General features: G+C 36.4%; 4 protein-coding genes and 1 long non-coding RNA gene across 8 annotated transcripts; 3 read left to right on the forward strand and 2 right to left on the reverse strand.

Moving 5' to 3' along the window:
- Positions 1-20,069: 20,069 nt before the first annotated feature.
- Positions 20,070-39,217, reverse strand: LOC130466331 (uncharacterized). Of its 4 annotated transcripts, none has more exons than XM_056835217.1 (12): positions 38,700-39,217; positions 38,357-38,426; positions 35,235-35,405; positions 29,778-29,835; positions 27,393-28,402; positions 27,065-27,309; positions 26,533-26,745; positions 26,358-26,450; positions 23,401-23,502; positions 22,845-23,273; positions 22,676-22,750; positions 20,070-20,329 (listed from the first exon to the last, which is right to left on the reverse strand). In XM_056835217.1, exons 5-11 carry the CDS (start codon positions 28,390-28,392, stop codon positions 22,703-22,705), a joined length of 2,130 nt encoding a protein of 709 aa, XP_056691195.1. In that variant the 5' UTR covers positions 28,393-28,402; positions 29,778-29,835; positions 35,235-35,405; positions 38,357-38,426; positions 38,700-39,217; the 3' UTR covers positions 20,070-20,329; positions 22,676-22,702. The 4 variants fall into 4 exon arrangements, with proteins under 4 accessions (XP_056691195.1, XP_056691193.1, XP_056691194.1 ...); XM_056835215.1 differs by having other exon boundaries at positions 38,353-38,426; XM_056835216.1 differs by having other exon boundaries at positions 38,353-38,439.
- Positions 20,621-21,864, forward strand: LOC130466332 (probable inorganic phosphate transporter 1-12). Its single transcript, XM_056835219.1, has 2 exons — positions 20,621-21,141; positions 21,274-21,864. Exons 1-2 carry the CDS (start codon positions 20,863-20,865, stop codon positions 21,358-21,360), a joined length of 366 nt encoding a protein of 121 aa, XP_056691197.1. The 5' UTR covers positions 20,621-20,862; the 3' UTR covers positions 21,361-21,864.
- On the forward strand, positions 21,777-22,206 carry LOC130463648 (uncharacterized). Its single transcript, XM_056832843.1, has 2 exons — positions 21,777-21,849; positions 21,905-22,206. The coding sequence occupies exons 1-2, from the start codon at positions 21,777-21,779 to the stop codon at positions 22,204-22,206; spliced, it is 375 nt and encodes a 124-aa protein (XP_056688821.1).
- On the forward strand, positions 22,570-25,417 carry LOC130466333 (uncharacterized). Its single transcript, XR_008926467.1, has 2 exons — positions 22,570-24,303; positions 25,146-25,417. It is a non-coding gene; the product is annotated as an uncharacterized lncRNA (long non-coding RNA).
- On the reverse strand, positions 30,507-34,378 carry LOC130463650 (uncharacterized). The gene is made up of 3 exons (XM_056832846.1): positions 31,617-34,378; positions 31,432-31,537; positions 30,507-31,354 (listed from the first exon to the last, which is right to left on the reverse strand). The coding sequence occupies exons 1-3, from the start codon at positions 34,376-34,378 to the stop codon at positions 30,845-30,847; spliced, it is 3,378 nt and encodes a 1,125-aa protein (XP_056688824.1). The 3' UTR covers positions 30,507-30,844.
- Positions 39,218-72,089: the final 32,872 nt, after the last annotated feature.

Here is a 72,089-nt window from a genome sequence, read left to right on the forward strand (position 1 = left end):
CTAGGGCTCGTCATAGCTTGTTTGTAAGTCGCAGGTTCATCACTTTCAAGTAATAGAACGTCATAGCTCTCGTTCGTCAAAATACCTAAGTACCTTTCCGGTTGAGATCTATATTTTTGCGATCTACGCGGGGTAACATTTCTAGTTTGATCATGATTCTCACCAGATTCTTCTAAAGATCTCTGAGTTTTATCCTGAATGTCATCTTGAGCATTCTCTAGAGTTTGTTGTTCGACTCGAATTTCTTCGAGGTCTACTTTTCTCCCACTTGTCATTTTGGAAATGTGATCTTTCTCCAAAAAGACACCATCTCGAGCAACAAACACCTTGTTCTCAGATGTATTGTAGAAGTAATACCCCTTTGTTTCCTTTGGATAGCCCACAAGGATACATTTGTCAGATTTTGGATGAAGTTTGTCTGAAATTAATCGTTTGACGTATACTTCACATCCCCAAATCTCAAGAAAAGACATATTTGGAGGCTTTCCAAACCATAATTCATATGGAGTCCTTTTGACAGCTTTAGACGGAGCTCTATTTATAGTGAGTGCAGCTGTATTTAGTGCATGTCCCCAAAATTCTAATGGAAGTTCGGCCTGACCCATCATTGACCTGACCATGTCTAGCAAGGTTCTGTTCCTCCGTTCTGACACACCGTTCCATTGTGGTGTTCCAGGAGGAGTCAATTCTGATAGAATTCCACATTCTTTCAGATGGTCATCAAATTCATAGCTCAGATATTCACCGCCTCTATCAGACCGCAGTGCCTTAATCTTCTTGCCTAATTGATTCTCTACTTCACTCTGAAATTCCTTGAATTTGTCAAAGGATTCAGACTTATGCTTCATTAGGTAGACGTAACCATACCTACTGAAGTCATCAGTGAAAGTGATAAAGTAGCTGAAACCACCTCTAGCATTTGTACTCATTGGTCCACATACATCTGTATGGATTAAACCCAATAGTTCATTTGCTCTTTCTCCAACTTTAGAGAAAGGTTGCTTTGTCATTTTGCCAAGTAAACATGATTCGCATTTACCATAATCCTCTAAGTCAAATGGTTCTAGAATTCCTTCCTTTTGAAGTCTTTCTAAGCGTTTCAAGTTTATATGGCCTAATCGACAATGCCACAGATAGGTGAGATCTGAATCATCCTTTTTGGCCTTTTTGGTATTTATGTTATATACTTGTTTGTCGTGATCTAATAAATAAAGTCCATTGACTAATCTAACAGATCCATAAAACATCTCTTTAAAATAAAACGAACAACTATTGTCTTTTATTAAAAAGGAAAATCCCTTAGCATCTAAGCAAGAAACTGAAATGATGTTTTTAGTAAGACTTGGAACATGGAAACATTCTTCCAGTTCCAAAACTAGCCCGGAGGGCAACGACAAATAGTAAGTTCCTACAGCTAATGCAGCAATCCGTGCTCCATTTCCCACTCGTAGGTCGACTTCACCCTTGCTTAACTTTCTACTTCTTCTTAGTCCCTGTGGATTGGAACATAAGTGTGAGCCACAACCTGTATCTAATACCCAAGAAGTTGAATTAGCAAGTATACAGTTTATAACGAAAATACCTGAAGATAAAACGACTGTTCCGTTCTTCTGATCTTCCTTTAGCTTCAAGCAATCTCTCTTCCAATGCCCCTTCTTCTTGCAGTAGAAGCATTCGGATTCAGAAGTGGGTTGACTGACCTTCCTCTTTACAGATTTGGCGCCAGTTTGCTTAGTTGGGCTGGCCTTGTTTCCACCTTTCTTAGCATTCCTCTTCTTTCCAGATTTCTTGAACTTGCCCCCACGCACCATAAGCACATCCTGCTTATCACTTTTGAGCGTCTTTTCAGCGGTCTTCAGCATACCGTGAAGCTCAGTGAGCGTTTTGTCCAGACTATTCATACTGTAGTTCAGTTTGAACTGATCATACCCGCTATGAAGAGAATGGAGGATGGTGTCTATAGCCATTTCCTGAGAAAATTGCTGATCCAGCCGACTCATATTCTCAATGAGTCCAATCATTTTGAGAACATGTGGACTTACAGGCTCGCCTTTCTTAAGCTTAGTCTCAAGAATTTGCCTATGAGTCTCGAATCTTTCGACTCGAGCCAGATCTTGGAACATGTTCTTCAACTCACTGATGATTGTGAAAGCATCTGAGTTGATGAACGTTTTCTGCAGATCCGCACTCATGGTGGCGAGCATTAGACATTTCACATCCTTGTTGGCATCAATCCAACGATTGAGGGCTGCCTGAGTGACCCCGTCGCCTGCGGCTTCGGGCATCGCCTCTTCTAGGACATACTCCTTTTCTTCCTGCATAAGAACTATTTGCAAGTTCCTTTGCCAGTCAAGGAAGTTTTTCCCGTTCAACTTCTCCTCTTCGAGAATTGATCGAATGTTGAATGAATTGTTGTTTGCCATATTAAAAACTACAATTGAAAAGAATAAACAAATAAATAACCATTCACAGTTTCTCTTAATAAACTTAAATTCTAGCATACATGCATAATTCAATGTTTATTAAGCATTTTATTCAAGTTATGTGTTCCGGCAGGTGTGAATAAAATGATTCCAAGATCCTAAAATCATTGAAGAACTAAGCACAGTTTGTCGACTTAATCCTAAAACATCTTAGGTAAGCAAAAACCTTTTTCTAATAGTCTAGAAACTATTCTTGGTTGATAGGTACGTCTAAGAACTTATTAGGTAAACCTATCGATTTTGTCACGACATAAAAGGACTCCTTACTTATATCGTTGAGTTTCACCAAAACTAACATGTACTCACAATTATTTGTGTACCTTGCCCCTTTAGGACCAATAAGTAACACCTCGCTGAGCGAAAACTATTACTAGATTGATGTAAAGGATATCCAAGCAAGTGTATATTTTGGCATGGCACCTTTTAACTCAATTTTTAAGTTTGGAACTTAAGGCTCTTACTATGTTGGTTAGATTTTAAGTGAACTAAAATCCTTAATCATGCAACATAATCAAGCTTATGATCTCATGCATTTTAAGACATATTTAAAAGCAATAAATAACTTAAAACATGCATAAGATAAATGTGATCTAGTATGGCCCGACTTCATCTTGAAGTTTTAACTTCAAAGTCCGTCTTGAAAATCTCCGTGGGAGCCACCATTTTCTTCAAATAGGATAAGCTATAATTAAAACTAATTACAACTATTTGATGGTACGCAGACCATATTTGAATTGAAAAACAACTTTGGTACTTTAGACCAATTACATTCAAATTAATGGTACGCAGACCATATTTTCTATCCTATTTGGGCCATACTAGTCACTTCATAACCTGCAAAACAGTACATATACAATATATACCATTCACCCATTCATTATCATGAATGGCCCACATAGCTGGTTAGTAAAACACATTATGCATCACGTAAACATTTGCAGCAATTAATCAAGGGCACCAATAATCTACCAATTATTCAGTCCTTATTAATTCTAATCAAGTTGTTTTAACCTTAAGGATTTGTAGACCTAATCAAGAGTTTATGACTAAAAGGGCTCCCACTTAAACCAATAAATTCATATGCTTTACTAATTTTAAACATAAAAATGTATTTCTAGTCTAACCGGAAACATACAAATTTAATTAAAATTTAAAGCTCATATAAATTTATAATTGAATCCAAAAAGTTTAATTTAATTTCAGTCGTATTTAAATTAATTCATGATTTTAATTTTAGTAAAATAATTAGAATAAATAGAATTTATTATAATTACAATATTCAAAATTAAAATCCAAGAAAATAATTTAAATTATTAATTTTAAAATTAATTAAAATTACGTAAACTGAAAATTTCAAATTAAACATTCAAAACGATCTAATCGAAACGCAAACACCCTACGCATCGCACGCCCATGGGCCATATGCACACAGCCATCGCTGGCCATGTGCGCGCAGCCCATGCGCTGCGTCGCATAGCTGCTGCTTCTACCCTTCGCAAGCAATCGCGCGAGTTGGTGCTCGCTGCGCGCGCGCCAGCTTTCGATGCACGCGAGCCATCGCTCGCTGTGCGCGCTCGCCAGCGCTCGCTTGATGCGAGCCAGGGCTCGCTGCGCGCGCTCGCCAGCGCTCGCTGCGCGAGGCATCGACGCTGGGCGCAGCACTCGTGGCACGCGAGCTAGCGCTCGCTGCGCGCGAGGCTGCGCGCGCTTGCGCGAGGCAGTGCGCGTTGTGGCGCAGCTCGCTTGCTGCCCACACGCGACTGCCGTGCCTTGCCTTCGCCCATGCCCATTCGTCCATTGCTCATTGCCCACGACACAAGGCAGGGCTGCTGCCTTGTGCTCGTGCACCATGCCCTTGCTCATTGCATTCGTGCCGCATGGGCGACGAGCTCCCTTGCTCGTCGTCGCATGCCCGCACTATACAACACCCCTTAAGGGTAACACGTAGCGTCCATTGCTTTGTGCGTGCAAGTTATATGAACGAATCGCATAAAATTTAAAAAATTTATATTTACAATTAATGACGAATTAATAAATTAATATTAATTTCATAATTTTAGGGCGAAAAATCGAAAATTTATTATTCAATTGATTTCCGATTAACATGGATTCAAGTCTAGGTCATAAAAATTTAAAATTTATCATAAATTTACAATTTTTATGGTGGTTTTTAATCATAGGTATCTAATTAAATTATAATTAATTATGAAAATCAAATTAATTCTAAATTATTCTAATTTTCAACAAATTAATCATAATTACAAATTAGATTGCATAATTAACAAGGCTAGGCATTCAAACTTGTTAAACATATACAGTAGGTCAATAAAAAATTCAAGATTTATCAACAAGAATCGCAAATATTTAATTTAACATCTTAAATTTACGAAATTTTGCATTCGAAAAACTAAAACCGTCGAAAAGTCATAGTTAGGCTTCGAATTTGCGAATTCTGGGTTCGGCAGAAAAATATTCTTTTTGTCAAAATTTTAGAATTCCTTTTACATGCGGAATTGACACAAAAATCACTCGATTTGGATGAGTAACGAAGAAACTGCCGAAAAACTGCGTACGTATAATTAAATAAACGCAATTTGCAATTAATTATCAATTACGAAAATTAATCACCCCTTTTAATTCTTGCAAATTTGTAAAATTTAACCATGTTCATGCAATTTAGATTATGAAAATAATAAGAGGCTCGTGATACCACTGTTAGGTTATGATACATATGAAATTTCATAAATCATGCGGAAAAACCATTTAGCCAGGAATACATATTATTTACACATAATCATATAGCATAGTTTAGATGCATTCTCTTTGTTGCGTGCCTTCCCTAGCTGCGCCCGAACCGAACAAGAACAAGTCTTTAGGACTTCAAGTGTCGTCCCTCCGTAGATAGTCCACAACACGTCCGGATCCGCCTTAAGATTGACCAACTAGAATCGCCCTTAAGGTACTAAAAATTTCGGCACTTTTGAGCAAGGAATGTGTCTGAATTTTTCTCTCAAAAACTCACTTTGAATACTTGAAAAACTTGTCATAAATTGTGAACCCAGGCCACATATTTATAGGGGTATGGAAAGAGAATTGGAATCCTATTAGGATACGAATTAATTAAATTAGAATCCTAATGAAACCCTTATTTAATTAATTTATCAAATAGAATTAGGAATTTAATCATTAAACGAATCCTGTACGTTTTAGGTTTCGTATGTGAACACAAACACCCACGCATGCACAGCAGCCCACGAGGGGCGCCATGCGCGCGCGCGCACAGCCCGAGCATCGCAGCCCACGACTGCCGCAGCCTTGGGCGCGCGCTGGGCCTGCCTTGCGGTGGGCCTGGCGCAGCCTTGGGCTGGCGTGTTGTGGCGCGCGTTTCCCTTGCTGGACGTGGGCCTGGCTTCGTGCTGGGCCTTCGTCTAGCAAGCTCGTCCGATGCTAATTCGTACGACGCGCTTCCGATTTATTTTCCGATTCCGGAATTCATTTCCGATACGAACAATATTTAACATTTCCGATTCCGGAATTAATTTCCGTTTCGAACAAATATTTAATATTTCCGTTTCCGGAATTATTTTCCGATTCCGATAATATTTCCGATTCAGACAATATTTCCGTTTCCGGCAATATTTCCGATTCCGGCAATATTTCTATTTCCAATAATATTTCCCGATTCAGACAATATTTCCGTTTCCGGCAATATTTCCGATTCCGGCAATATTTCCATTTCCGATAATATTTTGCGATACGTACCATGTTTCCGTTTCCGGTAACATCTACGACTTGGATAATATTTATATTTCCGATACGATCCATATTTCCGTTTCCGGCAATATCATCGTTTCCGGAGTATTCATTTCTTGCCTGTGACGATCTCAGCTCCCACTGAAACCAAGATCCGTCGATTCCGAATATCCATAGTTGGAGTATTTAATGCCAATAAATACTTGATCCGTTTACGTACTATTTGTGTAACCCTACGGGTTCAGTCAAGAGTAAGCTGTGGATTAATATCATTAATTCCACTTGAACTGAAGCGGCCTCTAACTAGGCATTCAGCTCACTTGATCTCACTGAATTATTAACTTGTTAATTAATACTGAACCGCATTTATTAGACTTATCATTGAATGCATACTTGGACCAAGGGCATTATTTCCTTCACATATCATAGCCTACATTATTGAACCAATCAATGATGCATATGGAATCCCACTCATTCGTCTACGCTCATCTAGTGTTTTTGGGCACTAAGTCTTGCTTAGAGTCTTTCCATGAGACATGGGTAGGTAGCCTCGCTTGGAGTTTGCCATATTGAACCTTTCAAGTACCTTATTGATATAAGTGCTTTGACTAAGTGCTTTGACTAAGTCCAATCATCCTTTTAGATCTATCTCTGTAAATCTTGATGCCCAGTATGTACTGTGCTTCTCCTAGATCCTTCATCGGAAAACATTTCCCAAGCCAAATCTTGACTGAGTTCAACATAGGAATGTCATTTCCGATAAGTAATATGTCTTCGACATATAATACTAGAAAAGCAATTTTACTCCCACTGACCTTCTTGTATACACAAGATTCGTCTGCGTTCTTGATGAAACCAAAGTCACTGACTGCTTCATCAAAACGTATATTCCAGCTCCTTGATGCTTGCTTCAATTCGTAGATTTATTTCTTAAGCTTGCATACCTTTTTAGCATTCTTTGAATCCTCAAAACCCTCAGGCTGTGTCATAAACACAGTTTCTGTTAAAACGCCGTTTAAGAAAGCGGTTTTGACATCCATCTACCATATTTCGTAATCGCAATATGCAGCGATTGCTAACATTATCCGAATAGACTTTAGCATTGCAACTAGTGAGAAGGTTTCATCGTAATCCACACTTTGGACTTGCCTGTAACCTTTTGCCACCAATCTAGCTTTGAAAACTTCTAGTTTCCCATCCTTGTCCTTTTTCAGTTTGAAAACCCATTTGCTTCCCATGGGTTGGTAGCCATCTGGCAAATCGACCGAATCCCAAACTTGGTTTTCAGACATGGAGTCTAATTCAGATTGCATGGCTTCTTGCCATTGCTTGGAGCTAGGGCTCGTCATAGCTTGTTTGTAAGTCGCAGGTTCATCACTTTCAAGTAATAAAACTTCATAGCTCTTGTTCGTCAAAATACCTAAGTACCTTTCCGGTTGAGATCTATATCTCTGCGATCTACACGAGGTTACATTTCTAGATGGTCCTTGATTCTCACCAGATACTTTTAAAGATCTCTGAGTTTCATCCTGAATGTCATCTTGAGCATTCTCTAGAGTTTGTTGTTCGACTCGAATTTCTTCGAGGTCTACTTTTCTCCCACTTGTAATTTTGGAAATGTGATCTCTTTTGAAAAAGATACCATCTCGAGCAACAAACACCTTGTTCTCAGATGTATTGTAGAAGTAATACCCCTTTGTTTCCTTTGGATAGCCCACAAGGACACATTTGTCAGATTTTGGTTGAAATTTGTCTGAAATTAATCGTTTGACGTATACTTCACAACCCCAAATCTTAAGAAAAGACACATTTGGAGGCTTTCCAAACCATAACTCATAAGGAGTCTTTTCGACAGCTTTAGACGGAGCTCTATTTATAGTGAGTGCAACTGTATTTAGTGCATGTCCCCAAAATTCTATTGGAAGTTCGGCCTGACCCATCATTGATCTAACCATGTCTAGCAAGGTTCTATTCCTCCGTTCCGACTCACCGTTCCATTGAGGTGTTCCGGGAGGAGTCAATTCTGATAGAATTCCACATTCTTTCAGATGGTCATCAAATCCATACTCAGATATTCACCGCCTCTATCAGACCGCAGTGCCTTAATCTTCTTGCCTAATTGATTCTCTACTTCACTCTGAAATTCCTTGAATTTGTCAAAGGATTCAGACTTATGCTTCATTAGGTAGACATAACCATATCTACTGAAGTCAGCAGTGAAAGTGATAAAGTAGCTGAAACCACCTCTAGCATTTGTACTCATTGGTCCACATACATCTGTATGGATTAAACCCAATAGTTTAGTTGCTCTTTCTCCAACTTTAGAGAAAGGTTGCTTTGTCATTTTGCCAAGTAAACATGATTCGCACTTACCATAATCCTCTAAGTCAAATGGTTCTAGAATTCCTTCCTTTTGAAGTCTTTCTATGCGCTTTATGTTTATATGGCCTAATCGACAATGCCACAGATAGGTGAGATCTGAATCATTTTTTTGGCCTTTTTGGCATTTATGTTATAAACTTGTTTGTCATGATCTAATAAATAAAGTCCATTGACTAATCTAGCAGATCCATAAAACATCTCTTTAAAATAAAACGAGCAACTATTGTCTTTTATTAAAAGGAAAATCCCTTAGCATCCAAGCAAGAAACATAAATGATGTTTTTAGTAAGACTTAGAACATGGAAACATTCTTCTAGTTCCAAAACTAGCCCAGAGGGCAACGACAAATAATAAGTTCCTACAGCTAATGCAGCAATCCGTGCTCCATTTCCCACTCGTAGGTCGACTTCACCCTTGCTTAACCTTCTACTTCTTCCTAGTCCCTGTGAATTGGAACATAAGTGTGAGCCACAACTTGTATCTAATACCCAAGAAGTTGAATTAGCAAGTATACAGTCTATAACAAAAATACCTGAAGATGGAACAACTGTTCCGTTCTTCTGATCTTCCTTAAGCTTTGGACATTCTCTCTTGTAATGGCGAATTCCATCACAATAAAGACAGCTTGAAGTGGACTTGTCCTGCTTTGTCTTCTTTCTTGACTCAGCATTGCCCTTGGACTTTCCACCTTTCTTGAAGGGTCTCCCTTTAGCCTTGAGTAAATCCTTGGCTTCACAGTCGAGTATTATCTCAGCCTTTTTGACCAGGTGAACAAACTCTGCAACTGTTTCTTCTCTTGGTTCACTTAGGTATAGTTGCTTAAAGCGACCAAACCCACTGTGCAGTGAATTGAGCAAGATAGAGACTGCCATCCTTTCGCTTATTGGTGTTCCTAGCAGACTTAATCGATCAAACAATGAAATCATATGGTCTACATGGAAACTTAGTGGAACACCCACCCTTTGTTTAGTGCGAAGGACCTGAACATGTTTTTCTTGGACTTCCATCCTAAAACATCTGTTATGAGAACTAACCTTCAGGCCTGACATAGATTCAATCAACTCATGTACATTTAGGTCCCTGTCCTCCGTGTTTCCTGTTAGGTTATGATACATATGACAAAACATAAATCATGCGGAAAACCTTAATGCCAGGATACATATTATTTACACATAATCATTTAGCATAATTCAGATGCATACACTTTGTAGCGTGCCCTCCCTAGCTGCGCCCGGACCGAACAAGAACAAGTCTTTAGGACTCCAAGTGTCGTCCCTCCGTAGATAGTCCACAGCACGTCCGGATCGTCCTTAAGCTTGACCAACTAGAATCGCCCTTAAGGTTCTAAGAATTTCGGCTAATAGGCTACAAGTGTTTGGCTGATTTTGTTCCAAAATCTTACCTTTGAATACTTCAAAATTGTCTCTCTATATATGTGACCCTAGGCCCTTATTTATAGAGTTTATGGAAAGGAATTATAATCCTATTAGAATACCAATTTAGTTTAATTAGAATCCTGTTAGGACTCTTATTAAATAAATCTATCTACTAGGATTAGGATTTAATCGTAGAACAAATTCTAATAGCTTTAGGATTTGTATTGCACACAACCGTACACGAGCACGAGCACGAGCACCACTTGCGCAAGCTTTACGGCCCACGCGATTCTGCACTCGCTCGCAGCCCAAATTCGCAGCCCACATGATTGCTCCGCGCGCGTCAAGGCCTTGCTGGGCCTGGCCTTGCGCTGGGCCTGGCGGGGCTTGGTTGTGTGTGATGCGTGTGGCTTTGCTGGGCAATGGCCCGGCTTCGTGCTGGGCCTTCGTCTGGCAGACCTCGTCCGATGCTAATTCGTACGATAAGCTTCCGATTAAATTCTCGATTCCGAAATTCATTTCCGATACGAACAATATTTAATATTTTCGATTCCGGAATTAATTTCCGTTTCGAACAAATATTTAATATTTCCGTTTCCGGAATTATTTTCCGATTTCGATAATATTTCTGATTCTGACAATATTTCCGTTTCCGGCAATATTTCCATTTCCGATAATATTTTCCGATACGTACCATGTTTCCGTTTCCGGCAACATCTACGACTTGGATAATATTTATATTTCCGATATGAACCATATTTCCGTTTCCGGCAATATCATCAGAGTATTCACTTGCTTGCCTTTGAAGATCTCAGCTCCCACTGAAACCAAGATCCGTCAATTCCGAATATCCATAGATGGAGTATTTAAAGCCATTAAATACTTGATCCGTTTACGTACTATTTGTGTGACCCTATGGGTTCAGTCAAGAGTAAGCTGTGGATTAATATCATTAATTCCACTTGAACTGAAGCGGCCTCTAGCTAGGCATTCAGCTCACTTGATCTCACTGAATTTATTAACTTGTCAATTAATACTGAACCGCATTTATTAGACTTAACATTAAATGCATACTTGGACCAAGGGCATTATTTCCTTCAGTCTCCCAGTTGTCCTTAGGGACAAGTGTGCATTTCCTAATTCCTTTGTCGCTCGATGCTTGCTCTTGAACATAAGGTAAGAGTTGTCATCCTTATTATGTCCAGAGGTGTTTCTCGGTTTTAGAGTTCAACTGATCAAATAAACAGATAATCATAGCCTATGATTCATCCGAGCACGGCCATGCATTTTACAGTTTCTAGCTCTCCGAGTGGCCTTGTACAACTTTTAAGCATCTCATCCAGATTTATGGGAGGACAATCCCAATCTTGCGATCTTGAGATTAGACTTCGTTTGATAGGTGATTACCTGAGCGTTGCCTTTATAGCCTCCTTTTACGGTGCGACGGTTGGTCAACGTCAAAGTAAGCAGTTCTCAAACAAGTAATCTCAAATCACTCAGGTATTGAGGATTTAGTGTCTAATAATTTTAATGAAATTTACTTATGACAGATTTTCATCTCTTACAGTAAAGTTTCATAGGTCTGTCCGATACTAGTCTTCCCAAAGTAAGTATCTATGCAAATGATTACGACATTGCCATGTCCACATAGTTCAAGAAACAAAACTACTAGTCATCTTGCATTCTAGTCGTCTAACGTTTTCTATGCGTCCATCTTTATAGAAAACTCCGACCAGGGACCATTTTCAACTTTTGACATTCAAGTTCACTTGATAGACATTTCTTAGTCACAAGACTGGTCCTTACAGTCTATCTTGAATATTTCGTCAAATTGAAGGGACTCTTCATTGAATACTAAACCAAGATTAAATGGAATATGAAAATACATTTCATATATGATAAATGTTTAACCCTTATGTTTTACAACTATGGGCCTCAAACCCATCTTTAAAACAGTTCATGGAATTCAAAGCTATGCTTGATTTCAAGTGCTACAATGTTAGTGTTGCTTCTCACTTGTTGCATAGGTTTAGTTATCATGCTTTGCCAATCTTAACCTCCTTTTCATCGAATGTTCTTCGAGATATGATGATAAGATCTTTTGAGTATGTTTATTTTGTGATCTAGTCTTTCTTGCTACATTAGTGGTTCTACTCATTTTGCAATGAAGAACCATGAAGTCAACAGACATGTGATCTTCCCAAGTTCAATGAAGAACTCATTAATATAAACAACTCTGTTTTATTGTTTCTTAGGCAATAAGTACTTTTACTTCAACTGTTTAGGTTGCTAGTGATGCTTTGTTTGGATTTACTTATCCAAGCAGTTCACATATATGTGGAAGACTTTCCAGCTGTATCTTAGAACATAGAAATTAATATTTAATTTCCCACGCAACAACTCATGGTCTCCAATCCATGTTGCCATTTCGAAACACGATGCTCTTTAGCTCGTCCTTGTCAATGGTTAACTCCAAAGGGTCTTGCTTGATCCTTTGCCAGTGTTTATGCGTGTAGCATCAATATTTAGCATATCTTTATTTCCTTGAATCAAGAACTATTCCTATGTACTTTTTCAAGTACCATAAGTATTCTTGATCTCAATCTAGTTGATCTTCATTTAGATCAATAGAGATTGGTATATGTTCGTCATGCCTAAAGACATACGATACATTTTTGGCGATCCTCATATTATATCATACATGATAAATTCTTTGCAGAATAATTCCCAATTGAATTCTATTCATGTAACTTTAGCTCATATAGTTTCAGCAGATACTAAATCTAGCTAAATTCTTTGACATATAATATAGGTTAAGAATCTTACTTAGATCCTTTGATGTTTAACTTAGTAAATGCTTATACATAGTTCAAACATTCTTTACTTAGATTTATTCACATGGGTCGAATATCTCCAATGGAGTCTTTCGTGTTTGATTTAGTAAATGTTGTTACTTAATCTAAAACAATATTATAAGATCTTAGTAAATAGATCTTAATACCCAGTATGTACTAAGTTTCGCCATGGTCCATCATTGATGAATAATTTCAAATCTAAGTCATTAGCATTTGAATGTTATTTCACAATAAAGAGATTTGTGTGTGATACACATAGGACCAATTAAGTTTTTATGTACTCCCACTAAACTTCTTATATATCTATAAGAATTATGTACATTTTATGAAACTAAAATACTTATTAGCTTCACTAAAATACAATTCCAATTCCCAATTGCTTGCTTAAATCTGTACTTAGATTTCATAAGCTAGCTTTTCTTTTCAAGTATTTATTTGGATCCACAAATCCTATCACATACCATGTACATAGTTTCTTCCAACATTTGACTGAGGAAGATGTTTTGTCATCCAATTGCCATATGTACCAATATGCAATCATTGCTTGATTTATAGACTTGAGCATTACGATTATGCATGAGGTTTCAACACAATCCACACCGTGAATTTTCTTGTAACCTTTAGCAACTAATCTAGCTTTGTGTGTGAACACAATTCCATGTTTGATGGTTTTTATCCTTAAAACCAATTTGCAACCAATAGGTGTTTAATCTATTCTTGCAAATCAACAAAATTTCAATTTTTTCATCAAAACATTAAGTATGTTTTATGGCCTTTAACCGTCTAAAACATTGAGTATATATATGGCCTCTAACCATTTTAGGGAATCTATATGTCGTCATAGCTTTCTTACGAGTCACAAACTCATTAATCTACATGATAATAGTTTGACTGTAAGTTGTAGGTTTCTTCACTATCTAATAGAAGAATTACATAGTGACCTGAACTCCATGCTTCTTCACTATCTAATAGAAGAATCTCATAGTTTCAGTGACTTGAACTCTATGCCTACTAGCGTATAGAACATCAAACGATAGAATATCAACAGACACTTGAAAGTTCTTTGAATATTCTGTTCTCCTTGAAGCACTTGTAAAGTCTTCTAAGAGATGTCTATTCTTTAAAGCCACTTCTAAAGTCCTTAAAGAATACGTGTTCGGATTTTCTAAAGAACTTCGAAAAGCCTCGGAAATGTCCTTTTATGTTTGTTGTTCGCCTCGAAGACTTTCGAGGTCTATTTTCTCCCACTTGTCATTTTGGAAACGAATCTCCAAAAGGACATTATTTCGAGCAAACAAACATTATGTTCTCAAAAATTCGTGGTAGAAACAATACCCTTGTGTCTCATTTGAATAAATCACAATGAAACATATATCTAGACATGGGCCTTAGTTTGTTGAATAACAAACACTAAGCTCCCACTGAGTTTAGCAACTCTTTAGATATATATTTATGAAAAGATATTCTGAAATTACTTTTCAATAGCTTTGACGAATTTGGTTTAGTTTGGTGGTAGTTGAGCATTTTGTTTTAGAAATTATAGGAAAATTCTTTATGATTCATCATTGATCGAATCAAGTACTAATTGACTTCGATCATTCCAACTTAGATATTCCATATCTTATGGAGCTAGATTGTGAAGTTACAAACACAATCATTGATGATCATTTTTGGTCTCAAGTAATTATCAACATGATCTAACCTAGATCTTTATGATTTCTTGCCAAGTGGGTTTTATACTTCTGAATCTTTGAACTAGCCAAACAAATTCAAACTTATATCACATTTGAGTAAATAAACCTATATTTACTCAAATCTATGTGAAATAATAAAGTCATAAAATCTTTCTTTAGCTTTGAACTCTATTGTCTAGGTGTTCTAACAATAGTTCATATCTTTTGTTACTTTCAACAAGTAAGACTTGCTTGTCTTAAATTGATCTAGAAATCAACCAACTTTCAAAAGTCCATTAAAATAGAGCTTTTGAATGTTAACTTGTTGATATGGCCTAAGTAACAATGCCAAAGATTTGTGGAACTCAAATCAGGAGATTGATTAGAACCTAGTAAAGTTCTTATTGTTAAAGAGTTGTTTGTTTTAATCAAGCATATTGACTCAACCCGTAAATGACCATTTCATTCAAATAAACAAACAAACATTGTTTTTGTTTTTCTTGAATGTGAGTCTTTCTGTGTTTGAAGCAGAAATTTAGGTATGTTGATTATGGAACAAAATAGCCATTAAGTTCCAGCCTTTTGAAAGGACTTAAAACAAACTAGATGACCCTACAACTAATGTAGCATTGCCATGCTTCATTTTCCACTTGTAGGCCATTAGTGTAGCCTAGCTTTCATTGTTTGAGTTATTACCGAAGTAAGAACCTCAAGCGGTATATGATACCAAGGAAGTTTGATTGCTAGGACACTTTTCTTTAAACATAAACTTATAGGTAGAAACGGAATCGTAAATTCCTTTCATTTGTTCCTTGTTTTCCTATTTCTTGTACCCTTTCTTATAGTCTTAAGATTTGAATTCTTTAGTGTTGACTTTTATACTTTGTTTAGACATGTCCAATGTCATTCCAACAAAGTTCTTACCATTTTATTTATGTTGAATATTCTGTTTCAACTAGATGATCTTACCAGAAGCTTCTAAAGTTCTCTAAGCATTGATCTATTCGAATGTCTAGGGACTAGACTCATTCGAGAATTAAATGGACAAAGATATTAGGTTGTTAACCATTGGTAAAGCTGAGCGTTTAAACTCAATGCTTTATGATCTCAAAACTACATTGTATTTTGAATTCACAAGCACCAATCGGTTTGCCACTCGACTTTGATACTCGAAAACAACCATAAAAGTCTCTAAAAGAAACGTACATTTTAAATTGCTCATTCTCTCTCATTTCCGTGAATCGTTCTTGGATTCACTACCAATCGAGGAAATTTACTATTACCTTTCTAAAAGGATTTACTGCAGTGCAAGATATTTAATTATAAACAATAACTAAAACATACATTGAAGCATGCAAAGTCTAAACATTAATCATGAGTAATAACTTGAAAATTAAAGCAATCATGCAATTTAAACAAGTCATTTGCATTTTATTCAAATTTATTGTTCTGGCAGGTGTGAATAAAATGATTCCAAGACCCTAAAACCCATTGAAGAATTAAGCACATTATGTGTTTAGACTCAATTCTAAAATCTTTTAGGTAAGCAAAAGCCTTTTGCTAATAGTCTAGAAACTACTCTTGGTTGATAGGTACGTCTAAGAGCTTATTAGGTAAACCTATCGATTTTGCCACGACATAAAAGGACAACTTACTTATATCGTTGAGTTTCACCAAAACTAACATGTACACACAATGATTTGTGTACCTTACCCCTTTAGTATCGATAAGTAACACCTCGCTATGGCGGAAACCCTATTACTAAGATCGATGTAAAGGATATCCATGTAAGTGTTATTTTGGCATGGCACCTTTTAACTCAATTTTTAAGTTTGGAACTTAAGGCTCTTACTATGTTGGTTAGATTTTAAGTGAACTAAAATCCTTAATCATGCAACATAATCAAACCACAATCTCATGCATATTTAAGACATATTTAAAAGCAATAAATAACTTATAGCATGCATAAGATAATTGTGATCTAGTATGGCCCGACTTCATCTTGAAGCTTCAACTTCAAAGCCCGTCTTGAAAATGGATTGGAAACTCCGTCTTGAATTTCACTGTGGGAGACGCCATTTTCTTCAAATAGGATAAGCTATAATTAAACTAATTACAACTATTTGATGGTACGCAGACCATATTTGAATTAAAAAACAAATTTGGTGCTTTAGACCAATTACATTCAAATTAATGGTACGCAGACCATATTTTCTATCCTATTTGGGCCATACTAGTCACTTCATAACCTGCAAAACAGTACATATACAATATATACCATTCACCCATTCATTATCATGAATGGCCCACATAGCTGGTTAGTAAAAACACGTTGTATGCATCACATAAATATTTGCAGCAATTAATCAAGGGCACCAATAATCTACCAATTATTCAGTGCTTATTAATTCTAATCAAGTTGTTTAACCTTAAAGGATTTGTAGACCTAATCAAGAGTTTATGACTAAAAATACTCCCACTTAAACCAATAACTTTATATGCTTTACTAATTTTAAACATAAAAATGTATTTCTAGTCTAACCGGAAACATACAAATTTAATTAAAATTTAAAGCTCATATAAAATTATAATTGAATCCATTTATTTAATTTATTTTTCAGTTGAATTAAATGAATTTAAATTAATTCAAGGTTTAATTTTAGTAAAATAATTAGTATATATTAAAATTTATAATAATTATAATATTCAAAATTAAAATCCGAGAAAACAATTTAAATAATTAATTTTAAATTTAATTAAAATTATTTCCGAACTGAAAATTTAAAATTAAAACGAAACGCATCAATACTTTGCAAGACGAGGTACTTGGGCTTGCGCCCAAGCCCCTCGAGCTACGTGGCCCATGCCCCGTGCCTATTGATCGTCGCACATAGCCCGCACAACCATACCCACCCACGCCCATGCCACGCACACACGCAGCCTTGCGGGCTACGCTGCGCGCATCATTGTTGCGTCGTGGCTGCTGCTCTTTGGCGAGCTTGGTGCGTTGTGGCGCAGCGTAATGCTGCCCACACGCATCTAGCTCATCGTTGTGTGCCTTGCCCTCGCCCATCGTACTGCGCGCATGCCAAGGCGTAGACCCTTGCGTGCCGCACAGCTCGTTGCTCGTTGCATTTGTACCGCACGGGCGACGAGCTCCCTTGCTCGTCGTCGCGTGCCCGCACTATACAACACCCCTTAAGGGTAACACGTAGCTTCCCTTGCTTTGTGCGTGCAACATTTATGGGCGTTTTCATAAAAATTTAAAATTTTTAATTTAAAATTAATGACAAATTAATAAATCATATTAATTTCATAATTTTAGGGCGAAAAATCGAAAATTTATTAATCAATTAATTTCCGATTAACATGGATTCAAATATAGGTCATAAAAATTTAAAATTTAACATACATTAACAATTTTTATGGTGGTTTTTAATCATGGGTACCTAATTAAATTATTAATTAATTATGAAAAACAAATCAATTCTAAATTATTCGAATTTCAACAAATTAATCATAATTACAAATTAGGTTGTATAATTAACAAGGCTAGGCATTCAAACTTGTTAAACATATGCTGTAGGTCAATCAAAAATTCAAGATTTATCAACAAGAATCGCAAATATTCAATTTAACATCTTAAATTTACAAACTTTTGCGTTCGAAAAACTTAAACCTCCGAAAAAAGTCATAGTTAGGCTTCGAATTTGGGAATTCTGGGTTCGGCCAATATTTTTTTTTTTTGTCAAAATTTTAGAATGCCTTTTACATGCGAAATTGACACAAAAATCAATCGATTTGGTTGAGTAACGAATATTCTGCCGAAAACCTGCGTACATATAATTAAATAAACGCAATTTGCAATTAATTACGAAAACTAATCACCCCTTTAATTCCTTGCAAATTTGTAAAATTTAACCATGTTCATGCAATTTAGATTATGAAAATAATAAGAGGCTCGTGATACCACTGTTAGGTTATGATACATATGACAAAACATAAATCATGCGAAAAACCTTAATGCCAGGAAACATATTATTTACACGTAATCATTTAGCATAATTCAGATGCATACACTTTGTAGGGTGCCCTCCCTAGCTGGGCCCGAACCGAACAAGAACAAGTTTTTAGGACTCCAAGTGTCGTCCCTCCGTAGATAGTCCACAGCACGTCCGGATCCGCCTTAAGCTTGACCAACTAGAATCGCCCTTAAGGTTCTAAGAATTTCGGCTAATAGGCTACAAGTGTTTGGCTGATTTTGTTCCAAAATCTTACCTGTGAATACTTCAAAATTGTCTCTCTAAATATGTGACCCTAGGCCCTTATTTATAGAGTTTATGGAAAGGAATTATAATCCTATTAGAATACCAATTTAGTTTAATTAGAATCCTGTTAGGACTCTTATTAAATAAATCTATCTACTAGGATTAGGATTTAATCGTAGAAAAAATTCTAATAGCTTTAGGATTTGTATTGCACACAACCGTACACGAGCACGAGCACGAGCACCACCCGCGCAAGCCTTATGGCCCACGCGAGTCTGCACTCGCTCGCAGCCCAAAGTCGCAGCCCACATGATTGCTCTGCGCGCGCCAAGGCCTTGCTGGGCCTGGCCTTGCGGTGGGCTTGGCGGGGTTTGGTTGTGTGATGCGTGTGGCTTTGCTGGGCGATGGCCCTGCTTCGTGCTGGGCCTTCGTCTGGCAGGCCTCGTCCGATGCTAATTCGTACGATACACTTCCGATTAAATTCTCGATTCCGAAATTCATTTCCGATACGAACAATATTTAATATTTCTGATTCCGGAATTAATTTCCGTTTCGAACAAATATTTAATATTTCCGTTTCCGGAATTATTTTCCGATTTCGATAATATTTCCGATTCAGACAATATTTCCCACTACAAAAAAACGCGGCACATTGTGACGCTTTTTGGGACAAATTGTGACGCTCTACAGTGTCGCTATTTCACATAGCGACGCTTTGGGAGAGGGTCGCTATTTTCATTGCCGCTATTTACCGACGCTTTAGAGCGTCACAATTTGCAAAATATCGACATATTTCTCCGTCGCTATTTGGGATATAGTGACTCTTTAGAGAGTCGCAATATTTAGACTGTATAAAGCGTCACTATTTGCACGTGTATAGACACATTTTTCCGCCACTATAAACCACATAGAGACGCTTTAGACACCCGAAATATATAGACTCTTATTAGAGTCACTATATGTTCACTTTCGTGCGAGGTCCCCCCATTCCCTCCAAAATAATTTAGACCCTTTGGAGCGTCACAATTTGCATCATATTATTTTTCATATATACATAATAATTTAGACGCTTTGGAGCGTCACAATTTGCATCATATTTTTTTCATATATATATATATATATATATATATATATAAATCTAAAATCATGAATTATCTATAAAAATATATATCGACCATAGATAATTAATCATAATCAAATACATTAACTTACTACGTACGTACACTATATATCTTAAAGCAACATATTAACTTGCTATGATTCATATATACTTAAGTAGTTAATTTAGGAAAAGTGATAAAAATCATCTATACATTAAATTAATTCGCAGAGTCTAGTCAAACTGAAATAAAAGCGATATTTTAAAACAAATAACTTTCTAACTAGCATTATCATTTTTTCTACAAGATAGTCCAAAACTAAATAAAAACAACTTCCTGACTACGAAAAAGTAAACATATCGTTATGCTAGCTTAGCTTCAAGATAACTTGTTCATCTCTTGATCTACATTTACTATTACCACTTGAATCATCAATAATCTGCAAAGAAAATTTAATGTCAAATATAGTATGATGAACATTCCATAAAATCAAGGGAAAATTAACAGTAATCCTAACCAGCTTGATCCTAACTACTAGTCGTCTTCTCAAAATAATATCAACTATTAATCAAGGGAAAAATGCATGACTATTAGAAATATAGACATGAACAATGAATATATATATATATATATATATATATATATATATATATATATATATATATATATATATATATATATATTATTGGTAAATTAGTTAACTTAATTACCAAAGGTAGAAACCCAAACAACAACCAACAGAAAACAACAAGGGAAACAAAAGCTAAGGGAGCACAGCCCGCACCCAAGCAAAAACAAAAAACACTAAAACATTCTACAACGACACCAGCCAAACTCGCAAATTTTGAGTTATAAAAGGTCATTTTTTACAAATTTGCAATGCTTGTATAATAACACTTTAAACATTAACATTTGATTTTTGCCTTGTTTTTTCCCTGTATGAATTAAAGGTTAGTTCCTACTTCCTAATCAATGGCGAAGAGACAAAAGTTAAAAGTGCTAAGTGTACTTGACGTAGCAAAGACACAATGGTACCACTTGAAAGTTTTCATGATTCTTGGTATGGGCTTCTTTACTAATGTCTATGAGCTTTTCTCCATATCTGTGGTGACCAAAATCTTAGGCCGTCTCTATTACACTGAGCCAAATCCAACTAGCCCAGGGTTTATACCCATGAATGTGGCCTTGTGTGGTACCTTTGCTGGGCAACTCATCTTTGGGTGGTTAGGTGACAAGTTAGGAAGGAAAAAGGTATATAGTCTTACCTTAGTCATAATGGCTTTCTTATCCTTAGCCTCTGATGTTCATTAACTTGCTGCTTAAACTGTGACTTTCTTTAATTATCACGCTTGCCCATTTGAAAACCAAAAAAAAAAAAACAAGACACCAGCCCAACAAGCTACACAGCAGAACCAGACTGAACAACACAAGGTTTGCACAAAAGAACTGCACAACAGCAAGCCAGCCTGAGCAGAACAGTATGCCTGACTGACTGCAAACCTGCAAAACTACGCAACACCAAGACTGAGCAGTAGCAGCAGCTACAACAGCAGGACCTCAAGAACTTTCAGTTTTCAGATTCAGTAGCAGTAGCAGGACCTCAACATCAGGACCTCAACAACAGTAGCAGTAGCAGCAGATTCAGTTTTCTCATGTTATCAAAGCTGTAGATTCTTAATCTTTCGAGTTTAGTTCCTCTTGTCAGTTATAGATTTAGATTAAGACCCCAAGAACTTTCTTTTTTCCTTTGATATAATATTCAGGCGTGATGAGAAGCAAAGCAAGTGATGCTTACAAGTACAATAGCTAAAGAATTTGTACTTGGTATTCATTTATTGGTAATTGGTATTCATTTCTTATGATTTTCTTTTTACTGGTGATTTTAGATGGATGAGGAAATGCTAGAGGAGGAAGTTGGGGAAACAGAAGAAGAGACAAGTACCAAGAATATGTGGGAAAGTGTGGAAACTCTCACTAAATATTATTAGGAGGCTGTTTAACTGGGGATTATCAGACCATTACAGAATAGAGATCGCTGTTTACCGACTAGAAACAGAAAAGAACGAGTTGGTTGAGAAATTATCAACTTTGACAGAAGAGATAACTTCTGGAAAGGATAGATTTATCCGCCTGCAAGCTGACTTTGATAACTTTAGAAGGAGATCAGGTAAAGAGAGACTATCAGTTCGAAGCGATGCACAGGGAGAAGTAATTGAGAGTCTTCTTCCAATGGTGGACAACTTTGAGAGGGCGAAGCAACAGTTACAACCAGAAACGGATAAGGAAAAACAGATTGATACGATTTTTCTAAGATAGTACTATGAGTGAACAGACCAAAAACGAAACAGACTATAGAAGTCAATCAAACAGAAAACAAGCTTATACTATGAGCAATTTCTATGGCAACTAAAACTTTTTATAGTAGTTGATTTCAGACTTATCTCTCACTCATGGTCAGAGTTTGAATGAGGTTTTATTAGGAGAGTAAGTCGGAGTCGCTGCTGTCTTGGATTGACATTTAACACTGTGTTTTCTTTACGCGTTACAGAAGGAGCATCATAAATTAACTAACAGAAACCATAGTTTGTTAACAACCCAGACCTAACACCAAACTCGTGTTTCAGCTAATATCAACATAATACCTTATTATAATAATACTAAATCTAAACATCTACCTTCTAATCTCACCATCATCCATAAATAATCGACAACTATAAAGCTTGTTTCAGCTATAAGTTTATCTATAAAGCATGAAATGCAGTTAATTAATTCCATATGAAATTACCTTGCATTTGGCAATAGTGTCAAAGTCTCATTTCTCGGCCTGGTTGTCACCATTGCCACCAGAATCATCAGTAATCTACAAAAAGCATTTTAATATGTAAATTAGATATGCCACATTTCAGGTAATGATACATGATGCTCAATCAGAATAATTTCCAGAAATAACTAACCATATTTATTGCTGATTCCGCACCATCTAAAAGGTTCGATGAAACATTCCCTTTGCGTACTTCCTTCAAAACTTGTCCCAAAAAAGAAGCAATCATTTTAAATGATTGTGTTGTTTCTTCAAACTTGGTGTTTAGAACTTGATTTTGTTGCGCAAGGTCCTCATTTTGCTTCTTGACAACTGATATTTCACCTTTCATGTTCTCCACTTCCATAGCATTGTTGTTAACATAGCTTGACCCTTCTTTCCTCAGCAAACCTTCCACTCCAAAGATGTCGCTTTGCTTCACTCCAAATCCATAATTCAGAGGACGTTTAGGTACTTCACCTTTATACATGAGCTCATTAAAGACTGCATTCTCAATTTCAATTACGGGCTTTGAAGAAGAGGAACTCGCAAGATTTTCTTGGACCTTTTTGTTGGCATCCTCCTGTTATATAATATGAAAAGATCACTCAAAATCTATTAACCAAGAATACTATGTACAAGCAAAGAAAAAAATAAATAGACTTCAAGAGACAAGATTGATTTATAGAATTAGCTCAATGCAATGATACCACAAATTGATGAGGAAGTGTGCCCTCTTTAAAGCTTCCATCTTCTTTGGCGTAAACTGATTTGAAAAATGCCAATTCGCTAAACACTCCTTTCTTCTCTTTCTGCAATTTCAGGAAAAAAATAAATTGAAAACTGAAATTTTGAAGTTCTTAAACCGACTATCACTATATTTGTTTAACACTTTGAGTTGTTATCCCCGTAGTAGGGTTGCTGGGTGCATTGCCACTTTGCAAGGGGTGACAGAGTCGGCAACAGAGGCAGTGACATCAGCAAGCTCTCTGCTAATTGTGTCAGGCTAAGGGGAATTCAGGAGTACGTTTCCGTGTAGATGCAGGGAAGATAATAAACAGAAGAAATATCAGCCAATAGTTGCTTTATACCTGTATTCAGTTTGTTTTGTTTCTGTAACAAGTGGCAAATATTAGTTCTAGTTATTAAGATATTAGGTAAATAAGTTTTTGCAAACTTGTTTGCAGGTACATTTTCTTTGCATTGTTTTTAGTTTATCTTACATGATCCAATAATTAAAATCAATATGGACATTGATGAATCCCATGATCCCAGCTGGCCTCTATGCTTTTGACAGAGGACTAACAGATAATCTATCGATTCTTATAATCTGATAATGTAAACATTGACAGATAATTTGACTACTAAGTGAGTAAATAAAATGAAAACCCAGACCAATTGGACGACTTCGACGCTGTCCCACGGGCACCATAGGGTTCCGATTTCCCCTCATAAGAAGGAGAAGGAGAAGGAAAAGCCTAACTCTTTGAAGGTTGTGAGGGCAGCGCCGAAGGCAGAGTCGAATACCGATGCTAAGAGTGGAGTTCAGAAGTTTAGGGTCAAGCTGTTGCCTGAAAGTGGTGGCCAAGAGTGTCATGGATGTTCTCTGTATGGTATGTTGTTCTTGCAGCCGTTTACATACGTTTTATTCTGTTATTGTTGTGTTTATTGATTTTGGCTTCTGTATATCCTTTAGCGAGCTTGGATTTCCTGTTGGTTTTCAGTTCTAGAACAATGTATTGTCATCATGAAGGGGATTAGAATTTCCTGGAACATATATGGTTTCCTGAATGAATACTTTATTGGTTTCGAGTCAGATGTTTGGGAAAGAACCGGATTAGTTGGTTGTTAACTTTTTATGTCAGCTAGAATTTAGCTAAGTTAGTGAGTTTTAGTGCTGAATGGCTTGATCAATTATCAAAAGTTCTAGAACAATGTATGTCATCATGAAGGGGATTAGAATTTCCTGGAACATATATGGTTTGCTGAATGAATACTTAATTGGTTTCGAGTGAGATGTTTAGGAAAGAACCATATTAGTTAGTTGGTTGTTAACTTTTGATGTCAGCTAGAATTTAGCTAAATTAGTGAGTTTTAGTGCTGAATGGCTTGACCAATTATCAAAAACTCATTTTAAAGGATCAAAGACATTATTTCGGGAATAAATTATATGGTGGACTGGTGGTGGTGAGGTGAAGCTTTGTTATTTTGGTTGAAATGTTAATAGAGAAAGGAATGTTGTTGGTTGTTTGTTGATTGGATAGGTTTGAATTTGTGTAATTGATTTACTCTTGAATTAGTCATGTTTAGGCTGTTGTGCTTGATTAATCTCAAATTAGAAATAATAATGGTGTTGATTTGCAACATTTGCAGCTCACAAGGCCGCACTTCACATCATCTCTAATTTTATTTACATTATGCTATGCTCTTATTAATGCTGGTTTTGATGTCTCAGCCTTACTTCAATAGCTGGGAATATCATCAACTGAAACAAGTGAGAAAGTTGGGACATTTTCACTTGCATATGCAGCTCACAAGGCCGCATCTCCGATAAAGTTTCTGCCTACAGTTGCCCTAACTCCATTGTTGCTTCCTGGATTTCAAGAAAGTAGATAAAGATAACTAATCCCAGAATATATGACTACTCTGTATATGACTTTTCTTCCATTTGTGTAATACCAGAATATGTTATTGGATACGTAGCAGAATCAACTCTTTGTCATTTCATTGTGAATTTGCATTTTAGTGTGTTCAGAGCAAATGCAAGAACCATTAATTGCTGGCCTATCTCAAACATAGATCTCCATAACAATTTATCTGTTAACAGCTACTTACTTGATCTGTTCTCACTAAGACCAACAATGTAATTTACAGGCTACACCTACAGACTAACAGCTAAACATGTTTCGTTCACAATTAATTGATTATCATTGCAGGGTTTTTGTTGTAAAAATGCAGATCGAATAATGATTAGTTATGCTTAATTATGCATAATTTTTATTCTTTGTTATTGACTTTTAGTTAGAACTTTGTGAACAATTTTTTATCGCCTTAAGTTTATGGGGATAATGTAATAGAATGAAATACTGCCTTTGTTGTTTAAATTGAATAGTTTTTGCAGCTTCATGCACTGCAGATGGACTTCATTGCCTCTGCTTTCTGATTTTTTCTACTTTAAACTTGGAGTAGCCACGCACACCCGCTCCCATCCCCAGACCACCCTCCAGAATCATACTTCTTAGTTCCTGTTAAAAAGTTGACTCTATTTGACAGTAATAGTGTCAGGTAACCCCGTTTCCTGATCCTAAAAGCTCTAAGTTCATGAGAATCTAGGACAACTATCTCCAAAACGTTTGAAGAGTCACATAATGTATACTTCTGCAACATGGTTTATAACAGAAACGGAAAGTAGGAAGATTTTCCCAGCTGCTGCTTTCAATTCCATTTGCCCGCATAGCCAACTTTTCTACATTTCTCTACTTTAACATTAGAAAACTAAAGAATGTCCTTATGTGTGAGATTAGATATGCATATACGAGTAAATATTACTCTTATTTGTTTATGAATTTTAGACTTTTATATCACTCTTATTTGTTTATGAATTTTAGACTTAGCACCTATAGCAATTGAAATGCTACAAACCAAATAGCTAGGTTGAAAAGCATACCATATCAACTCTTCGATTAGCAAAGCTTGTAGCACCACTGTTGTGCTTATTGCCTTGTAAAGCTCGAGCATTTTTTCCCATTTCAGATTTTTCCTAGTTTCATGAAACCAATGTTAGCATATATAGGTGAAACAAATAAAACTTACTAAATTTAGGATATTTTGGGGTCACAAACCATGGCCTCTGGTAAAAGCCAATAATCTACCAATTCCGTCCAACTCCTAGTGGACACTCCATCAGGCACGTTGGCATAGTTCTCTTCTCGAGATTTATTCACTGGATCGAAAAAATCCCTCTTCAATTTGTATCGATGATTGTTCCATGGTTTGTCAATACGCATCACTAGTGCCTTGTTAACTAGAGGTCCATCAGGTAACACAAAATGTTTCTTCAAAAAAAAAAAGGAAAAATTAAGTTACAATGTTAACAAAATAATTTGCCTAGCTAGTTCTGATCAGATCAGATCAGACTGATCTGTCTGATCTGATCAGCACTGATCTGATCAGAACTAGCTAGGTGAACTTAGTGATTCTGCAGAAACTTAACCCGGGGTCGGAACCCCCATGACCAAATAAAAACCTGAAAAACGGGCAACTGATTGATGAACACAGATGGAAACAGAATAAATTTAAAGCTAATTACACAGTTAACCAAGCTAAAATAAAACTACAATTAACATAAGTGTTAAGAACAATAAATCCACATACCCGAATCATTGTAACAACATTAGTTTTTAACTGATTGTTCACAGCACGCCAACTTGGGACTCCCACTGGACAAAGTGAATCATTTTTTGCAATATCTCCAAGGAAGCTCACAAGGATCTTCCCACCTTTTCGAATAGGTTGGTTGAATTCATTGAGCTTGACAATGTATCTGAACCCCTTTGCATCATGCCAAACGTCTCGAGGCAGAACTGGTCCCTTTACCAGATGTCGTATTCCATCAGCATCTGTCACAGGAGCTAAATCAGACTAAAAAATCACCAAGATCGATAATTTACAGTTTGCATATTTGATGTAGAGACATGTTTACCTATAGCTATAGCCTCCACCTTCTCATCAAACTCCCTCGATTCTGGCCAATTTGGAATAATGATTCGATGTCGAAGTGTTGCTTTCTTCACAGCAGTATCACTTCCTTCTCCTTGATCAAATTCATTTTCACTCTCAGAAGCCGATTCTTCAAATTCGTCCCAGTTGTAGTTTGGCATAACTTCACTCTCAACCTGATTGGATGGAGGAGATCGCAGAGGTTGAAATGCATTCTCACTCACATGCATGTATGTTGGAGGCAACTGACCTTCTTGCTTCCCGGTTCTCTTTTTCATTGCCATGGTGTCTGGTGGTGTAGGAGATTGTGACATCACATGTTTTGTTGCTCCCAAAGGTGCAACAAATGCTCTTTTCTCTAAATGTGGTTTGACACTTGTAAAAGAAGATACCGGCTGTTGTGTAGCTTTTTGAGGCTGTTGTGTAGCTTTGTGAAGCTGATGGGTAGTTTTTTGAGGCTGATTGGTAGCTGTTTGAGGCTGTTGGGAAGCTTTGAAAGGCTGCAAAGAAGGCTGCAAGGTAGCTTTGAAAGGCTGCAACACAGGCTGCATAGTAGGCTGGTGTGGATTCGGTGTTGACGCTTTTTGTGTTGCAATTTCAGTCAGATTGGGAAACGTAGGTCCTTTATACCATCTACTTTGTGTTGTTCCTGTAAGAGTGGGCGGAATTGGTTGTTGTAATGGGTTAGAGGATGGTTTTGTCTGGGTAAAGGATGGTTTTGATAATGCCTTCAGTTGTGGCTTTGAAACCATGGAAGTAGGCCGAGGCAAGGATGATTGTGGTGCAACCATGGTTTTTTTAGCAGCTACTGGTTGCTTAATGGGTTGTGATACCGTCCCAAATGTCTGTGACACTCCAAGTGTTGGAGGACTGAACGGTCCCCAGTTTTGGGTGGATGGATCAGAAGATTTTGGGGACTTGGATGCAGCAATGCTCGACCCTTCGTCAATAGCTACCAATGTTCTTTTAGTCCTGTAACTCATATTTTAGTTCCTGTTCAGAAAGTAAGAAACACAATCAGCCATGAATAAAAAGGTCATTAAACCAACTCAATTGCTACAAGAATGAATCACTAAATAGGATAATAGGTATTCACTCAAAGTGACAATCATACACGTTAAATCAGTTTAACATTTTCACATAAACAAGAATTACAATGAGCAGAAAACTCCGTAAATATAGAAGCAAAGTGCAAATCTGATTGAGAAAAAGAAATTCATCCTGGCTCTAATTGGTCGTTAGCTCACTAAGTGATCTAGAGTCTAGAATATACAAGTCATAGACTCAAAAGTCTGAAACCTTCAAGGAACTTGAAAACTTTATATTGGAAGGCCTTTTGCTCCGTTCATCCCTTTATTAAGTTTCATTATAACCTGTCACATTACAAGCATAAGCACGAAACAAGATAGAGAAGGCAAACCAGAAAGGAAACAACTAACGGAAATGCACTGAAGATATTATCAGAAAGTGAAGATATTAGCACTATGGAAACAACCAACCTCCAGGTGGCTACCAAATCTCCCTGGAGGTCGAATTAGCACTATGGCCCCTACGAATGTGGATGCGAATGAGTGTGTAGCAGCTTGGTGGAATGAGGAGGGTGATGGATGGCATTTGGAGGGATTGATCTCACATCTTTGGGTGCACGAACAGGAAGCTATCAAGATAATGAGGGTAGCAAGAATTTTGTTTATCTCCCTTGAACTCAAATTATCCCTTTATTGGTTTTAACATGTATTTTGTTTCTGCAGAGATACTTGAAATTTGAAGAATCTGCAGGTGACCCTGCGCGTGTTCAGATTCTATATGAACGTGCTATCACTGAGTTTCCTATATCTAGTGATTTGTGGACTGACTATGCACGCTATATAGAAAAGAAGCTGAAGGTACTTTCTCAATTTCTGATTTTAACTGTTTTGGTTGAGAAATCTGCTAGCTAGCTTATTGTCAGTTGCCAAAAAACAATTTTTTCAGTTCTGATGGATCAAAGAGATGATCTCATAGCTGGCACACTTCCTTTTTTTTTGGTGTAGTTTAGACTGAAGTTATAAGCAATATTTTAGTTGGCCTACACTCATTTACTACACTTTTGCTCTACAGTTATGAGGGAAAGGGCAAGATGAACCTGCTACACCCTCCTTTTCTGAGATTCAGACTACAGTGAAAACTCTCAATTTTTATATTATCATGGCACCAGGAAAAAGCTAAAGAACAATCTAAAACAAGTCATCAAACAAATCAGGAAGCTGTGAACCAGCAAAACAACATCAAGCAACAGTTGCATGTCTGACATGTATTAACAAAATGATTTGGCTACCTTATTAGTTATTCCCCATTCTGTTTTGAAAAGAAAGGAGGGGAACCATACCTAGAATAAAGATCTTTGCTGCTTGATTCAGAGAGCCTAAATCAGTAATATCCTGAGCCTGTAGTTTTAAGAAAATGATTATCAAGAGAGTTATACATTCCATAGGAGAGAAATCAGGCGATAAAAGGATCAATATTACAATACAAATGAGCTTAGAGAAGCTTGAAAAAAGCTAGCTATAATTATATAAAGTCGGTGGTCACATATGATTCTCAAAGTCAAAAGACATAGAAAGAGGATCCAATGGGTGATCCAGCAGCTTAGTATAGTAGTAAATGGCAGCTTTGAAGAGGTGGATGCACATTGTTAATTGTTAACATGAATGCAGAACACAAACATCTAAGGGAGAATCAAGCCTAAATTGCAGAACTCGAAACAGACAGAAACATAAATGAAGAAGTAAAGAGGTAACGTGTTGATACTTGTGTAATATTGGAAACTACTGGAGTGATGTTTACTGTTATAAACAATGAAATCTAGTGAATTATTTTTAGCAATATTTTACATTGGAGTCATTTCATGATTAACTCATAGCATTTCACTAATCTTACAGATTCAAAACCGGTTTGTCTGTGTGGTTCTCCTTAGATAGCCAGGCATAATATTTTGGCAACTCTGACAGATACGCTTTGTCAAAGGGGGGTAAAACTTTCAGAACCAAGACAGATGCATACAAACAAGAATCAATCTTTTCCCAATAAACCTTATTGTTTAGTTATAATGGACCAACCCACCCCTGACACACATTTTCTTGTGTACCACAGGCGCAACAAAAAAGGGAAGAAAAGCAACAACAACACTGCAACAACAATGAACCAAATCAAATACAAAAGGGGGAAATCACAAAAAATAAAGATAAATTGCCCCCTTTTCACGGAATAACGGTATAAAAATATCTGTATCACCATCAAAGAAACTAGTAGTAGGGTACTTGGACATTAGTAGACAATAAAATAAGTGAGTATAGATTAAGTATATAACTCATTATTCAACCAGATTAAACAATATGACTCACAATGTCATGAACAAATACAAATCCAAAGCAAAACAATAAAAAATAAGCATGATCAATTGGTCCCACCCTCTTCCTCTACTGGTAAAGAATCCCCTAAATCAAACACATCTCTAGGCTTGTTCTTAACAACATGCAACCATCCCTTTTGTATCTCATCTTCTATGTAAAAAACTTGTTTTGCTTGAGATGAGAATACAAATGGATCATCTTGCAACAATCGTCCAGAATGCATCAATTTAGAGAAATTGACACATACTCCGCCATTTGGATATGCTTTTACACCCCTATGAATGTCTACCCAATCACAACGAAACAATACAACTTTGTAATCTCCGTAATAATCTAATTCATAGATATGTTTCACTTTTCCATAGTAGGCATCTCCATCCGCTTCGACCATAATTCCAGAATTTTGTGTCAAAAGACGAGAATCGCGATCCGTGGAAAGGAATTTGTATCCATTGATTATGTATCCTTTTAATTTTCTACCATAAGAATGCAAACCACCCGCCAAAGCTTTTCTTAGTTTCCCATCTTCGGTGGTTGCATCTATGTAATGTACCTACGATGATACATCATTAAATCAAATACATTTTTTTTAAAAGAAGTATGTATTCACATTAAAAGAACTTAAGTAACCTTATTTTGCAGCCACCCTCCAAACTCATTGATGATCCAGTTACTTTCATCACTCTCCGTGACAGGATTTTGTAAGTTCATTTGACGTTTCTCGGTTAAAAATTCACTTCATGGAAGAAGAACAAAATTAAAAATCATCTATTATAACAATTGATAATTCAAAAGAAAACCAACATAATACTTACTCCAGATCCCCTTTTATCTCATCAGAGTGAAGCAAAATGTAGCGATGAGCTTGTTTTAAGCTTTTGTCATCAAGGCGAATGCTGACCTCCTTCCCAATAACTCGACCACCAGAATTAAACAAGTAATCATTGGGATTTGGAATGTCATCATCCATCCTTTTAGGTATGTTGAAAATGGTCTTAACACCTTGAAGATATCTCGAACAAAACCTAATTGTCTCCTCTAAAAGGAAGCCTTCTGCAATAGATCCTTCAGGTTGGGCTTTATTGGTTACATGTGATTTCAAATGGGACAAGTACCTTTCAAATAAAACATTTGTACTTAATATATGATAAATGTGAAATATTAAATAAAAAGAATATAATTTAGACGTGTAAGATATTAACCTTTCAATGGGATACATCCATCTGTATTGCACTGGTCCACCAAGTTTAACCTCCTCCACTAAGTGAATCAACAAATGGACCATGATTGTGAAAAATGAAGGCAGAAACTCCTTTTCCAACTCACAAAGAGTTAAAATAATTTCATTTTGAAGATCATCTAAATCATCTGGATCAATAGTTGTAGAGCACAACTTCTTGAAAAAGGAAGACAATCTAGCCAACAAGTCAATTACTTTTGTAGCTTTAGAGGCCCTTAAGGCAACGGGAAGGATATCCTGCATTAGAACATGGTTGTCATGACTTTTGAGGTTAATCAACTTCCTTTGCTTCATATTCACACAACTAGAAAGGTTGGATCCATATCCATCAGGAACTTTAATTTTCTGCAAAACATTTAGGAACCTCTCCTTCTCTTCCGTAGACATAGAATAGGAAGCCGGAGGCATGCATTCACCTCCGTTAGGATTAGTACTCAGCCAAAGGTGAGACTTTATTCTCCATGCTTCAAGGGCTTCTCGATCATTCCTACTATCTCTACTCTTATCCATGCTAAGAAGAGTTCCCAAAATATTCTCAGACACGTTTTTCTCAATGTGCATCACATCTAAATTATGCCTTAGAAGATTATGCTCCCAATACACCAAATCAAAGAATATGCTTCTCTTGGTACCAAAGTCACTTTCATCTTGGACATCATCGTCATCATCGTGTCCTCTTTGCCTCTTTTTCGGTGGTGCCTTCGACTTTCCGTAAACATGCTTCACCTTTTCTTGCTGCCTCAATATATCAGTGCCGCTAGGACGAGATGGGGCTTTACCCCACTCATTAGTTCCAAACTTCTCACAAAACTTGTCACCTTGACATCGATATGGGTGATCTGCAGGTAACCATTTTCTATAGCTACAATAGCAAATCTTGCTCCCAAATCTATCAGAAGGCGTGGAATCTAAGCATATAGGACATGCATTGTAACCTTTTGTGCTCAAACCAGAGAGCATTGCATAGCCGGGAAAGTCATTAATAGTCCAAAGCAAAGCCGCACGCAAATTAAATTTCTCTCCGGCAAAAGCATCAAAAGCTTCAACCCCTGTCCACAGCAATTTCAATTCATGCACTAATGGCTGCAGATACACGTCAATATCATTTCCGGGACCTGATTTTCCAGGAATAAGCGTGGACAGAATGAAAGAAGACGGTTTCATACATAACCATGGTGGAAGATTATAAGGAATCAACATCACTGGCCACGTACTATAAGTGGTGTTCATTAAACGGTAAGGATTAAAACCATCACTCGCAAGACCTAATCGAACACTACGAGGGTCTAATGCAAAATCACTGTGACGCTCATCAAATTCCTTCCATGCTAAGCCATCTGAAGGATGCCTTAAAATCTTCTTATCATCTTCACCCAATCGCTCTGTATCATGCCATCTCATATCTTCTGCTGTTGATGATGACATGTAGATTCTTTTTAGTCTCGGTATAAGAGGGAAATATCGCATTACCTTAGCTGGCACACCTTTCTTACAAGTATCCGTACCTTGATCACTTACAACGTTGCCCCTATCCTTAGTTTTCTTCCACCTCGATGTACCACAAACATGACACTTGTCTTTCTTTAAAAATTCACCCCAATACAACATGCAATTATTCGGACAAGCATCAATCTTTTCATACCCAAGGCCCAAGTCTTTTATCATTTTCTTACTGTAATAATAAGATGAGGGAAAATCAAGTATTTGAGGAAATGCATCTAGAATTAGCTTCAACAACATATTGAAAGATTCTATGGACCAGTGATTCATACACTTCAAGTGAAACAAGTGTAACAGAAAAGATAACTTTGAAAAATTGATACACCCCTCGTACAATTTCTCCTCAGAAGCTTCAAGCAACTTCTTATATGTCACATCTTCTTCTATTGTAGAATAATCATATTCTACATCTGTGTCATAGGCCAAGGGCTCCTCAATCCATTCATCATCCTCTCGTGCTTCTAAATTTGGGCAATTGGGAGGCATATTAACACTAAATGCTGATCTTAATAGCCCTCCCATATTATCTCGACCTACAAACCCACTTTGGTTATCAAGGGATCCTTCACTAGTAATCCCTCCATCACTCTCAAACATACGCTGAAACGTATCCCCTTTACCATGAAAAATCCAATCCTTATATGGCTTATAAAATCCCTTAAACAAAATATGCCTCTCCACTTCATTTACGGAGAACCATTTCTCTACCTTACAGTTCTTACATGGACATCTAATTTTTCCTTCGACTAGATCTTGCTTGGCAAACTCAATAAATTCCATACAACCGTCGATATATTCATGATGACCAGTGGGTAGATCGATCCAACTTTTATCCATATCTATACGAAATTAGTTGAGTAATTAGTAATATACGTCGGTCGCAGAATAGGAAATTTTTATATGTACTTATTAAAATATTATAATCATTCTTAGAACCTTGATATATCACACGAGATTAATTTAAGTCACATAACACCTCCGTACACAACTCTTCTTAATTCATACCATAACTTATGGTTTTTTGTTTAATCATTCTTCCTTAGTGACTAATATTTGTGATCTATCTTCATCTTCTAAAAGTTATTACCCTATATCACTTCCATATTATATTTTCTTTTTGCGTACAAGATCATACTTTCAACTTCACATGAATTTGCAAGGAAAATAAAGCATGTGATTTTAGCGCACAAGGTGATATTTTCAACTTCACACGAAGACAACAATATAAATCCATTTTTTAAAAAGAGTAAGAGTACCTTAAGTAACGTGGCATCACATAATCAGAATTTATGGTAAAATTTCTTGGATTAAATGTAATTAAGCTAAGCAAAATTATGTAGTGGGGATAATGTAATTAGACAAACAATACCAACACAAAATGCCAAAGCTAACAAAAATACGTACTTACAAATTTGAAGCTATTATATCAAAACATTTGAAATTAAATCAACAGGAATACAATAGAAAGATCCAACTTTTGCATGATTGACGTAAGTTATGATAGCACAATAAACGTCGGTATATGCTCATTGTATATATATTGGACATCGAGGAAATGTAAAGCCACGGAAATTATATTCTAACACTTAACAAACCTAACTTGCAGAGTTGTAGCCCACCCTTGTCCATACAAAATTAGGGAAATAACAATTGTCCAATAAAAAACCTAAAAGGGACTTTATAGTATACATACCTCTAGTATCAAAGAGCATATGCAACGTACGAACCGATGCAGAACCTACGAACAACGCTAAAGACTTGCAGGAAACCTTGAACCGGTGTAGCAACGCACGAACTGATGCACGAACCTACGAACAACGCTAAAGAATCACAGGAAACCTTGAACCGGTGTGGTCGGCGAAACCTGATAATGTTGATAAATTATGGTCAAAATATAAGGACAACAACATTATCAGGAATTTAAAATCTAAAAAATATAGTAGATGAAGTTATCAACTTAAACAGAAAACACTACAAACATATCAATTCATGACCATGAATGCTCCATGAAAATGAACAAATGTAGGGAAGCAATGTGCTAAGCGCAGGTCAAAGAAGGGTGTTTTTTCTACATGGAAAGTAAAAGCAAATATTATCTGCAATCTACTCCGCGATAAGGGGATCAAGCAATTGAGTTTACGAAATTCGTTATTGTGGGGCGACAAAAATACCAGAGGAGAGAGAAAGGAGATAGTGGTGAACGTAGAGGGACAGGAGAAGAAGTGAACTGATCAGAAGTGAACTGATCAGAAGTGAACTGATCAGAAGTGAACTGATCAGAAGTGAACTGATCAGAAATGAACTGATCAGAAGTGAACTGATCAGAAGTGAACTGATCAGAAGTGAACTGATTAGGACTGATCAGGATTGATCAGTAAGGACTGTTCAGAACTGATCTGATCAGGACTGATCTATTTTCTATGTCGTCTGAGAGTGCAAGTGTCACCGTCCATAGAAAGCTAGCTATTCCATTTATTACTCAAAAGTGATCACCATACTCCGTATTAAGCAGCCATATTATCTCATATTCAAGGAAGTTGACAGAACACAACACATAATTAAAAAGACTCCCAAAAGTTTTATAATAATATTAATCCTACCTTGTTATGTCTAATCTAAATATTAGTCATTATAGATTACTCTTCTATTATGACTCATCAATTCCACGATCAATTATTTATAACTTGTACACCGTAGCAATCAGTATGTATTACTCCACTTCTTAAGCTCTTAGCTAGTGTTTGTTTGAATAATGAAATAAGAATAGTAATCACAATTTTGGATTAGATTCTATTAATTTGTTAAGAATAGAGTTATTCAAATAGAACGATAATCTCATGATTGAGCTTGAACTGATTTAGTGAAACACTCCTATCCGGTGCAATTGCATAGCCTCTAAAATGTTTTCTGTTAATGTTTCCCATTTTTTCCCGGTTATGCGCAACACATGATGTATATAGTTAAGGTTCGATAGTTATATTAGCAAACCAACATAAATTGGGATGTTTTCCAATTCCAATTACATTATTTATGTGTGGGATAAAGTAATTAAACCTAAACAACACCAACACAAATCAGGAGAAGAAGTGAACTGATCAGAAGTGAACTTATCAGAACTGATCAGGATGGATCAGTAAGGATTGATCAGGACTGATTTGATCAGGAATGATCCGATCAGGACTGATCTGATCAGGATTGATCAGAGCAGGACTGATCTATTTTCTATGTCGTAAATAGCCTAGGACTGATCTATTGTCATGTAATGCATGATCTATTTTCTAAAATCAATAGAGATAAAAAGTTCAGGTATGTAATAAAAAATACTCTAAACAACTCTATAGAGAAGCACTAAAAAAAGCTAGGTAACGACTCTTTACTATAATTCCATAAACCCTTACTCGCAAGTTCAAAATAATTCAACAGAAGAATACAATGTCGTTCTTTCTAACAATAGAACCTAAAGTGTAGCCAAACCATCCATCTCAAAAATTTGCTACTGTTACTTTTAACTCGATACATGTTGAAACTAACTGATATGTTATTATCAAAGCTCGTAGTCATAAAAACCATTTATGCATGCTGTAGTTTATCGGGGCAAAGATGGGGGCCTCAGGACTACAAATACAAACAGAAAGTCGCCTAATTAGCATCCCTAGTAATATCTGATGTGTTGTTGTGAAATATCTTCCTAGAGGTGCCCTAAAGAAATACCTCATTGATAATCGAAGGAAGAAGCTAGCTTTTAAGGTTGTCCACCAGTTGGCGCTTGATCTTTCTAGAGTGACAAATAATTTTGCAAACTCAGATAAATAATACCGGATGATAAGCTATAGTTCAAAGCTACTCTCAATTTGGCATGATAAACCCAGATAAACAATAAGCTAGTGCTGATAAGATAATATTTGGTTAGCTATGACAGTTCAAAACCGGATGATAGAAACTCAGAAATGGTTATCTGAGTTTATCATCCCAGCTATGACAGTTCAAAAATCAAAACCGGATGTTCTATCCCTTAACTCAGTTAAGCTATAGTTCAAAGCTACTCTCACTTCTCTGTGTTTTGAACTGCATATATTCAGATTAGGGTGCTTACTGCATAGGTTTATTCCTTACTCCATACAACTGGTAGTCAAACCTATATTTGGTGCCAACTAAAGCAGGGAAAGGCAAAGAAATTTATAATAAAGACAAGCAAAGTGCTGATAAGATAAGATATTTAACACTGCGATACACTGCCACTACCTAATACTACAGTTATGACATATAGAAAGCATGCAGTAGCTTAACATAACGATGACAGACAGACAGACAATGAGCTTATCAGTCGCCTAATACTAAGTTCTGCTTTGTAAAGCTCAGTTCTGTTTTGTGCAAAGTTTGTTCAGTTCTTTTCTACTTACAGTCAGTCCATCGGTCACACATTTCACATAATCAGTCACAGAAAACAGTGTAGCCTCAAAAGAAGTTATAGATAACAGTAGAAAATGCTAAGTGAAAGGGTTCAAATAATTAGTATAAGTTCTATAGCGACAAATAATTTTGCAAACTCATCCAACATGCTCATTTGATGCACCAAGTTTCTCACTAAAGACAACCTAAACTAACCAAGTACAGCTAGGTGTCTTAAAGATTGACAACAGATTTTTCATACTAAGTACCAGATATCTTGGTCAGAGATTATCACCTAAATCTCACTAAATGTCTGTGTGTCTTTATACAAAGCATTGCCATGTATCCAAATTTCAAAGATTCTAGGCCAACTAAAAGTTGCAAATTTAAAACTATGAAAATTAGAAATAGATAGACAATACCTACAGTAGTAACAACACGGAAGAAGAAGTCAGACGTTCACCACTTTCCAACTATCGTCCAAATTACCAACTATCTGCAATTGAAAACTAAAATAAATGAAATAGCAAACACTCTGTAAGCGGTATATAGAAAATCACAGAAACTAAGAAGACCCATTCTAGTTTTTTTCTTGAATTAAGGATGCAATATAACATGGAAAACTTAAAGGCATATGATTGACATTAGAAATTGACATGAAAAAACGTGAATTAACAATATATGACGGAAATTAAAATAGTGAATCAAACCTAAACATTGTTATATGATAAAAATCAAATAGTAAAGGCGTGAAGCAGACCAAAAATACCTGGCGAATATATCCGGCAACACCGAGGATGAAGCAGCAATTAAGAAACCAGAGTATGCTTGAATTTCTCCAATTAAAAACCAGAGAGAGCAACGAATTTATCTTGAATTTGTTGAGCGAATTGTGAATTCAATAATTGGGCTTTTTCATGAATTTATAGGATGAGGAGTGAGATAGCTTATACTGGGAGATTTGACTTTGCTAACGTAAAGGTTGAAGACGGAATTCATGGAATTCGTTAATGGCCGGTGCTGAAGGTGAGGAGGAGAGATACGAATTCATCGGAAATCTGACGAGGGTGGTTAGTTTCAGCAAGGTATGTCGGTGGGAGGAGGTTGAGAGAAACGTGGGAGGTGGGTTGAGAGTTAGGCGGGATTCTGCGAAAAAAACAGAGAGTTAGGCGGGATTTTTTGCCCAAAAATTCAGTTGCATTGCTGCCTCACAAACACGTGCAACACACGTGTCTTTTTTTTTGTAAATAGCGACGCTTTAGAACGTCGAAATATTTTGCGGCTCTCTAAAGCTTCGCAATTTACAAATTAATATTCGCGCCCCAATTTCCTTGCGACTCTTTGTTAGACCGTCACAATAATTCCGTCTCAATATGTACCTCTTTTTTGTAGTGTCCGTTTCCGGCAATATTTCCGATTCCGGCAATATTTCCATTTCCGATAATATTTTCCGATACGTACCATGTTTCCGTTTCCGGCAACATCTACGACTTGGATAATATTTATATTTCCCATACGATCCATATTTCCGTTTGGAAACTTGCGTCCGTATAGCCTTTAACAATTAATTCATCATCTCCACCATAGACCAGGAAGTCATCTTTGTGCCTTTTCAGGTACTTCAGAATATTCTTGGCAGCAGTCCAATGCGCCTCTCCTGGGTCTGACTGGTATCTGCTCGTAGCACTGAGTGCATACGCAACATCCGGGCGTGTACATATCATAGCATACATTATTGAACCAATCAATGATGCATATGGAATCCCATTCATTCGTCTACGCTCATCAAGTGTTTTTGGGCACTGAGTCTTGCTTAGAGTCATTCCATGAGACATGGGTAGGTAGCCTCGCTTGGAGTCCGCCATCTTGAACCTATCAAGCACCTTATTGATATAAGTGATTTGACTAAGTCCAATCATCCTTTTAGATCTATCTCTGTAAATCTTGATGCCCAATATGTACTGTGCTTCTCCTAGATCTTTCATCGAAAAACATTTCCCAAGCCAAATCTTGACAGAGTTCAACATAGGAATGTCATTTCCGATAAGTAATATGTCGTCGACATATAATACTAGGAAAGCAATTTTGCTCCCACTGACCTTCTTGTATACACAAGATTCGTCTGCGTTCTTGATGAAACCAAAGTCACTGACTGCTTCATCAAAACGTATATTCCAGCTCCTGGATGCCTGCTTCAATCCGTAGATTGACTTCTTTAGCTTGCATACCTTTTTAGCATTCTTTGGATCCTCAAAACCTTCAGGCTGTGTCATAAACACAGTTTATGTTAAAACGCCGTTTAAGAAAGCAGTTTTGACATCCATCTGCCATATTTCGTAATCGTAATATGCAGCGATTGCTAACATTATCCGAATAGACTTTAGCATTGCAACTGGTGAAAAGGTTTCATCGTAGTCCACACCGTGGACTTGCCTGTAACCTTTTGCAACCAATCTAGCTTTGAAAACTTCAAGTTTCCCATCCTTGTCCTTTTTCAGTTTGAAAACCCATTTGCTTCCAATGGCTTGGTAGCCATCTGGCAAATCGACCAAATCCCATACTTGGTTTTCAGACATGGAGTCTAATTCAGATTGCATGGCTTCTTGCCATTGCTTGGAGCTAGGGCTCGTCATAGCTTGTTTGTAAGTCGCAGGTTCATCACTTTCAAGTAATAAAACTTCATAGCTCTTGTTCGTCAAAATACCTAAGTACCTTTCCGGTTGAGATCTATATCTCTGCGATCTACACGAGGTTACATTTCTAGATGGTCCTTGATTCTCACCAGATACTTCTAAAGATCTCTGAGTTTCATCCTGAATGTCATCTTGAGCATTCTCTAGAGTTTGTTGTTCGACTCGAATTTCTTCGAGGTCTACTTTTCTCCCACTTGTAATTTTGGAAATGTGATCTCTTTTGAAAAAGATACCATCTCGAGCAACAAACACCTTGTTCTCAGATGTATTGTAGAAGTAATACCCCTTTGTTTCCTTTGGATAGCCCACAAGGATACATTTGTCAGATTTTGGATGAAGTTTGTCTGAAATTAATCGTTTTACGTATACTTCACATCCCCAAATCTTAAGAAAAGACACATTTGGAGGCTTTCCAAACCATAATTCATATGGAGTCCTTTTGACAGCTTTAGACGGAGCTCTATTTATAGTGAGTGCAGCTGTATTTAGTGCATGTCCCCAAAATTCTAATGGAAGTTCGGCCTGACCCATCATTGACCTGACCATGTCTAGCAAGGTTCTGTTCCTCCGTTCTGACACACCGTTCCATTGTGGTGTTCCAGGAGGAGTCAATTCTGATAGAATTCCACATTCTTTCGGATGGTCATCAAATTCATAGCTCAGATATTCACCGCCTCTATCAGACCGCAGTGCCTTAATCTTCTTGCCTAATTGATTCTCTACTTCACTCTGAAATTCCTTGAATTTGTCAAAGGATTCAGACTTATGCTTCATTAGGTAGACATAACCATACCTACTGAAGTCATCAGTGAAAGTGATAAAGTAGCTGAAACCACCTCTAGCATTTGTACTCATTGGTCCACATACATCTGTATGGATTAAACCCAATAGTTCATTTGCTCTTTCTCCAACTTTAGAGAAAGGTTGCTTTGTCATTTTGCCAAGTAAACATGATTCGCATTTACCATAATCCTCTAAGTCAAATGGTTCTAGAATTCCTTCCTTTTGAAGTCTTTCTAAGCGTTTCAAGTTTATATGGCCTAATCAACAATGCCACAGATAGGTGAGATCTGAATCATCCTTTTTGGCCTTTTTGGTATTTATGTTATATACTTGTTTGTCGTGATCTAATAAATAAAGTCCATTGACTAATCTAGCAGATCCATAAAACATCTCTTTAAAATAAAACGAACAACTATTGTCTTTTATTAAAAAGGAAAATCCCTTAGCATCTAAGCAAGAAACTGAAATGGTGTTTTTAGTAAGACTTGGAACATGGAAACATTCTTCCAGTTCCAAAACTAGCCCGGAGGGCAACGACAAATAGTAAGTTCCTACAGCTAATGCAGCAATCCGTGCTCCATTTCCCACTCGTAGGTCGACTTTACCCTTGCTTAACTTTCTACTTCTTCTTAGTCCCTGTGGATTGGAACATAAGTGTGAGCCACAACCTGTATCTAATACCCAAGAAGTTGAATTAGCAAGTATACAGTTTATAACGAAAATACCTGAAGATAAAACGACTGTTCCGTTCTTCTGATCTTCCTTTAGCTTCAAGCAATCTCTCTTCCAATGCCCCTTCTTCTTGCAGTAGAAGCATTCAGATTCAGAAGTGGGTTGACTGACCTTCCTCTTTACATATTTGGCGCCAGTTTGCTTAGTTGGGCTGGCCTTGTTGCCACCTTTCTTAGCATTCCTCTTCTTTCCAGATTTCTTGAACTTGCCCCCACGCACCATAAGCACATCCTGCTTATCACTTTTGAGCGTCTTTTCAGCGGTCTTCAGCATACCGTGAAGCTCAGTGAGCGTTTTGTCCAGACTATTCATACTGTAGTTCAGTTTGAACTGATCATACCCGCTATGAAGAGAATGGAGGATGGTGTATATAGCCATTTCCTGAGAAAATTGCTGATCCAGCCGACTCATATTCTCAATGAGTCCAATCATTTTGAGAACATGTGGACTTACGGGCTCGCCTTTCTTAAGCTTAGTCTCAAGAATTTGCCTATGAGTCTCGAATCTTTCGACTCGAGCCAGATCTTGGAACATGTTCTTCAACTCACTGATGATTGTGAAAGCATCTGAGTTGATGAACGTTTTCTGCAGATCCGCACTCATGGTGGCGAGCATTAGACATTTCACATCCTTGTTGGAATCAATCCAACGATTGAGGGCTGCCTGAGTGACCCCGTCGCCTGCGGCTTCGGGCATCGCCTCTTCTAGGACCTACTCCTTTTCTTCCTGCATAAGAACTATTTGCAAGTTCCTTTGCCAGTCAAGGAAGTTTTTCCCGTTCAACTTCTCCTTTTCGAGAATTGATCGAATGTTGAATGAATTGTTGTTTGCCATATTAAAAACTACAATTGAAAAGAATAAACAAATAAATAACCATTCACAGTTTCTCTTAATAAACTTAAATTCTAGCATACATGCATAATTCAATGTTTATTAAGCATTTTATTCAAGTTATGTGTTCCGGCAGGTGTGAATAAAATGATTCCAAGATCCTAAAATCATTGAAGAACTAAGCACAGTTTGTCGACTTAATCCTAAAACATCTTAGGTAAGCAAAAACCTTTTGCTAATAGTCTAGAAACTATTCTTGGTTGATAGGTACGTCTAAGAACTTATTAGGTAAACCTATCGATTTTGCCACGACATAAAAGGACTCCTTACTTATATCGTTGAGTTTCACCAAAACTAACATGTACTCACAATTATTTGTGTACCTTGCCCCTTTAGGACCAATAAGTAACACCTCGCCGAGCGAAAACTATTACTAGATTGATGTAAAGGATATCCAAGCAAGTGTATATTTTGGCATGGCACCTTTTAACTCAATTTTTAAGTTTGGAACTTAAGGCTCTTACTATGTTGGTTAGATTTTAAGTGAACTAAAATCCTTAATCATGCAACATAATCAAGCTTATGATCTCATGCATTTTAAGACATATTTAAAAGCAATAAATAACTTAAAACATGCATAAGATAAATGTGATCTAGTATGGCCCGACTTCATCTTGAAGTTTTAACTTCAAAGTCCGTCTTGAAAATCTCCGTGGGAGGCACCATTTTCTTCAAATAGGATAAGCTATAATTAAAACTAATTACAACTATTTGATGGTACGCAGACCATATTTGAATTGAAAAACAACTTTGGTACTTTAGACCAATTACATTCAAATTAATGGTACGCAGACCATATTTTCTATCCAATTTGGGCCATACTAGTCACTTCATAACCTGCAAAACAGTACATATACAATATATACCATTCACCCATTCATTATCATGAATGGCCCACATAGCTGGTTAGTAAAACACATTATGCATCACGTAAACATTTGCAGCAATTAATCAAGGGCACCAATAATCTACCAATTATTCAGTCCTTATTAATTCTAATCAAGTTGTTTTAACCTTAAGGATTTGTAGACCTAATCAAGAGTTTATGACTAAAAGGGCTCCCACTTAAACCAATAAATTCATATGCTTTACTAATTTTAAACATAAAAATGTATTTCTAGTCTAACCGGAAACATACAAATATAATTAAAATTTAAAGCTCATATAAATTTATAACTGAATCCAAAAAGTTTAATTTAATTTCATTCGTATTTAAATTAATTCATGATTTTAATTTTAGTAAAATAATTAGAATAAATAGAATTTATTATAATTACAATATTCAAAATTAAAATCCAAGAAAATAATTTAAATTATTAATTTTAAAAATAATTAAAATTACGTAAACTGAAAATTTCAAATTAAACATTCAAAACGATCTAATCGAAACGCAAACACCCTACGCATCGCACGCCCATGGGCCATACGCACACAACCATCGCTGGCCATGTGCGCGCAGCCCATGCGCTGCGTCGCATAGCTGCTGCTTCTACCCTTCGCAAGCAATCACGCGAGTTGGTGCTCGCTGCGCGCGCGCCAGCGTTCGATGCACGCGAGCCATCGCTCGCTGTGCGCGCTCGCCAGCGCTCGCTGCGCGAGGCATCGACGCTGGGCGCAGCACTCGTGGCACGTGAGCTTGCGCTCGCTGCGCGCGAGGCTGCGCGCGCTTGCGCGAGGCAGTGCGCGTTGTGGCGCAGCTCGCTTGCTGCCCACACGCGACTGCCGTGCCTTGCCTTCGCCCATGCCCATTCGTCCATTGCTCATTGCCCACGACACAAGGCAGGGCTGCTGCCTTGTGCTCGTGCACCATGCCCTTGCTCATTGCATTCGTGCCGCATGGGCGACGAGCTCCCTTGCTCGTCGTCGCATGCCCGCACTATACAACACCCCTTAAGGGTAACACGTAGCGTCCATTGCTTTGTGCGTGCAAGTTATATGAACGAATCGCATAAAATTTAAAAAATTTATATTTACAATTAATGACGAATTAATAAATTAATATTAATTCCATAATTTTAGGGCGAAAAATCGAAAATTTATTATTCAATTGATTTCCGATTAACATGGATTCAAGTCTAGGTCATAAAAATTTAAAATTTATCATAAATTTACAATTTTTATGGTGGTTTTTAATCATAGGTATCTAATTAAATTATAATTAATTATGAAAATCAAATTAATTCTAAATTATTCTAATTTTCAACAAATTAATCATAATTACAAATTAGATTGCATAATTAACAAGGATAGGCATTCAAACTTGTTAAACATATACAGTAGGTCAATCAAAAGTTCAAGATTTATCAACAAGAATCGCAAATATTTAATTTAACATCTTAAATTTACGAAATTTTGCATTCGAAAAACTAAAACCTTCGAAAAGTCATAGTTAGGCATCGAATTTGCGAATTCTGGGTTCGGCAGAAAAATACTAATTTTTGTCAAAATTTTAGAATTCCTTTTACATGCGGAATTGACACAAAAATCACTCGATTTGGATGAGTAACGAAGAAACTGCCGAAAAACTGCGTACGTATAATTAAATAAACGCAATTTGCAATTAATTAACAATTACGAAAATTAATCACCCCTTTTAATTCTTGCAAATTTGTAATATTTAACCATGTTCATGCAATTTAGATTATGAAAATAATAAGAGGCTCGTGATACCACTGTTAGGTTATGATACATATGACAATTCATAAATCATGCGGAAAAACCATTTAGCCAGGAATACATATTATTTACACATAATCATATAGCATAGTTTAGATGCATACTCTTTGTTGCGTGCCTTCCCTAGCTGCGCCCGAACCGAACAAGAACAAGTCTTTAGGACTCCAAGTGTCGTCCCTCCGTAGATAGTCCACAACACGTCCGGATCCGCCTTAAGATTGACCAACTAGAATCGCCCTTAAGGTACTAAAAATTTCGGCACTTTTGAGCAAGGAATGTGTCTGAATTTTTCTCTCAAAAACTCACTTTGAATACTTGAAAAACTTGTCATAAATTGTGAACCCAGGCCACATATTTATAGGGGTATGGAAAGAGAATTGGAATCCTATTAGGATACGAATTAATTAAATTAGAATCCTAATGAAACTCTTATTTAATTAATTAATCAAATAGAATTAGGAATTTAATCATTAAACGAATCTTGTACGTTTTAGGTTTCGTATGTGAACACAAACACCCACGCACGCACAGCAGCCCACGAGGGGCGCCATGCGCGCGCGCGCACAGCCCGAGCATCGCAGCCCACGACTGCCGCAGCCTTGGGCGCGCGCTGGGCCTGCCTTGCGGTGGGCCTGGCGCAGCCTTGGGCTGGCGTGTTGTGGCGCGCGTTTCCCTTGCTGGACGTGGGCCTGGCTTCGTGCTGGGCCTTCGTCTAGCAAGCTCGTCCGATGCTAATTCGTACGACGCGCTTCCGATTAATTTTCCGATTCCGGAATTCATTTCCGATACGAACAATATTTAACATTTCCGATTCCGGAATTAATTTCCGTTTCGAACAAATATTTAATATTTCCGTTTCCGGAATTATTTTCCGATTCCGATAATATTTCCGATTCAGACAATATTTCCGTTTCCGGCAATATTTCCGATTCCGGCAATATTTCTATTTCCAATAATATTTCCCGATTCAGACAATATTTCCGTTTCCGGCAATATTTCCGATTCCGGCAATATTTCCATTTCCGATAATATTTTCCGATACGTACCATGTTTCCGTTTCCGGTAACATCTACGACTTGGATAATATTTATATTTCCGATACGATCCATATTTCCGTTTCCGGCAATATCATCGTTTCCGGAGTATTCATTTCTTGCCTGTGACGATCTCAGCTCCCACTGAAACCAAGATCCGTCGATTCCGAATATCCATAGTTGGAGTATTTAATGCCATTAAATACTTGATCCGTTTACGTACTATTTGTGTGACCCTACGGGTTCAGTCAAGAGTAAGCTGTGGATTAATATCATTAATTCCACTTGAACTGAAGCGGCCTCTAGCTAGGCATTCAGCTCACTTGATCTCACTGAATTATTAACTTGTTAATTAATACTGAACCGCATTTATTAGACTTATCATTGAATGCATACTTGGACCAAGGGCATTATTTCCTTCACATATCATAGCCTACATTATTGAACCAATCAATGATGCATATGGAATCCCACTCATTCGTCTACGCTCATCTAGTGTTTTTGGGCACTAAGTCTTGCTTAGAGTCATTCCATGAGACATGGGTAGGTAGCCTCGCTTGGAGTTTGCCATATTGAACCTTTCAAGTACCTTATTGATATAAGTGCTTTGACTAAGTGCTTTGACTAAGTCCAATCATCCTTTTAGATCTATCTCTGTAAATCTTGATGCCCAGTATGTACTGTGCTTCTCCTAGATCCTTCATCGGAAAACATTTCCCAAGCCAAATCTTGACTGGGTTCAACATAGGAATGTCATTTCCGATAAGTAATATGTCTTCGACATATAATACTAGAAAAGCAATTTTACTCCCACTGACCTTCTTGTATACACAAGATTCGTCTGCGTTCTTGATGAAACCAAAGTCACTGACTGCTTCATCAAAACGTATATTCCAGCTCCTTGATGCTTGCTTCAATTCGTAGATTTATTTCTTAAGCTTGCATACCTTTTTAGCATTCTTTGAATCCTCAAAACCCTCAGGCTGTGTCATAAACACAGTTTCTGTTAAAACGCCGTTTAAGAAAGCGGTTTTGACATCCATCTGCCATATTTCGTAATCGCAATATGCAGCGATTGCTAACATTATCCGAATAGACTTTAGCATTGCAACTAGTGAGAAGGTTTCATCGTAATCCACACTTTGGACTTGCCTGTAACCTTTTGCCACCAATCTAGCTTTAAAACTTCTAGTTTCCCATCCTTGTCCTTTTTCAGTTTGAAAACCCATTTGCTTCCCATGGGTTGGTAGCCATCTGGCAAATCGACCGAATCCCAAACTTGGTTTTCAGACATGGAGTCTAATTCAGATTGCATGGCTTCTTGCCATTGCTTGGAGCTAGGGCTCGTCATAGCTTGTTTGTAAGTCGCAGGTTCATCACTTTCAAGTAATAAAACTTCATAGCTCTTGTTCGTCAAAATACCTAAGTACCTTTCCGGTTGAGATCTATATCTCTGCGATCTACACGAGGTTACATTTCTAGATGGTCCTTGATTCTCACCAGATACTTCTAAAGATCTCTGAGTTTCATCCTGAATGTCATCTTGAGCATTCTCTAGAGTTTGTTGTTCGACTCGAATTTCTTCGAGGTCTACTTTTCTCCCACTTGTAATTTTGGAAATGTGATCTCTTTTGAAAAAGATACCATCTCGAGCAACAAACACCTTGTTCTCAGATGTATTGTAGAAGTAATACCCCTTTGTTTCCTTTGGATAGCCCACAAGGACACATTTGTCAGATTTTGGTTGAAGTTTGTCTGAAATTAATCGTTTGACGTATACTTCACAACCCCAAATCTTAAGAAAAGACACATTTGGAGGCTTTCCAAACCATAACTTATAAGGAGTCTTTTCGACAGCTTTAGACGGAGCTCTATTTATAGTGAGTGCAACTGTATTTAGTGCATGTCCCCAAAATTCTATTGGAAGTTCGGCCTGACCCATCATTGATCTAACCATGTCTAGCAAGGTTCTATTCCTCCGTTCCGACTCACCGTTCCATTGAGGTGTTCCGGGAAGAGTCAATTCTGATAGAATTCCACATTCTTTCAGATGGTCATCAAATCCATACTCAGATATTCACCGCCTCTATCAGACCGCAGTGCCTTAATCTTCTTGCCTAATTGATTCTCTACTTCACTCTGAAATTCCTTGAATTTGTCAAAGGATTCAGACTTATGCTTCATTAGGTAGACATAACCATATCTACTGAAGTCAGCAGTGAAAGTGATAAAGTAGCTGAAACCACCTCTAGCATTTGTACTCATTGGTCCACATACATCTGTATGGATTAAACCCAATAGTTTAGTTGCTCTTTCTCCAACTTTAGAGAAAGGTTGCTTTGTCATTTTGCCAAGTAAACATGATTCGCACTTACCATAATCCTCTAAGTCAAATGGTTCTAGAATTCCTTCCTTTTGAAGTCTTTCTATGCGCTTTATGTTTATATGGCCTAATCGACAATGCCACAGATAGGTGAGATCTGAATCATTTTTTTGGCCTTTTTGGCATTTATGTTATAAACTTGTTTGTCATGATCTAATAAATAAAGTCCATTGACTAATCTAGCAGATCCATAAAACATCTCTTTAAAATAAAACGAGCAACTATTGTCTTTTATTAAAAGGAAAATCCCTTAGCATCCAAGCAAGAAACAGAAATGATGTTTTTAGTAAGACTTAGAACATGGAAACATTCTTCTAGTTCCAAAACTAGCCCAGAGGGCAACGACAAATAATAAGTTCCTACAGCTAATGCAGCAATCCGTGCTCCATTTCCCACTCGTAGGTCGACTTCACCCTTGCTTAACCTTCTACTTCTTCTTAGTCCCTGTGAATTGGAACATAAGTGTGAGCCACAACTTGTATCTAATACCCAAGAAGTTGAATTAGCAAGTATACAGTCTATAACAAAAATACCTGAAGATGGAACAACTGTTCCGTTCTTCTGATCTTCCTTAAGCTTTGGACATTCTCTCTTGTAATGGCGAATTCCATCACAATAAAGACAGCTTGAAGTGGACTTGTCCTGCTTTGTCTTCTTTCTTGACTCAGCATTGCCCTTGGACTTTCCACCTTTCTTGAAGGGTCTCCCTTTAGCCTTGAGTAAATCCTTGGCTTCACAGTCGAGTATTATCTCAGCCTTTTTGACCAGGTGAAAAACTCTGCAACTGTTTCTTCTCTTGGTTCACTTAGGTATAGTTGCTTAAAGCGACCAAACCCACTGTGCAGTGAATTGAGCAAGATAGAGACTGCCATCCTTTCGCTTATTGGTGTTCCTAGCAGACTTAATCGATCAAACAATGAAATCATTTGGTCTACATGGAAACTTAGTGGAACACCCACCCTTTGTTTAGTGCGAAGGACCTGAACATGTTTTTCTTGGACTTCCATCCTAAAACATCTGTTATGAGAACTAACCTTCAGGCCTGACATAGATTCAATCAACTCATGTACATTTAGGTCCCTGTCCTCCGTGTTTCCTGTTAGGTTATGATACATATGACAAAACATAAATCATGCGGAAAACCTTAATGCCAGGATACATATTATTTACACATAATCATTTAGCATAATTCAGATGCATACACTTTGTAGCGTGCCCTCCCTAGCTGCGCCCGGACCGAACAAGAACAAGTCTTTAGGACTCCAAGTGTCGTCCCTCCGTAGATAGTCCACAGCACGTCCGGATCGTCCTTAAGCTTGACCAACTAGAATCGCCCTTAAGGTTCTAAGAATTTCGGCTAATAGGCTACAAGTGTTTGGCTGATTTTGTTCCAAAATCTTACCTTTGAATACTTCAAAATTGTCTCTCTATATATGTGACCCTAGGCCCTTATTTATAGAGTTTATGGAAAGGAATTATAATCCTATTAGAATACCAATTTAGTTTAATTAGAATCCTGTTAGGACTCTTATTAAATAAATCTATCTACTAGGATTAGGATTTAATCGTAGAACAAATTCTAATAGCTTTAGGATTTGTATTGCACACAACCGTACACGAGCACGAGCACGAGCACCACCTGCGCAAGCTTTACGGCCCACGCGATTCTGCACTCGCTCGCAGCCCAAAGTCGCAGCCCACATGATTGCTCCGCGCGCGTCAAGGCCTTGCTGGGCCTGGCCTTGCGCTGGGCCTGGCGGGGCTTGGCTGTGTGTGATGCGTGTGGCTTTGCTGGGCAATGGCCCGGCTTCGTGCTGGGCCTTCGTCTGGCAGGCCTCGTCCGATGCTAATTCGTACGATACGCTTCCGATTAAATTCTCGATTCCGAAATTCATTTCCGATACGAACAATATTTAATATTTTCGATTCCGGAATTAATTTCCGTTTCGAACAAATATTTAATATTTCCGTTTCCGGAATTATTTTCCGATTTCGATAATATTTCTGATTCTGACAATATTTCCGTTTCCGGCAATATTTCCATTTCCGATAATATTTTCCGATACGTACCATGTTTCCGTTTCCGGCAACATCTACGACTTGGATAATATTTTTATTTCCGATATGAACCATATTTCCGTTTCCGGCAATATCATCAGAGTATTCACTTGCTTGCCTTTGAAGATCTCAGCTCCCACTGAAACCAAGATCCGTCAATTCCGAATATCCATAGATGGAGTATTTAATGCCATTAAATACTTGATCCGTTTACGTACTACTTGTGTGACCCTATGAGTTCAGTCAAGAGTAAGCTGTGGATTAATATCATTAATTCCACTTGAACTGAAGCGGCCTCTAGCTAGGCATTCAGCTCACTTGATCTCACTGAATTTATTAACTTGTCAATTAATACTGAACCGCATTTATTAGACTTAACATTAAATGCATACTTGGACCAAGGGCATTATTTCCTTCAGTCTCCCAGTTGTCCTTAGGGACAAGTGTGCATTTCCTAATTCCTTTGTCGCTCGATGCTTGCTCTTGAACATAAGGTAAGAGTTGTCATCCTTATTATGTCCAGAGGTGTTTCTCGGTTTTAGAGTTCAACTGATCAAATAAACAGATAATCATAGCCTATGATTCATCCGAGCACGGCCATGCATTTTACAGTTTCTAGCTCTCCGAGTGGCCTTGTACAACTTTTAAGCATCTCATCCAGATTTATGGGAGGACAATCCCAATCTTGCGATCTTGAGATTAGACTTCGTTTGATAGGTGATTACCTGAGCGTTGCCTTTATAGCCTCCTTTTACGGTGCGACGGTTGGTCAACGTCAAAGTAAGCAGTTCTCAAACAAGTAATCTCAAATCACTCAGGTATTGAGGATTTAGTGTCTAATAATTTTAATGAAATTTACTTATGACAGATTTTCATCTCTTACAGTAAAGTTTCATAGGTCTGTCCGATACTAGTCTTCCCAAAGTAAGTATCTATGCAAATGATTACGACATTGCCATGTCCACATAGTTCAAGAAACAAAACTACTAGTCATCTTGCATTCTAGTCGTCTAACGTTTTCTATGCGTCCATCTTTATAGAAAACTCCGACCAGGGACCATTTTCAACTTTTGACATTCAAGTTCACTTGATAGACATTTCTTAGTCACAAGACTGGTCCTTACAGTCTATCTTGAATATTTCGTCAAATTGAAGGGACTCTTCATTGAATACTAAACCAAGATTAAATGGAATATGAAAATACATTTCATATATGATAAATGTTTAACCCTTATGTTTTACAACTATGGGCCTCAAACCCATCTTTAAAACAGTTCATGGAATTCAAAGCTATGCTTGATTTCAAGTGCTACAATGTTAGTGTTGCTTCTCACTTGTTGCATAGGTTTAGTTATCATGCTTTGCCAATCTTAACCTCCTTTTCATCGAATGTTCTTCGAGATATGATGATAAGATCTTTTGAGTATGTTTATTTTGTGATCTAGTCTTTCTTGCTACATTAGTGGTTCTACTCATTTTGCAATGAAGAACCATGAAGTCAACAGACATGTGATCTTCCCAAGTTCAATGAAGAACTCATTAATATAAACAACTCTGTTTTATTGTTTCTTAGGCAATAAGTACTTTTACTTCAACTGTTTAGGTTGCTAGTGATTCTTTGTTTGGATTTACTTATCCAAGCAGTTCACATATATGTGGAAGACTTTCCAGCTGTATCTTAGAACATAGAAATTAATATTTAATTTCCCACGCAACAACTCATGGTCTCCAATCCATGTTGCCATTTCGAAACACGATGCTCTTTAGCTCGTCCTTGTCAATGGTTAACTCCAAAGGGTCTTGCTTGATCCTTTGCCAGTGTTTATGCGTGTAGCATCAATATTTAGCATATCTTTATTTCCTTGAATCAAGAACTATTCCTATGTACTTTTTCAAGTACCATAAGTATTCTTGATCTCAATCTAGTTGATCTTCATTTAGATCAATAGAGATTGGTATATGTTCGTCATGCCTAAAGACATACGATACATTTTTGGCGATCCTCATATTATATCATACATGATAAATTCTTTGCAGAATAATTCCCAATTGAATTCTATTCATGTAACTTTAGCTCATATAGTTTCAGCAGATACTAAATCTAGCTAAATTCTTTGACATATAATATAGGTTAAGAATCTTACTTAGATCCTTTGATGTTTAACTTAGTAAATGCTTATACATAGTTCAAACATTCTTTACTTAGATTTATTCACATGGGTCGAATATCTCCAATGGAGTCTTTCGTGTTTGATTTAGTAAATGCCGTTACTTAATCTAAAACAATATTATAAGATCTTTGTAAATAGATCTTAATACCCAGTATGTACTAAGTTTCGCCATGGTCCATCATTGATGAATAATTTCAAATCTAAGTCATTAGCATTTGAATGTTATTTCACAATAAAGAGATTTGTGTGTGATACACATAGGACCAATTAAGTTTTTATGTACTCCCACTAAACTTCTTATATATCTATAAGAATTATGTACATTTTATGAAACTAAAATACTTATTAGCTTCACTAAAATACAATTCCAATTCCCAATTGCTTGCTTAAATCTGTACTTAGATTTCATAAGCTAGCTTTTATTTTCAAGTATTTATTTGGATCCACAAATCCTATCACATACCATGTACATAGTTTCTTCCAACATTTGACTGAGGAAGATGTTTTGTCATCCAATTGCCATATGTACCAATATGCAATCATTGCTTGATTTATAGACTTGAGCATTACGATTATGCATGAGGTTTCAACACAATCCACACCGTGAATTTGCTTGTAACGTTTAGCAACTAATCTAGCTTTGTGTGTGAACACAATTCCATGTTTGATGGTTTTTATCCTTAAAACCAATTTGCAACCAATAGGTGTTTAATCTATTCTTGCAAATCAACAAAATTTCAATTTTTTCATCAAAACATTAAGTATGTTTTATGGCCTTTAACCGTCTAAAACATTGAGTATATATATGGCCTCTAACCATTTTAGGGAATCTATATTTCGTCATAGCTTTCTTACGAGTCACAAACTCATTAATCTACATGATAATAGTTTGACTGTAAGTTGTAGGTTTCTTCACTATCTAATAGAAGAATTACATAGTGACCTGAACTCCATGCTTCTTCACTATCTAATAGAAGAATCTCATAGTTTCAGTGACTTGAACTCTATGCCTACTAGCGTATAGAACATCAAACGATAGAATATCAACAGACACTTGAAAGTTCTTTGAATATTCTGTTCTCCTTGAAGCACTTGTAAAGTCTTCTAAGAGATGTCTATTCTTTAAAGCCACTTCTAAAGTCCTTAAAGAATACGTGTTCGGATTTTCTAAAGAACTTCGAAAAGCCTCGGAAATGTCCTTTTATGTTTGTTGTTCGCCTCGAAGACTTTCGAGGTCTATTTTCTCCCACTTGTCATTTTGGAAACGAATCTCCAAAAGGACATTATTTCGAGCAAACAAACATTATGTTCTCAAAAATTCGTGGTAGAAACAATACCCTTGTGTCTCATTTGAATAAATCACAATGAAACATATATCTAGACATGGGCCTTAGTTTGTTGAATAACAAACACTAAGCTCCCACTGAGTTTAGCAACTCTTTAGATATATATTTATGAAAAGATATTCTGAAATTACTTTTCAATAGCTTTGACGAATTTGGTTTAGTTTGGTGGTAGTTGAGCATTTTGTTTTAGAAAGTATAGGAAAATTCTTTATGATTCATCATTGATCGAATCAAGTACTAATTGACTTCGATCATTCCAACTTAGATATTCCATATCTTATGGAGCTAGATTGTGAAGTTACAAACACAATCATTGATGATCATTTTTGGTCTCAAGTAATTATCAACATGATCTAACCTAGATCTTTATGATTTCTTGCCAAGTGGGTTTTATACTTCTGAATCTTTGAACTAGCCAAACAAATTCAAACTTATATCACATTTGAGTAAATAAACCTATATTTACTCAAATCTATGTGAAATAATAAAGTCATAAAATCTTTCTTTAGCTTTGAACTCTATTGTCTAGGTGTTCTAACAATAGTTCATATCTTTTGTTACTTTCAACAAGTAAGACTTGCTTGTCTTAAATTGATCTAGAAATCAACCAACTTTCAAAAGTCCATTAAAATAGAGCTTTTGAATGTTAACTTGTTGATATGGCCTAAGTAACAATGCCAAAGATTTGTGGAACTCAAATCAGGAGATTGATTAGAACCTAGTAAAGTTCTTATTGTTAAAGAGTTGTTTGTTTTAATCAAGCATATTGACTCAACCCGTAAATGACCATTTCATTCAAATAAACAAACAAACATTGTTTTTGTTTTTCTTGAATGTGAGTCTTTCTGTGTTTGAAGCAGAAATTTAGGTATGTTGATTATGGAACAAAATAGCCATTAAGTTCCAGCCTTTTGAAAGGACTTAAAACAAACTAGATGACCCTACAACTAATGTAGCATTGCCATGCTTCATTTTCCACTTGTAGGCCATTAGTGTAGCCTAGCTTTCATTGTTTGAGTTATTACCGAAGTAAGAACCTCAAGCGGTATATGATACCAAGGAAGTTTGATTGCTAGGACACTTTTCTTTAAACATAAACTTATAGGTAGAAACGGAATCGTAAATTCCTTTCATTTGTTCCTTGTTTTCCTATTTCTTGTACCCTTTCTTATAGTCTTAAGAATTGAATTCTTTAGTGTTGACTTTTATACTTTGTTTAGACATGTCCAATGTCATTCCAACAAAGTTCTTACCATTTTATTTATGTTGAATATTCTGTTTCAACTAGATGATCTTACCAGAAGCTTCTAAAGTTCTCTAAGCATCGATCTATTCGAATGTCTAGGGACTGGACTCATTCGAGAAATAAATGGACAAAGATATTAGGTTGTTAACCATTGGTAAAGCTGAGCGTTTAAACTCAATGCTTTATGATCTCAAAACTACATTGTATTTTGAATTCACAAGCACCAATCGGTTTGCCACTCGACTTTGATACTCGAAAACAACCATAAAAGTCTCTAAAAGAAACGTACATTTTAAATTGCTCATTCTCTCTCATTTCCGTGAATCGTTCTTGGATTCACTACCAATCGAGGAAATTTACTGTTACCTTTCTAAAAGGATTTACTGCAGTGCAAGATATTTAATTATAAACAATAACTAAAACATACATTGAAGCATGCAAAGTCTAAACATTAATCATAAGTAATAACTTGAAAATTAAAGCAATCATGCAATTTAAACAAGTCATTTGCATTTTATTCAAATTTATTGTTCCGGCAGGTGTGAATAAAATGATTCCAAGACCCTAAAACCCATTGAAGAATTAAGCACATTATGTGTTTAGACTCAATTCTAAAATCTTTTAGGTAAGCAAAAGCCTTTTGCTAATAGTCTAGAAACTACTCTTGGTACGTCTAAGAGCTTATTAGGTAAACCTATCGATTTTGCCACGACATAAAAGGACTCCTTACTTATATCGTCGAGTTTCACCAAAACTAACATGTACACACAATGATTTGTGTACCTTACCCCTTTAGTATCGATAAGTAACACCTCGCTATGGCGGAAACCCTATTACTAAGATCGATGTAAAGGATATCCATGTAAGTGTTATTTTGGCATGGCACCTTTTAACTCAATTTTTAAGTTTGGAACTTAAGGCTCTTACTATGTTGGTTAGATTTTAAGTGAACTAAAATCCTTAATCATGCAACATAATCAAACCACAATCTCATGCATATATAAGACATATTTAAAAGCAATAAATAACTTAAAGCATGCATAAGATAATTGTGATCTAGTATGGCCCGACTTCATCTTGAAGCTTCAACTTCAAAGCCCGTCTTGAAAATGGATTGGAAACTCCGTCTTGAATTTCACTGTGGGAGGCGCCATTTTCTTCAAATAGGATAAGCTATAATTAAACTAATTACAACTATTTGATGGTACGCAGACCATATTTGAATTGAAAAACAAATTTGGTGCTTTAGACCAATTACATTCAAATTAATGGTACGCAGACCATATTTTCTATCCTATTTGGGCCATACTAGTCACTTCATAACCTGCAAAACAGTACATATACAATATATACCATTCACCCATTCATTATCATGAATGGCCCACATAGCTGGTTAGTAAAAACACGTTGTATGCATCACATAAATATTTGCAGCAATTAATCAAGGGCACCAATAATCTACCAATTATTCAGTGCTTATTAATTCTAATCAAGTTGTTTAACCTTAAAGGATTTGTAGACCTAATCAAGAGTTTATGACTAAAAATACTCCCACTTAAACCAATAACTTTATATGCTTTACTAATTTTAAACATAAAAATTTATTTCTAGTCTAACCGGAAACATACAAATTTAATTAAAATTTAAAGCTCATATAAAATTATAATTGAATCCATTTATTTAATTTATTTTTCAGTTGAATTAAATGAATTTAAATTAATTCAAGGTTTAATTTTAGTAAAATAATTAGTATAAATTAAAATTTATAATAATTATAATATTCAAAATTAAAATCCGAGAAAACAATTTAAATAATTAATTTTAAATTTAATTAAAATTATTTCCGAACTGAAAATTTAAAATTAAAACGAAACGCATCAATACTTTGCAAGACGAGGTACTTGGGCTTGCGCCCAAGCCCCTCGAGCTACGAGGCCCATGCCCCGTGCCTATTGATCGTCGCACATAGCCCGCACAACCATACCCACCCACACCCATGCCACGCACACACGCAGCCTTGCGGGCTACGCTGCGCGCAGCATTGTTGCGTCGTGGCTGCTGCTCTTTGGCGAGCTTGGTGCGTTGTGGCGCAGCGTAATGCTGCCCACACGCATCTAGCTCATCGTTGTGTGCCTTGCCCTCGCCCATCGTACTGCGCGCATGCCAAGGCGTAGACCCTTGCGTGCCGCACAGCTCGTTGCTCGTTGCATTTGTACCGCACGGGCAACGAGCTCCCTTGCTCGTCGTCGCGTGCCCGCACTATACAACACCCCTTAAGGGTAACACGTAGCTTCCCTTGCTTTGTGCGTGCAACATTTATGGGCGTTTTCATAAAAATTTAAAATTTTTAATTTAAAATTAATGACAAATTAATAAATCATATTAATTTCATAATTTTAGGGCGAAAAATCGAAAATTTATTAATCAATTAATTTCCGATTAACATGGATTCAAATATAGGTCATAAAAATTTAAAATTTAACATACATTAACAATTTTTATGGTGGTTTTTAATCATGGGTACCTAATTAAATTATTAATTAATTATGAAAAACAAATCAATTCTAAATTATTCGAATTTCAACAAATTAATCATAATTACAAATTAGGTTGTATAATTAACAAGGCTAGGCATTCAAACTTGTTAAACATATACTGTAGGTCAATCAAAAATTCAAGATTTATCAACAAGAATCGCAAATATTCAATTTAACATCTTAAATTTACAAACTTTTGCGTTCGAAAAACTTAAACCTCCGAAAAGTCATAGTTAGGCTTCGAATTTGGGAATTCATTGGTTCGGCCAATTTTTTTTTTTTTGTCAAAATTTTAGAATGCCTTTTACATGCGAAATTGACACAAAAATCACTCGATTTGGTTGAGTAACGAATATTCTGCCGAAAACCTGCGTACATATAATTAAATAAACGCAATTTGCAATTAATTACGAAAACTAATCACCCCTTTAATTCCTTGCAAATTTGTAAAATTTAACCATGTTCATGCAATTTAGATTATGAAAATAATAAGAGGCTCGTGATACCACTGTTAGGTTATGATACATATGACAAAACATAAATCATGCGAAAAACCTTAATGTCAGGAAACATATTATTTACACGTAATCATTTAGCATAATTCAGATGCATACACTTTGTAGGGTGCCCTCCCTAGCTGGGCCCGAACCGAACAAGAACAAGTTTTTAGGACTCCAAGTGTCGTCCCTCCGTAGATAGTACACAGCACGTCCGGATCCGCCTTAAGCTTGACCAACTAGAATCGCCCTTAAGGTTCTAAGAATTTCGGCTAATAGGCTACAAGTGTTTGGCTGATTTTGTTCCAAAATCTTACCTGTGAATACTTCAAAATTGTCTCTCTAAATATGTGACCCTAGGCCCTTATTTATAGAGTTTATGGAAAGGAATTATAATCCTATTAGAATACCAATTTAGTTTAATTAGAATCCTGTTAGGACTCTTATTAAATAAATCTATCTACTAGGATTAGGATTTAATCGTAGAAAAAATTCTAATAGCTTTAGGATTTGTATTGCACACAACCGTACACGAGCACGAGCACGAGCACCACCCGCGCAAGCCTTATGGCCCACGCGAGTCTGCACTCGCTCGCAGCCCAAAGTCGCAGCCCACATGATTGCTCTGCGCGCGCCAAGGCCTTGCTGGGCCTGGCCTTGCGGTGGGCTTGGCGGGGTTTGGTTGTGTGTGATGCGTGTGGCTTTGCTGGGCGATGGCCCGGCTTCGTGCTGGGCCTTCGTCTGGCAGGCCTCGTCCGATGCTAATTCGTACGATACGCTTCCGATTAAATTCTCGATTCCGAAATTCATTTCCGATACGAACAATATTTAATATTTCTGATTCCGGAATTAATTTCCGTTTCGAACAAATATTTAATATTTCCGTTTCCGGAATTATTTTCCGATTTCGATAATATTTCCGATTCAGACAATATTTCCGTTTCCGGCAATATTTCCGATTCCGCCAATATTTCCATTTCCGATAATATTTTCCGATACGTACCATGTTTCCGTTTCCGGCAACATCTACGACTTGGATAATATTTATATTTCCCATACGATCCATATTTTCGTTTCCGGCAATATCATCGTTTCCGGAGTATTCACTTGCTTGCCTTTGACGATCTCAGCTCCCAAGAAACCAAGATCCGTCGATTCCGAATATCCATAGATGGAGTATTTAATGCCATTAAATACTTGATCCGTTTACGTACAATTTGTGTGACCCTACGGGTTCAGTCAAGAGTAAGCTGTGGATTAATATCATTAATTCCACTTGAACTGAAGCGGCCTCTAGCTAGGCATTCAGCTCACTTGATCTCACTGAATTTATTAACTTGTCAATTAATACTGAACCGCATTTATTAGACTTAACATTAAATGCATAGTTGGACCAAGGGCATTATTTCCTTCATTTCCACGACAGATATCCCTCAGATTCTTGATGAACATGAAAGGTTCGTAAGCTACAAACCTCCTAGCCCATTCATCAGGGATGTTGTTCAGCATGAGACTCATAACCTTTTTGAGATCTGCATCCCAGGCGGCATGTCTTTCCGGGGTCATGTCTCTGGCATAGTAGCTTGGCATTGGATTGAACAGTACATACTCAAACCCATCGAGTCTGACTACTTCGACTAGCTTAGCTTCCCATTCAAGAAAATTTGTTAGGTTCAGCTTGACCATAAGCACATAACCCATGATGATGTTTTTAGTTTTTCTGCCATGGTCAAAACTACAATTGAAAAACAATAAACAAATAAATAATCATTCACAGTTTCTCTTAATAAACATAAATTCTAGTATATATGCATAATTTATCATTTATTAAGCATTTTATTCAAGTTATGTGTTCCGGCAGGTTTTAATAAAATGATTCCAAGATCCTTAAATCATTGAAGAATTAAGAACATTATGTATTTAGACTCAATTCTAAAATATTTAAGGTAAGCAAGGCCTTTGCTAATAATCTAGAAACTACTCTTGGTTGATAGGTACGTCTAAGAACTTATTAGGTAAACCTATCTCATTTGCCACGACATAAAAGGACTCCTTACTTATATCGTTGAATTTCACCAAAACTAACATGTACTCACAATTATTTGTGTACCTTACCCCTTTAGGATCAATAAGTAACACCTCGCTTAGGCGGAAAACTAATACTAAGATTGATGTAAAGGTCATCCAAGTAAGTGTTATTTTGGCATCGCACCTTTTAACTCAATTTTTAAAGTTTAGAACTTAAGGCTCTTACTATGTTGATTAGATTTTAAGTGAACGAAAATCCTTAATCATGCAACATAATCAAGCCACAATCTCATTCATAAGTAAGACATATTTAAAGCAATAAATAACTTAAAGCATGCATAAGATATAAATGTGATCTAGTATGACCCGATTTCATCTTGAAGCTTCAACTTCAAACTCCGTCTTGAAAATGGATTGGAAACTCCGTCTTGAATTTCACCATGGGAGGCGCCATTTTCTTCAAATAGGATAAGCTATAATTTAAACTAATTACAACTATTTTATGGTATGCAGACCATATTTAAAGCAATAAAATTTGGTACTTTAGACCAATATTACATTCAAATTAATGGTACGCAAACCATATTTACTATCCTATTTGGGCCATACTAGTCACTTTCCATAACCTGCAAAACAGTACATTTACAATATACCATTCACCCATTCATTTATCAATGAATGGCCCACATAGCTGGTTAGTAGAACATATTATGCATCACATAAATATTTGCAGCAATTAATCAAGGCTTCCAATAATCTACAAATCATTCAATCCTTATTAATTCTAATCAAGTTGTTTTAACCTTAAAGGAATGTAGACCTAATCAAGAGTTTATGACTAAAACGCTCCCACTTAAACCAAAAAATTTACATGCTTTACTAATTTTAAACATAAAATTGTATTTCCTAGTCTAACCGGAAACATACAAATTTAATTAAAATTTAAAGCTCATATAAATTATTATTTGAATCCTTTAATTTATTTTCAGTTTATTAAATTAATTAATTTAAATATAATCATGGTTTTAATTTTAGTAAAATAATTAGTATAAATAAGATTTATAATAATTAAATTATTCAAAATTAAATTCCGAGAAAAAATTAAATTACAAATTTTAAAATTAATTAAAAAACGTTTTCCAACTGAAAATTAAAATTAAATTCAAAGCGCATCAATCGGATAAAGACGAGGCCATGGGCTTGCGCCCATGCCCCGTCGAGTCACGAGGCAGCAGCGCTCCTCACGAGTGATCGCACAGCAAGGCACGAGCAGCAGCCACACGCAAACGCAGCAAGCCAAGCCACGCTTGCGCGCAACAATGCTTGCTGGCTTCGTAGCGCAGCAGCTGCTTGGCGAGGCAGCGCTCGCTGTGCGCGAGCCATCGCTCGCTGGGCGAGGCAGCGCTTGCTGCTCGCGCGCGCGCCTGCCTTGCTCGCTTGCCTTGCTTGTTCGCCCATCAGCCCATGCCCATAGCAGCACTCGACGCAAGGCATGGCTACTGCCTTGTGCTCGCGTGCCACTCGTCTTGCTCGCTGCATTCGTACCGCATGGGCGACGAGCTCCCTTGCTCGTCGTCGTATGCCCGCACTATACAACACCCCTTAAGGGTGACACGTAGCGTCCATTAGTTTGTGCGTGGAAGATTCATGAGCGGATTATATAAAAATCAAAACTTTTTATTTCAAATTTATAGACAAATTAATAAATCATATTAATTTCATAAATTTAGGGCAAAAATCGAAAATTTATTATTCAATTAATTTCCGATTATCATGGATTCAAATCTATGTCATAACAATTTAAAATTTATCAAAAATTAACAATGTTTATGGTGGTTTTTAATCATGGATTCCTAATTAAATTGTCAAATAATTATGAAAATCAAATCAAATTCTAAATTATTTGAATTTCAACAAATTAATTACAATTACAAATTAGGTTCTATAATTAACAAGCTTAGGCATATAAATTTGTTAAACATATACAGTTGGTCAATCAAAAATTCAAGATTTAACAACAAGAAGCGCAAATATTTAATTTAACATCTTAAAATTACAAATTCTGCGTTCGAAAAACTAAAACCTCCGAAAAGTCATAGTTAGGCTTCGAATTTGGGAATTCTTGGTTCGGCATCAAATCTTTGATTTTAGCCAAAATTTTAAAACGCCGCTTACATGCGAAATACACTATAAAATTATACGATTCCGACCATTATTGACTATACTGCCGAAAATTCTGCGAACATATAATTAAATAATCACACGAATTTGCAATTAATTACAAAAAATCAAAATTAATCACCCCTTTAATTCATTGAAAATTTATAAAATTTAACCATGTTAAATAATTATTATGAAATGTCCGTTTATGTTTGTTGTTCGCCTCGAAGACTTTCGAGGTCTATTTTCTCCCACTTGTCATTTTGGAAACGAATCTCCAAAAGGACATTATTTCGAGCAAACAAACATTATGTTCTCAAAAATTCGTGGTAGAAACAATACCCTTGTGTCTCATTTGAATAAATCACAATGAAACATATATCTAGACATGGGCCTTAGTTTGTTGAATAACAAACACTAAGCTCCCACTGAGTTTAGCAACTCTTTAGATATATATTTATGAAAAGATATTCTGAAATTACTTTTCAATAGCTTTGACGAATTTGGTTTAGTTTGGTGGTAGTTGAGCATTTTGTTTTAGAAATTATAGGAAAATTCTTTATGATTCATCATTGATCGAATCAAGTACTAATTGACTTCGATCATTCCAACTTAGATATTCCATATCTTATGGAGCTAGATTGTGAAGTTACAAACACAATAATTGATGATCATTTTTGGTCTCAAGTAATCATCAACATGATCTAACCTAGATCTTTATGATTTCTTGCCAAGTTGGTTTTATACTTCTGAATCTTTGAACTAGCCAAACAAATTCAAACTTATATCACATTTGAGTAAATAAACCTATATTTACTCAAATCTATGTGAAATAATAAAGTCATAAAATCTTTCTTTAGCTTTGAACTCTATTGTCTAGGTGTTCTAACAATAGTTCATATCTTTTGTTACTTTCAACAAGTAAGACTTGCTTGTCTTAAATTGATCTAGAAATCAACCAACTTTCAAAAGTCCATTAAAATAGAGCTTTTGAATGTTAACTTGTTGATATGGCCTAAGTAACAATGCCAAAGATTTGTGGAACTCAAATCAGGAGATTGATTTGAACCTAGTAAAGTTCTTATTGTTAAAGAGTTGTTTGTTTTAATCAAGCATATTGACTCAACCCGTAAATGACCATTTCATTCAAATAAACAAACAAACATTGTTTTTGTTTTTCTTGAATGTGAGTCTTTCTGTGTTTGAAGCAGAAATTTAGGTATGCTGATTATGGAACAAAATAGCCATTAAGTTCCAGCCTTTTGAAAGGACTTAAAACAAACTAGATGACCCTACAACTAATGTAGCATTGCCATGCTTCATTTCCCACTTGTAGGCCATTAGTGTAGCCTAGCTTCCATTGTTTGAGTTATTACCGAAGTAAGAACCTCAAGCGGTATATGATACCAAGGAAGTTTGATTGCTAGGACACTTTTCTTTAAACATAAACTTATAGATAGAAACGGAATCGTAAATTCCTTTCATTTGTTCCTTGTTTTCCTATTTCTTGTACCCTTTCTTATAGTCTTAAGAATTGAATTCTTTAGTGTTGACTATTATACTTTGTTTAGACATGTCCAATGTCATTCCAACAAAGTTCTTACCATTTTATTTATGTTGAATATTCCGTTTCAACTAGATGATCTTACCAGAAGCTTCTAAAGTTCTCTAAGCATTGATCTATTCGAATGTCTAGGGACTGGACTCATTCGAGAAATAAATGGACAAAGATATTAGGTTGTTAACCATTGGTAAAGCTGAGCGTTTAAACTCAATGCTTTATGATCTCAAAACTACATTGTATTTTGAATTCACAAGCACCAATCGGTTTGCCACTCGACTTTGATACTCGAAAACAACCATAAAAGTCTCTAAAAGAAACGTACATTTTAAATTGCTCATTCTCTCTCATTTCCGTGAATCGTTCTTGGATTCACTACCAATCGAGGAAATTTACTGTTACCTTTCTAAAAGGATTTACTGCAGTGCAAGATATTTAATTATAAACAATAACTAAATAATACATTGAAGCATGCAAAGTCTAAACATTAATCATGAGTAATAACTTGAAAATTAAAGCAATCATGCAATTTAAACAAGTCATTTGCATTTTATTCAAATTTATGGTTCCGGCAGGTGTGAATAAAATGATTCCAAGAACCTAAAACCCATTGAAGAATTAAGCACATTATGTGTTTAGACTCAATTCTAAAATCTTTTAGGTAAGCAAAAGCCTTTTGCTAATAGTCTAGAAACAACTCTTGGTTGATAGGTACGTCTAAGAGCTTATTAGGTAAACCTATCGATTTTGCCACGACATAAAAGGACTCCTTACTTATATCGTTGAGTTTCACCAAAACTAACATGTACTCACAATTATTTGTGTACCTTACCCCTTTAGTATCGATAAGTAACACCTCGCTATGGAGGAAACCCTATTACTAAGATCGATGTAAAGGATATCCATGTAAGTGTTATTTTGGCATGGCACCTTTTAACTCAATTTTTAAGTTTGGAACTTAAGGCTCTTACTATGTTGGTTAGATTTTAAGTGAACTAAAATCCTTAATCATGCAACATAATCAAGCCACAATCTCATGCATATTTAAGACATATTTAAAAGCAATAAATAACTTAAAGCATGCATAAGATAATTGTGATCTAGTATGGCCCGACTTCACCTTGAAGCTTCAACTTCAAAGTCCGTCTTGAAAATGGATTGGAAACTCCGTCTTGAATTTCACTGTGGGAGGCGCCATTTTCTTCAAATAGGATAAGCTATAATTAAACTAATTACAACTATTTGATGGTACGCAGACCATATTTGAATTGAAAAACAAATTTGGTGCTTTAGACCAATTAACTTCAAATTAATGGTACGCATACCATATTTTCTATCCTATTTGGGCCATACTAGTCACTTCATAACCTGCAAAACAGTACATATACAATATATACCATTCACCCATTCATTATCATGAATGGCCCACATAGCTGGTTAGTAAAAACACGTTGTATGCATCACATAAATATTTGCAGCAGTTAATCAAGGGCACCAATAATCTACAAATTATTCAGTCCTTATTAATTCTAATCAAGTTGTTTAACCTTAAAGGATTTGTAGACCTAATCAAGAGTTTATGACTAAAAATACTCCCACTTAAACCAATAACTTTATATGCTTTACTAATTTTAAACATAAAAATGTATTTCTAGTCTAACCGGAAACATACAAATTTAATTAAAATTTAAAGCTCATATAAAATTATAATTGAATCCATTTATTTAATTTATTTTTCAGTTGAGTTAAATGAATTTAAATTAATTCAAGGTTTAATTTTAGTAAAATAATTAGTATAAATTAAAATTTATAATAATTATAATATTCAAAATTAAAATCCGAGAAAACAATTTAAATAATTAATTTTAAATTTAATTAAAATTATTTCCGAACTGAAAATTTAAAATTAAAACGAAACGCATCAATACTTTGCAAGACGAGGTACTTGGGCTTGCGCCCAAGCCCCTCGAGCTACAAGGCCCATGCCCCGTGCCTATTGATCGTCGCACATAGCCCGCACAACCATACCCACCCACGCCCATGCCACGCACACACGCAGCCTTGCGGGCTACGCTGCGCGCAGCATTGTTGCGTCGTGGCTGCTGCTCTTTGGCGAGCTTGGTGCGTTGTGGCGCAGCGTAATGCTGCCCACACGCATCTAGCTCATCGTTGTGTGCCTTTCCCTCGCCCATCGTACTGCGCGCATGCCAAGGCGTAGACCCTTGCGTGCCGCACAGCTCGTTGCTCGTTGCATTTGTATCGCACGGGCGACGAGCTCCCTTGCTCGTCGTCGCGTGCCCGCACTATACAACACCCCTTAAGGGTAACACGTAGCTTCCCTTGCTTTGTGCGTGCAACATTTATGGGCGTTTTCATAAAAATTTAAAATTTTTAATTTAAAATTAATAACAAATTAATAAATCATATTAATTTCATAATTTTAGGGCGAAAAATCAAAAATTTATTAATCAATTAATTTCCGATTAACATGGATTCAAATATAGGTCATAAAAATTTAAAATTTAACATACGTTAACAATTTTTATGGTGGTTTTTAATCATGGGTACCTAATTAAATTATTAATTAATTATGAAAAACAAATCAATTCTAAATTATTCGAATTTCAACAAATTAGGTTGTATAATTAACAAGGCTAGGCATTCAAACTTGTTAAACATATACTGTAGGTCAATAAAAAATTCAAGATTTATCAACAAGAATCGCAAATATTTAATTTAACATCTTAAATTTACAAACTTTTGCGTTCGAAAAACTTAAACCTCCGAAAAGTCATAGTTAGGCTTCGAATTTGGGAATTCTGGGTTCTGCCAATTTTATTTTTTGTCAAAATTTTAGAATGCCTTTTACATGCGAAATTGACACAAAAATCACTCGATTTGGTTGAGTAACGAATATTCTGCCGAAAACCTGCGTACATATAATTAAATAAACGCAATTTGCAATTAATTACGAAAACTAATCACCCCTTTAATTCCTTGCAAATTTGTAAAATTTAACCATGTTCATGCAATTTAGATTATGAAAATAATAAGAGGCTCGTGATACCACTGTTAGGTTATGATACATATGACAAAACATAAATCATGCGGAAAACCTTAATGCCAGGAAACATATTATTTACACATAATCATTTAGCATAATTCATATGCATACACTTTGTAGGGTGCCCTCCTTAGCTGCGCCCGAACCGAACAAGAACAAGTTTTTAGGACTCCAAGTGTCGTCCCTCCGTAGATAGTCCACAGCACGTCCGGATCCGCCTTAAGCTTGACCAACTAGAATCGCCCTTAAGGTTCTAAGAATTTCGGCTAATAGGCTACAAGTGTTTGGCTGATTTTGTTCCAAAATCTTACCTGTGAATACTTCAAAATTGTCTCTCTAAATATGTGACCCTAGGCCCTTATTTATAGAGTTTATGGAAAGGAATTATAATCCTATTAGAATACCAATTTAGTTTAATTAGAATCCTGTTAGGACTCTTATTAAATAAATCTATCTACTAGGATTAGGATTTAATCGTAGAAAAAATTCTAATAGCTTTAGGATTTGTATTGCACACAACCGTACACGAGCACGAGCACCACCCGCGCAAGCCTTATGGCCCACGCGAGTCTGCACTCGCTCGCAGCCCAAAGTCGCAGCCCACATGATTGCTCTGCGCGCGCCAAGGCCTTGCTGGGCCTGGCCTTGCGGTGGGCTTGGCGGGGTTTGGTTGTGTGTGATGCGTGTGGCTTTGCTGGGCGATGGCCCGGCTTCGTACGATACGCTTCCGATTAAATTCTCGATTCCGGAATTCATTTCCGATACGAACAATATTTAATATTTCTGATTCCGGAATTAATTTCCGTTTCGAACAAATATTTAATATTTCCGTTTCCGGAATTATTTTCCGATTTCGATAATATTTCCGATTCTGACAATATTTCCGTTTCCGGCAATATTTCCGATTCCGGCAATATTTCCATTTCCGATAATATTTTCCGATACGTACCATGTTTCCGTTTCCGGCAACATCTACGACTTGGATAATATTTATATTTCCTATACGATCCATATTTCCGTTTCCGGCAATATCATCGTACATACTCAAACCCATCGATTCTGACTACTTCAACTAGCTTAGCTTCCCATTCAAGAAAATTTGTTAGGTTCAGCTTGACCATAAGCACAGAACCCATGATGATGTTTTGATTTTTGTTTGCCATAGTGAAAACTACAATTGAAAAACAATAAACAAATAAATAATCATTCACAGTTTCTCTTAATAAACTTAAATTCTAGCATATATGCATAATTTATCATTTATTAAGCATTTTATTCAAGTTATGTGTTCTGGCAGGTTTTAATAAAATGATTCCAAGATCCTTAAATCATTGAAGAATTAAGAACATTATGTATTTAGACTCAATTCTAAAATGTTTAAGGTAAGCAAAGCCTTTGCTAATAGTCTAGAAACTACTCTTGGTTGATAGGTACGTCTAAGAACTTATTAGGTAAACCTATCTCATTTGCCACGACATAAAAGGACTCCTTACTTATATCGTTGAATTTCACCAAAACTAACATGTACTCACAATTATTTGTGTACCTTACCCCTTTAGGATCAATAAGTAACACCTCGCTTAGGCGGAAAACTAATACTAAGATTGATGTAAAGGTCATCCAAGTAAGTGTTATTTTGGCATGGCACCTTTTAACTCAATTTTTAAAGTTTAGAACATAAGGCTCTTACTATGTTGATTAGATTTTAAGTGAACGAAAATCCTTAATCATGCAACATAATCAAGCCACAATCTCATTCATAAGTAAGACATATTTAAAGCAATAAATAACTTAAAGCATGCATAAGATATAAATGTGATCTAGTATGACCCGATTTCATCTTGAAGCTTCAACTTCAAACTCCGTCTTGAAAATGGATTGGAAACTCCGTCTTGAATTTCACCATGGGAGGCGCCATTTTCTTCAAATAGGATAAGCTATAATTTAAACTAATTACAACTATTTGATGGTATGCAGACCATATTTAAAGCAATAAAATTTGGTACTTTAAACCAATATTACATTCAAATTAATGGTACGCAAACCATATTTACTATCCTATTTGGGCCATACTAGTCACTTTCCATAACCTGCAAAACAGTACATTTACAATATACCATTCACCCATTCATTTATCAATGAATGGCCCACATAGCTGGTTAGTAGAACATATTATGCATCACATAAATATTTGCAGCAATTAATCAAGGCTTCCAATAATCTACCAATCATTCAATCCTTATTAATTCTAATCAAGTTGTTTTAACCTTAAAGGAATGTAGACCTAATCAAGAGTTTATGACTAAAACGCTCCCACTTAAACCAAAAAATTTACATGCTTTACTAATTTTAAACATAAAATTGTATTTCCTAGTCTAACCGGAAACATACAAATTTAATTAAAATTTAAAGCTCATATAAATTATTATTTGAATCCTTTAATTTATTTTCAGTTTATTAAATTAATTAATTTAAATATAATCAAGGTTTTAATTTTAGTAAAATAATTAGTATAAATAAGATTTATAATAATTAAATTATTCAAAATTAAATTCCGAGAAAAAATTAAATTACAAATTTTAAAATTAATTAAAAAACGTTTTCCAACTGAAAATTAAAACTAAATTCAAAGCGCATCAATCGGATAAAGACGAGGCCATGGGCTTGCGCCCATGCCCCGTCGAGTCACGAGGCAGCAGCGGTCCTCACGAGTGATCGCACAGCAAGGCACGAGCAGCAGCCACACGCAAACGCAGCAAGCCAAGCCACGCTTGCGCGCAGCAATGCTCGCTGGCTTCGTAGCGCAGCAGCTGCTTGGCGAGGCAGCGCTCGCTGTGCGCGAGCCATCGCTCGCTGGGCGAGGCAGCGCTCGCTGCTCGCGCGCGCGCCTGCCTTGCTCGCTTGCCTTGCTTGTTCGCCCATCCGCCCCTGCCCATAGCAGCACTCGACACAAGGCATGGCTACTGCCTTGTGCTCGCGTGCCACTCGTCTTGCTCGCTGCATTCGTACCGCATGGGCGACGAGCTCCCTTGCTCGTCGTCGTATGCCCGCACTATACAACACCCCTTAAGGGTGACACGTAGCGTCCATTAGTTTGTGCGTGGAAGATTCATGAGCGGATTATATAAAAATAAAAACTTTTTATTTCAAATTTATAGACAAATTAATAAATCATATTAATTTCATAAATTTAGGGCAAAAATCGAAAATTTATTATTCAATTAATTTCCGATTATCATGGATTCAAATCTATGTCATAACAATTTAAAATTTATCAAAAATTAACAATTTTTATGGTGGTTTTTAATCATGGATTCCTAATTAAATTGTCAAATAATTATGAAAATCAAATCAAATTCTAAATTATTCGAATTTCAACAAATTAATTACAATTACAAATTAGGTTGTATAATTAACAAGCTTAGGCATATAAATTTGTTAAACATATACAGTAGGTCAATCAAAAATTCAAGATTTAACAACAAGAAGCGCAAATATTTAATTTAACATCTTAAAATTACAAATTTTGCGTTCGAAAAACTAAAACCTCCGAAAAGTCAAAGTTAGGCTTCGAATTTGGGAATTCTGGGTTCGGCATCAAATCTTTGATTTTAGCCAAAATTTTAAAACGCCGCTTACATGCGAAATACACTATAAAATTATACGATTCCGACCATTATTGACTATACTGCCGAAAATTCTGCGAACATATAATTAAATAATCGCATGAATTTGCAATTAATTACAAAAAATCAAAATTAATCACCCCTTTAATTCATTGAAAATTTATAAAATTTAACCATGTTAACTAATTATTATGGAATTAATTAGAGGCTCGTGATACCACTGTTAGGTTATGATACATATAAATCATATATATTTCATGCGGAAAAACCATAAAGCCAGGAATCCAAATTTCATCTTATTGGATGATAAGAGCCAGGTTAAACTGGTTTACTGAAGGAGATAGGAACTCAAAGTTCTTTCAAACCTCAGTCTTGATTAGGCATAAAAGAAATAAAATTGAAAAGCTTTTCACTGATGTTGGGGAAGAAGTCCTTCCTGATCAAACAACGGGCCACATTGTCAATTACTTCAAAAGGCTTTTCTCCTCGGAATCATCCACTAGTTTAAGCCCTGATAACTATGACAATTCTATATGTATTGCACACCCACCCTCCCTGGCTGAAGTGCATTCGGCCTTGTTTTCCATTGGCCCCCTGAAAGCACCAGGAGTAGATGGGTTTCATGCAAATTTTTTTCAGGATCACTGGGGGAATATGTGGCAGGACATTCTAG

Source organism: Spinacia oleracea, chromosome 1, assembly GCF_020520425.1.
Source record: "Spinacia oleracea cultivar Varoflay chromosome 1, BTI_SOV_V1, whole genome shotgun sequence".
Classification (NCBI taxonomy): Eukaryota; Viridiplantae; Streptophyta; class Magnoliopsida; order Caryophyllales; family Amaranthaceae; genus Spinacia; species Spinacia oleracea.

Bases quoted from the DNA above. Each gene is read 5' to 3' on its own strand.
- LOC130466332 (XM_056835219.1), top strand. From the start codon at position 20,863: ATGGCGAAGAGACAAAAGTTAAAAGTGCTAAGTGTACTTGACGTAGCA. The intron at 21,142-21,273 runs GTATATAGTCTT...AAAAAAAACAAG, and splicing joins ACAAGTTAGGAAGGAAAAAG to ACACCAGCCCAACAAGCTAC.
- LOC130463648 (XM_056832843.1), top strand. From the start codon at position 21,777: ATGGATGAGGAAATGCTAGAGGAGGAAGTTGGGGAAACAGAAGAAGAG. The intron at 21,850-21,904 runs GTGTGGAAACTC...GGGGATTATCAG, and splicing joins TACCAAGAATATGTGGGAAA to ACCATTACAGAATAGAGATC.
- LOC130466331 (XM_056835217.1), bottom strand. From the start codon at position 28,392: ATGAGTTACAGGACTAAAAGAACATTGGTAGCTATTGACGAAGGGTCG. The intron at 27,310-27,392 runs GTAAACATGTCT...CTCCTGTGACAG, and splicing joins GGTGGAGGCTATAGCTATAG to ATGCTGATGGAATACGACAT. The intron at 26,746-27,064 runs GTATGTGGATTT...TTTTTTTTGAAG, and splicing joins ATGTTGTTACAATGATTCGG to AAACATTTTGTGTTACCTGA.
- LOC130463650 (XM_056832846.1), bottom strand. From the start codon at position 34,378: ATGGATAAAAGTTGGATCGATCTACCCACTGGTCATCATGAATATATC. The intron at 31,538-31,616 runs GTAAGTATTATG...TCTTCCATGAAG, and splicing joins GAGATAAAAGGGGATCTGGA to TGAATTTTTAACCGAGAAAC. The intron at 31,355-31,431 runs GTTACTTAAGTT...GTATCATCGTAG, and splicing joins GAGGGTGGCTGCAAAATAAG to GTACATTACATAGATGCAAC.